Raw genomic sequence first — 60,948 nt, 5'->3', positions numbered from 1 at the left:
GGCATGACACATGATGCATGTGTATAGATGGTGTCTCCTATTATTACATGTGACATATTAATATCTGAAAAAGTAATTTGATCTAATTTTTGGGTACCTAACTTGTTCTAGTTCCCAAGCTTTACAATGTGTTCCTGAAATTTTTTTCCTAAAGCTGTGTTCCTAGATCATTAAAGAAAGGAAAGGAAATAAAAAATTGGTCATTTTTCTTTTTCAGAAAAATGCCCCTAAGTACGTAGTTAGGAGAGTTATTTGAGTACATAGTGAATTTTGATGATTAATTTAGATACATCTCATAAAAATTGTCGTAGTAAAAGATAGATTTGTGAGGAATACCTTGAAGTATCTGAAAAATGAAGTTGTAACAAGTCGCTCAATTATAGGATTCAACACTTTCATTAATAGTGTTCACGGTCTCGTAATCACAGCAAGAATCCACAATTATTCCGGACAATTTACTAGAATCCTGCAGAAAGCACACAGTAAAACCAATCTTAACAACTCTTTTATAATTCTTGGTACACAAATAGAAATAGCCACATAGTATATTATTAACACATAAGCATGATCATAAAAAAACAATGTCCTCATAATATATATATTTAACTTTAAATTTAGCTTTTGAGTGAGTGGGCGTATTGTCGAATGCACATAATCATGATGTGTATTAATATTCCCAAAAATAAGAGGAAGAAAAAGATCAAGGTTGTACCTAAGAACAGCTCCAAATCTTGTGGTTTTTGAGAAAGAGAGAAAAGTTATGAGAATGCTTAGAAGTAAGAGCCACAACCCACAACTACTAAACCAGCAATCACCATTGTTACAATCCCTGTATCCATTCTCCATCCCCCATGTTTTTTTACTATTACTACTACTAATAATATTACAAATACTATTCATATTTTAATTCTCCATCCCCCATAATATTGACAATAATAGTATATTGTCAATATATAAAATTTGTAACTGTGCCAGCAAAGGGTTGCTGTAACGGTTCTCTTGTCGGGAAGGTCGAGAGTTCGACTTCAGTGAGTTCGTAATTAATTAGCAAAAACAAAACTGTAACTGTAATCGTAAAAGTATTCAATTTTGTAACTGTGACCGTAAAAGTATTCATTTGCAGATGGTAAAAGTTTATTAAACTTTTGAGTATCCCTGCAGTTATTGGTGAACAACAAATCCCGTGCATTTAACTGAAGAGTAACGAAGATACTTAGTAGCGGAGAATTAATTAGGTAGCTTAAAACTGCTTAGCAAAAAAAACAAGTAGCTTAAAACTTACAGTAGAAGATGATACGTTTAATTTGGCCGGAGAGAAAGTGAAGGCACTAGAATATCCATGCAGTGACGGAGCAGCATGATACAATACATCCCTTCCCTGCCTCTTCGTTCTCTCATACTCTCTTATAGTTACCGGTTCTCAATAAAATCGAGATCTAATCCTTTTTCGATGAATCCCTCCAACAACAAATACAGAAATCCATCTAATAACAAATAATTATATTATTATTTATAGAAATACAAATAAGTTTCAAGATTCGAATCCCACCAACAACAAATATTATTCAATATTATAATAATGCACACCCTCCAACAACAAAAAGTTATATTTTTCATGTTCGAATCATACTAAAAACAAGCATTTATATTATTTATAATGTTAAAAATAAAGTTAATAATTCAAGTTTCAATCATATACTATTTGATAGTCTTGAAATATATACATTCAAATTGAATTAAGATTCATATAATTATTACTTAAAATATTTAATTATTTACATTATTTTTTTAGTAAATTTTAAATAATAAAAATAAAATTATATAAATATTAAAGAAACCCGGATGCACGGGGTTTAAACTAGTACTTGTAAATTTCAATTGGGAACTTGTTATGGTACAAGTGTAACGACCATGTCATTGAAACGAATATTTAGTTTTTGATATTACTTGGTTGTGATTTGATTTAGAACTATTTTTCATTTTTGGGTATTTGTATAATATATGTCACATTAAGAGTTACTTTATCAATATAGTATCTCTTTCTATTCAATAATGATTCACAATTTATGTAACTCTGGCTTGCAAGTTTCTTTCGACATTTATGTCAAAATAGAAACAACAAAGTACTATATTTCAGTGAGGAGGAAGTATCCTCATTCCTAAATGAAACACTTGTTTGATTATGCCAATCAAAAACATTCTATATTTCTAACAGTCAATCAATAAAATTATGTTACAACGCTACTCCCCTATACCTTGCAGCCAGCTTGGGGTACAACGATATTGGTGTTGACTTTCACAGTGGCATTTTATCAAACAGAACGCAACGCAAGCAATTCGAAGAAGTCAAAACAAATTGTAAAAGAGACTACAATATAGCATAGGCAGAGGTACATAGAGCACAAGGGAAAAACTAAGGTAAAGTGGAAGAGCACGAGCGAAACACATTAGAGTTGGTAAATTTACCTGCGACGATTCTAACGGCGCGGTTCAATTTTCTTGAGCAGCCTCTTAAGCGTGCGTGTTGTTGTCGAATTGGTTCCTTGAGAAGCAGCGCGCTGGTCTTGTGCTGCTGGGGAAGTGAGTGATTGTAGTTGATTAGGCTCTGTTTCCTGACATCTTTGCTATTTTGCTTGTATTTTTGTTTTTGTTTTTGTGTTTTTATATGTTTTTTTGTTTTTATAATAAAATAATTGAATCAAAATATAGCTTATTTTGATTTCATCATTTATCCTACTCGGGTTTAATCAGTTTTTTTAATAAAATCGATATCTAATTCTTTTTAATGAGATTTGTGAGCGGGGATAATACATTAAATAGTCTATATATATATATATATATATAGTGAATCTTTACTCTTTATTAATAAGGATTCTATGATTTTACTGATGCACAAAAGTGCCGAAATATCAAATTTTACTACTTACTTAACGTAAATTGACTTTTATTCTATATAAACTTTATTTTTACTAGTTAGTGTTTACTGTTTATCCAAACGTTTATTTACTTTTAATTTTAAAAATACTTTTTTATCAATAGTTAAGTAGTATTAAATAAACTATATTGAAAAAGTTAATTACAAAATAATTACTAAACGAAACCATATTTTATTGGTGCACAAAATTACTGAACAACCAAAGTACCAAATTTTGGTACTTTCGATTCTATCTAAACTTTATTTTTATTAGTTAGTATCTATCCAAACATCTATTTATTTAGTTTAAAAATTATTTTTTTTATCAATATTTAAGTAATAAAAAAACTACATTGAAAAAACTAATTATAAAATAATTATAATATAATATTAATTAATATTAAATTATCTAAAATAATAACTATTTGGTTCATAAGATAAATAAAATCTTACTCTCTATTGATGACCGAAATCATGTTTTATCATAACACAAAAGTAAAAGTATAGATGTACAAAAGTACCAAATTTTGGTACTTACCTAACACAAATTGACTTGTATTCTCTTTAAACTTTATTTTCTATTAGTTAGTAATTATCCAAGCATCTATATAATTTTAATTTGGAAGATATATTTTTTTATCAATAATTATGTAATATTAAATAAACTATATTAAAAAAACTAATTATAAAATAATTATCAAATAAGATTAGTTAATATTAAACTATTTAAAATAACAAATATTTTGTTCATAAGATATTTATACAAGTCGTTTCACGAAAAAAACTAATATGTTAAATTTTTATAATAAGTAAAACAATGCAAAACTATAATTATTATGAAAAACTTCATATTTAATTCAATTTCTTTTAACTAAATAATTATTATTTACAAGTATCAATTTAATATTTCATATTAATATTTTAATTTCGATTTGTAGTTCGCACTACAAATACTATTCGATATCTTAATTTTCCGCCAACGTGTTATGAACTATCTATATCAATAAGCGAAATCATGTTCTATTAGAACACAAGATTACCATATCTTGGCATTCACTAGAAAAATTACATATAATTATTTTTAAAATTGTACATAATCAAATCTCAACTAATAACCTATACTCTCTTTATACTTTATTTTCACTTTAATTCATACTTATTAGCATTCATCCAAACATTAACATTGATTTACTTTTAAATAATCGTATGAATAAAAGTTAACACATTAGATTAATATAACAAGTAAAATATTAGGTGCATAACTAGAGTTATAACTAGATTTATAGATTGTCTATTGTGTTTATGGGCACACAACAGAAAACCGTTTATAAGTCATATTAGTTAAAAGAAGATGAAATTATACCGTGAAATTTTATAATTACACCTGTGTTTGATTTTTTATTTTGCTAATTAACTTCAACTTTTTTGACTACATAATTTAACAGAATTAATTAATTTATTTTAATATATGTTTCGTACAAATTATTATGAGATTTAATTTTATATAAATAATAATTGATATTAAATTTTTATTTCGGACACACGGGTTACAGACTAGTATTTATTTTTATTATTTAAAAAAGACTGTTATTTTATATATCATCGAAACTCCCATATTTTTTCTCCATTTTTCTTCTTCTTTTTTTAAATTATTATATTTGTGTGCATGTTCAAAACACGTCAATTACCAAGTGTTATATTTACTACAAGACCCACATGATAATAATATTTAAAATTATTAAAAATGCTTAAATACATAAAATTTTGGAACATTATAGGTCCTTAAAAATGTTTTAATAACACGAGAGTTAATTGCTAAAAGAAAACAAGAGAGAGAAAGAAACTAGGTCGGTATTTACGTTGTGTTCCAGAAATTTTTTTTTGAGAGAAAAGAAAAGAAATATAAAAAATACATTTGTTCAGCTTGTTCCCAAACAACTTTTATGAAAGAAAGAAAAAGAAAGCTGTAAATTTGGGAAGAAATTTTCTTTATTTTTGTCTCCAAAATTTTCTTCCCACTTTTAGAAAGATTATGAGAGAAAGAAAAATTGGTTATTTTCAATTCTTTTTTTTTCTATCCTAAATTCAGGAAGTGAGAAATTAACAAGGGTCGAAAACAAGCCTCCCATTTTGTTCATTTTTTATGTTAAGAATGAATTTTTTTGGCGATGTTATTTGTTTGAATGTGACTTATTTTGTCAAATATAAAATATTATAATTAAATATATGATAATATGAAATATAATTTCAGGAGAACCCAACACCCTCGAATTCGTGGTCATCTCCCACTCCACGTTGCAGTTCCTTTTGTAGTCAAAAAACATGTCCTAAACTAAGACCACAGATCTTAACGTGCGGCTAATCACACTATAACACACCCAACTTCGGTCACATTTTCAGCTTTCCGCATCCAGTTTGATGTAATAAAAAACACCACGTCATCATCATGAGTTTCCACGTGAACTCCTTAGTCTACAATCATCATTTTAAATGTAACCAACTTTTCATCTCAGCCGTCCAATAAAAGTAGATACACAACACATACAAACATACACACGAACACGATACTCTCTATCTCTCTATATATAAATACTTGGTACAACTTTTCTTGTTTTTGCAACTCTCCTCGCATGTCATAAATATTACAGAGACAGACAAATACAATTTCTCTGCTACCATTTTAGTTAATCTTCTCCCATTATGATCTCCTCAACCGGAACTAATTTTCTGGTTATTACTTGTTTCATTTTATTTAAACTCCTCATTAGTATTTTTATTTCTTTATTTTATATTTTATACAAAAATGTTTTTTGTTTTTCATTTGTGCAGAACAATTCGGTGTGTGGATTCTCCGGTAGGTTAAGGCAGTCGCCACGGAGATTTTCAGCTCCTTATGTGGTGGTGTCGGCGGCGGCGAGCTCGGATGGCCGACCGGAGCGAAATGTCAGCGTTTTGGCGGAGAGTAGTTTAAAGGAAATGAGAGATGCTGCTGCTCCGGTGATCGGAGAATCTACAGTGTCCGGCGGTGCTGAAGATGTGTACGGAGAAGATAGTGCCACTGAAGATCAGGATATCACTCCTTGGTCTGTTTCTGTGGCAAGGTAGTATAAGAAACATGTGTTTGTATTTATATTTTTGATTTTAATTTAATTCTGTTTATGTTTTGATTTTTGAACTAGCATTTATTTATTTATTTTGGTAAATATAGTTTATAGCATTACACAGCAAATAAATAAGTATCTATTCTCCTAAATTTTCGGGTGAGCGAACCCAGGACCTGAGGATAACATAACCACTTAGCTATTTCCATTCGCAAATAGTAATGTTGCTTTCAGCTATGTAATATAGTTATGCAGTCACTCTTCTTTTTTATGGGAAAGAATTTACAAAAATGGAAGAGGAATACTTTCCGTTTAAATTGTAGAGATGTGTGTCTTATACTTTCTGCCGCCAGTTTGATAAACTTAATTTTTTTTATAGTTTTGATTATTTTTTAGGCTTAAAGACCTTTTAAACCTAAATGTTTGCGCCAATATATCCATCTGCCACTATGGTTTCAAAAAGTTCATTTTTGCCCCTGAAGTATTGAGAACGTACCTTTTTAATCTTGGACCGGAAAAAAACCGAGGGATTGGGGAAAAAACTGGTGCAAACCGGTGGTCCAAAATTAAAAAGGTGCATTTTCAATACTTCAGAGGTTAAAAGTAACACTTTGAAACCACATGGGCAGATGGGGTATTTGTGCAATTTGCAAACCTTGAGGTTCAAAAGGTCATTAAGCCTATTTTTTAATATCTGAATTTACTTGTACACTTGTAGATAAGCATGTAGTGATGTTTGATTCTGTTACTGCATATTTCTAACAATGCCAAGTATTTATTTATATTAATGATTTTTTTGGCTTTAAAATGCACCTTTTATAGTCTAGGCAGATGACGTATTGTAACTAATTGTTTCAGTATGCTATGTCTGTTTTAGTTATGCCTTTTCTTGAAAAACTACAATTTTGACAGATTCTGTATGTGTTAAGGTATATATTTTTATTTGTGTTCTGTACTAGATATTTAGTCCACAGGGTTCATTTGTCTATTTTCTGCAGTGGATACACATTGTTGCGGGATCCTCATTTTAACAAAGGAATGGCGTTTTCTGAGAAAGAGAGGGATGCTCTTTACCTACGAGGTCTTCTTCCCCCGGTTGTTGTCAGTCAAGATCTCCAGGTAATGATAATTGAATGCAAGACATTGAGAACCTTATATTCTTGTCATTTACTCTTTACGGTCAAAAATTCATTCATAACTCTTTTTCTCTGTATGAGCAGGTCAAGAAGCTGATGCATAATATACGCCAGTATCAAATTCCCTTGCAGAGATACATGAACATGATGGATCTTCAGGTAAATTGTAGCAAGAGTTCTTTGTAGTATTATAATTGCAATATCAAGAAAATATGCTTACTTTTTGATGATACATTGCTACCTGTACTAAGCTGGTTTAATGTAGAAAGAGAAAACATGTCCCTTCTTATGAAATTTGTTTAATTCAATCTCCTTGCATCAATGAACTTTCTGTTTGAAATGATCTTCTTAATAGGAAAGAAATGAAAGGCTGTTCTATAAACTTCTTATTGACAATGTTGAGGAGCTACTCCCAGTTGTATATACGCCAACAGTTGGCGAAGCATGTGAAAAGTATGGGAGTATCTTAAGGCGTCCACAGGGTCTTTTTATCAGTCTAAAGGAAAAGTATGATTAAAATGCACTGTTGCCATATAAGTTTGGAAATATGTTACTGCAATGTTTTTGTTGTTATGTAGAAAATGATTCCTGATTTGCTCTTTTCAGGGGAAAGATTCTGGAGGTGCTGAAGAACTGGCCTGAGAAAAAGATTCAAGTCATTGTTGTCACGGATGGGGAGCGAATTCTTGGGCTAGGGGACCTTGGCTGCCAGGTTTGGTGTTTTGTGTTTTAAGTTCAAATTTCAAAGCTTGGGAGTCTATTGCATTTTTTTATACATTTTTGTATGTGAAATTTTGCATGTAAGTTGATGTCTGTAGTGTAAATATGCTGTCAGGGGATGGGGATACCTGTAGGAAAGCTGTCCTTGTATACAGCTCTTGGTGGAATCCGTCCTTCTGCTGTAAGTACTTCTGAGACCAGCAGCATTTCTATTTAATGACAAATTGTGTAGAAATTAAATGTAATATTTTTCTTGACCGAGCCTCTGTTTCTTCGGAAACTGAGAACCTATAAATGTTACTGAAATGGTGAACCTCTTTTGAGGAAAAGTTAACATGCGTGTTAATCATTTCAGTGCTTGCCTGTAACCATCGATGTGGGGACAAACAATGAGAAATTGTTAAATGACGAGTTTTACATTGGCTTGAGGCAAAGAAGGGCACGTGGGCAGGTTGCAAATGTCCAGGCCTACTTAAATGTTGATCAGTTAGTCTTATCTGATATTGAGCTAAATTTTGTTTCTTCGCTACAGGAGTATGCTGAACTTTTAAATGAGTTCATGTCTGCAGTAAAGCAGAAGTATGGAGAGAAAGTACTCATTCAGGTTGAACACATTTATTTAGCTGCTTTTTCCGTGTAATGTTTCGTTTAGTATTAGTGACATAAATAAACATCTTCACCCTTGGCATGCAGTTTGAAGACTTTGCCAACCATAATGCCTTTGATCTTCTTGCCAAGTATGGCAGTACACATCTTGTTTTTAATGATGATATACAGGTTTGACCAATAATCTAAAATCTTCTTGTCACTTCCTTCTTTTCGGCCTCTGCATTTTGAACATTCCTTAAGCATTCTACTCTCAAATGGTGTAACCTGTCTGAAAAAAATTTCAGGGGACAGCATCCGTGGTGCTTGCTGGGATTATGGCGGCACTAAAGTTGGTTGGCGGTTCCTTAGCTGAGCAAAAATTTCTATTTCTTGGAGCGGGCGAGGTGTGACCTTAACACCATATTGAATCCTTGCATAACTTTAATATTTGTTCTAAAGACAGGATCTATTGATTTAAAAATAACATATATAATTAATGAAGTACTGAGCCATGTGCATCTGATTGTCAATGGACTCAATACATTTACGTAATCTTACTAGATTACTTTAAATATGCTTTTTCTATGTGCTCTTCTTCTGACTCTTTTGGCTCTTATAAGTTGTAAGTTTGTTTTCCTTTTTTTATTTTGTTTATTCAGCCTGCCCAAAAGATAACATTCTTTCTTTGTGCACCTTTCTATTTTTTAAAATAGCCCTCTTTCGACCTTTTGGTGTTGATTCACCTATTCTAAATTACGATACTTATAAAACAATCAGCCTGTGGTTAGTATTATGTTAAACAAGATGTCCTCTAATGTTGCTACAGGCTGGAACTGGTATTGCAGAACTCATAGCGCTTGAGATGTCAAAACAGGTCAAGATTCTGTTTACATTTGTCTTAAGTTTTATATTAAAATTTCGCCCAACCAAATTCATGGCATATGACCATTGGTAGCTATACAGACTGACATCCCATTGGAAGAGACGCGCAAAAATATCTGGCTGGTGGATTCAAAGGTACTGCAGTGCACTATCCTATTCTTTCTGATCTACAATAAGAGCATCTATATGTTTCCGTCTTACTAGTTAAAAAACTTTACGTGTTTCTTTCTTACTTGTAGGGGCTGATTGTTAGATCTCGCTTTGAAACCCTTCAGCATTTCAAGAAGCCCTGGGCACATGAACATGAACCTGTTAGAAACATTGTGAATGCTGTCAAGGTGTGAAACCTTCACATTTCTCCCACCCCTCTCTCGGTTTCATCTCTGAAATGTATCTCAGTCTCATTTTCTTTTTGGTCTGATTTTCAGGCTATTAGGCCAACAGTTTTGATTGGATCATCAGGAGTAGGGAGAACATTTACCAAAGATGTGGTCGAAGCAATGGCATCATTCAACGAGGTATTCTTTTATGTGTAGTTGTTCTTTAAGAGTGTGTGCCTGCCTAAATTAACTCGGTATGGAATCCTCCAACAAGTATTTTACATAGAGGCAAATGATTGGCCTATGCAGAAACCTGTTATATTTGCTCTTTCCAATCCAACTTCACAATCAGAATGCACAGCTGAAGAAGCATATAAATGGAGTAAGGTACCGTTGTAGAAAACTATCATTCACTATTATGTAAATCTACTCCATTCAACGCAGAAAGCTGGAACCTTCATATCAAGATTGTTTTATGATTTCTCTCTTTTCTTTTGTCTTCTAGGGACGTGCTATTTATGCCAGTGGGAGTCCATTTGATCCTGTTGAGTATAACAGAAAGGTCTATGTCTCTGGCCAGGTCTGAAATTTTCACAATTGTATTCATTTAAAGACAATGGTTGTAACCATGAATTTACAAGAGATTGATTTCTTATCTTTTTCGTTCAGGCAAATAATGCTTACATTTTTCCGGGATTAGGATTGGGTTTGATAATATCTGGTGCAATTCGTGTCCATGATGACATGCTTCTGGCAGCCTGTATGTTCTTAGAACCAACTATTTTTCCTCTTGAAAATCTTTCAAGTTGTTTTCTTCTCTTCGTACAAATTTTAATTTCAAATGAATCTTCAAGTGCAACTTTTCATTTACCTAGCTCATTAAAATAGTTCCACTCAATTTCAGAAATTAAATTACAAAGATAGCCAGAGTTATAGATAGAAATGAGGCACGTGGCATTACATTTATAAGTTACCATCTTTCGAGTGATTTTTATGTTTTCATTGTTGGAACAGCGGAAGCTCTAGCAGCCGAGGTTTCACAAGAGAACTTGGACAAGGGGCTCATCTTCCCACCGTTCACTAATATCAGAAAGATTTCTGCCCATATCGCTGCTAAGGTGGCGGCAAAAGTCTATGAACTCGGTAAGATGATTATTTGTCGATTCCCCCTTTCCATACATTTTGTGCAAGAAAGTTCCATCCTTAAGGATATTCATCACTGTCTTATCCTTTTTCATGCATAAAATAACATGGGCCCTATATAATTTGTAGGTTTGGCAACTCGTCTCCCTCAATCAAAGGATCTTGTTGCATATGCAGAAAGTTGCATGTACAGCCCCAATTACAGAAGCTATAGGTGAAACAGTAAATATTAACTAGGCATATTTAAAGAACTGTATGTTTCTTTAGATTATATAGTCTTCAATATTTAGAAGGGCAAGAGAACAGGTGTTACAGAGTATTTTAGTAGTTTACATAATCTTAGAAGGATAGTTTTATGATCTATATATGATTGTGACATGAAATGCTCAATAGATCATAACGAATATTTCAGATTTGTAATAGTTTAGTAACAAAAGGAAAGTTATTGATAACGTTAATAATAACATTTTGGATAAGATTATAGCAAGTTAACCGGAATAAGTTTCATCGCAAGACAAATCTTGCTTAAATTTCATCGTCATTACCATTATTCTTTTTATGAACTAGCTGTCGATATTCATAATTTCCAACCTGTACTTTCCAATAGATGTTTGATTTAATTTACCCAAATCCTTTTCCAAAATAAAAATAAAAATCGAATGACATTTTAAACACTAGAAATATTTAAATTTATGGCCCCATATATATATGTTCTCGTTACATGTTAGTATTTGTGACTTGTGAAAATGGTTTTGAGAAGCGTTTGAAGAGAACTGTTTTAAGAAACTTGACATTTCTCCTAATATTGAAGACATTCATGCTCCAGTCCTGGCAAAACAAAAGTGTGAAGTCTGGCTGGCTCTTCATGAGCCTAATTTCATGCTCTGCTGCATATTGTTATTGTTTGTTGTGATAAATAGAAAATTATGGAATAGAAAGTGCGCCCAAACAACACGCCATAGGAAAATAGCATGACCGTGATAGTAAAATTAGCAAAGTTATTTATTCTATATACGGGATTGATAGTCAATTCTAACATGAAACCGTGTTGGACTTGCCCCGTAATCAAATCTGGTCTTCAGTGATTTCCAGTTTCAACTTATCCCCTCGTTGACGTTACTTATTACAATTTTTGTTTAGAAAATATTTACTTTATAATACCAACTGTAACCTTAAAATTATAATTAAGGCATACTAGTCAAAATATGGGTTTGAAATTAAAAATATTAAACTTATTCAAGTGGAGATCAATACCACTAGTTCTTTCTACGAAAATCACTTAATCAAATCATGGTATTTTAGTACTCCTATGTATTTTTGTAATCAAGCTAAAGCCGGGTTTAATTATGTAATAAGGGATGATAAGATAGAGTATAATGATGATGATTAAGAATATCCCACTAAGAAGAAGAAAAGCAAGATATGAATGAAGATAAGAAGTGAAGAGAGAACTTTTCTTTCCCATCTTCCTAGAAAATAGAAATATACCACTACTACTCCATTTCCAAATTATCACAACACAAACACAAACACAAACACAACTCCCCTTCTCTCTCCCCCCTTTGAATTCTTTCTCATCCACAAACTCATTTCCCCTCTTTACACTTTCCTACGTAATCTATATACACAACACAACACTCTCTCCCTCATCATTTCCCCTCTATATAAACACAAACACGCACAAACAATTGTTAAATTTATTATTTTCTTTTCACTTTAACTGAGTTGTGAACAGGCCGAGTTAGCATCGCCCAAATGACTCGGCGATGCTCTCATTGCAGCAACAACGGCCACAACTCTCGCACATGCCCCACCAGAGCCGGTGGCTCCGGCGCCGGAGTTAGGCTTTTTGGGGTGAGACTTACAGATGGGTCAATAATCAAGAAAAGTGCGAGTATGGGAAATTTATCAGCTTTACACTATCATTCATCTTCTTCTGCTGCTGCTTCTCCTAATGTTCCTGGCTCTCCTTCTTCTGATGCTCTTCGTGACCCGACCCATGTGCCCGATGAGTATTTATCTGATGACCCGGCTCATGCTTCTTGCTCCACTAATCGCCGTGCTGCTGAACGCAAAAAAGGTACAATCTTTGGGTTATTTGATTGTTGGTTTAGTGTGATTTTGTCGTTTTTGATTGAAAGTTTTGATTTTGATTTGTGGGTCATGATTATTTTTCTAATTTGGATAAGGTTTTGATATGAGCTTAGTTAAATGATTGATTCTTGATTTTGGTACATTGATATGGTAATTTATTGTTGCAGCTGTTGTTGGAAGATTCTTTGCCAGTTTTGTGTTAGAATTAATGTGTGATGCGTTTAAATTGTTTTTCCAGAGATGGGATTAGATGATTATGGTGCTTCTTTTGGGGCTTGTTGACTTGCTTTATCACCTCATATTTTTATTTGACTTGGTCTTTCTTTCCTTTTTACTCTGCATCTTTGGTTTCTTTTTGTTAAGGATCAATTGTTTGGTATACTTTGATTAGCTGAACCTTTAACCCATGCCTGCAGTGTGTTCATGGGTTGCCTTGCCAAATTTATTTAGTCACTTTTGAGTTGAGAAAAAGTTAATATGATCCTCAAGAATAAAAATTAATTCATTATTTACAAACGAAGAGAGTAATGAGAGTCTTGCTACAGATAATAAAACGGTGATGACTTTGGTTTGTGGAAGAAACAAGAATCCCACTCTTCTTTTACAAGAGTGGTTTTCAATTGCTTAGATTTCATCTATCAGGAGCACCGAAGAAAGCCGCATAAAAGAAGTTGAGGGCCTTTCAGTTTAAACATAAGTTGAAGGGCTGAATCGATATTGTTGATATTTAATGAACAAAACCGGAGAATTTTATTAGCGATCTAAATTCAAGACTGCTGGAAGCATTATATCGGTTTTATTCACTAGCTGATATAACATACTGAAAATTAAGAATAAACCACAGATCAGTAGCATGCTTATCTGACCATTCCCATGTTATCAATAGAAAAAAACTACATCTAAAAGACTTGATCAGTGACCAATTATTTAGCAATGACTTAAAGCAACAACCGATGGCATATTTCTAACACTCCTCCTTGTCTTGGTAGCTGTATAACTCTATCTTTTGTCCGTTTTAAATAGCTTTTTCTGAATTTGCACTTTGTTCAGTGTGTAAACTTGTGCACTAGAAGGCGTAAGCAAATCATCTATTTTTTATGGACTCTACTGGAACTCAACTTTCTTGTCTTCCTTCCGGTCCCATTCACATGACCTTCAAAAACAACTGTTTTTTCTGTTCAGTAATGGTTTTTGGTTTCTGCATTGCAACTTGTGGATCACCCACTTCATCTTTTAACAAATTTAAGGCAAAGCACTTACTTTCCATCTGAATTTTGATTATGTCTTTGCCTTCTGAATCTGTAGTTATGCAACTTCTATCTTCTAGAAGGGTCTTATGTTGTGTTTGGTTGGGGCAAATGAAATGGAATGGAAGAATAAAATTAAAAATAGATAGTAGAAATTGGAGGGATGATTTGAGTGAAAAAAAATGAAGCTAATAAATTTATTCCACCTTCTAATGTCATGACTGTTTTCAGATTTTCCACTTGCTGTTGAAGCTCAATATAAGGAGTCATTAAAGTGAAAATAATGATAAAGTGAAAGTGAAAGTGAAAATAATAAAGCCATACTGTAAAAGATAAGAAGCCATAAAAGCGGTAGAAGAACAAGTACCAAGAATCTGCAGATAACTTTTTTGACTTGTTTACTTTGCATATCATTGTTATTTTGCAATTTTTTTTTATTTAGCGAAAGGGTTGGTGTAGTGGTTAAACTCTTGTTTCCTGGAATGAGGTCAAGAACTCTGGGTAAATTTAGTAGTGCTAATAAATTTGTTGGTAATAGATTTACCACTAGAGTTTTGGGAAGGTGGAAGAAATTGATTGACATGGAAAAAATTGGGTAATTTTAGTAGTGATAATAAATTTGTTGGTAATAGATTTGGAAGAAATTGATTGACATGGAAGAAATTGGGTAAATTTAGTAGTGCTAATAATTGGGTAAATTTAGTAGTGCTAATAAATTTGTTGGTAATAGATTTACCACTAGTGTTTTGGGAAGGTGGAAGAAATTGATTGACCCGGAAGAAATTAGAAGCTCTGGCCTCTCTACTACTAGGCTACTAGCTACTAGCTGAACAGTCCAGCGGGGTACCATTTTAAATTTTATTATATAATTTTAAATTAAATACTACCATTTTAAATAAATTATTTTAAATTAATTTGAAACTTGAAATTATATTACAATTTAAATTAAATTATTTTAATCTATATTATGCTTTTGCAAGTTATACGTAAGGTGATTAGGTAAATTTGTTTGAATTCTTTATGCAGGTATTCAGAAAATAGTGTAAATTCAAGAATTACTCAATATTAAACTTGGATATTTTTATATCTTCTCAAGTCTTCTAGCACACAGTGTTTTTGTATTATTTGGTTAAGTTCAAAATAGTAAAATTTATAAACATGTTTATAATTTAATTATAGGTACATATTTCTCAAATAAATATAGTTATATCTGTTAAAATTATATTCTCAACTAAATAAAATTTCATCACAAATCAACAAAATTTAGAAATTATGAAAAAAAGATGTGAAAATAATTTATTTTTTTCTAACTCACACACACCCAGGGATCTAACTCTTGACCTCCTCCAAAGGAAACAAGAGCTTAACCACTGCACCAACCCTTTCGCTAAATAAATAAAATTGCAAAATAACAAAGATATGCAAAGTAAACAAGTCAAAAAAGTTAATGGGTAGTCAAGTCGGAGAGGAGAGGAGCGACAATTTCTGTATCTACTCCACCTCTGCCGGTCTACTCTACTACTTCTGCAGATTTTTGATATTTGTTCTTCTACCGCTTTTATGGCTTTGCATCTTTTACGGTATGACTTTATTACTTTCACTTTCACTTTATTATTATTATTTTCACTCTTATGGCTTCTTATCTTGGACTTCAACAAGTGGAAAATAGCTTTATCTAAATTTGCACTTTGTTCAGTGTGTAAACTTGTGCACTAGAAGGCGTAAGCAAATAAATGACTCTACTGGAACTCAACTTTCTTGTCTTCCTTCCGGTCCCATTCACATGACCTGAGAGTTTGATCTTCAGAAACAACTGTTTTTTCTGTTCAGGAATGGTTTTTGGTTTCTGCATTGGAACTTGGATCACTCACTTCATCTTTTAACAAATTATAGGCAAAGCACTTTCCATCTTAATTTTGATTATGTCTTTGCCTTCTGAATCTTTAGTTATGCAACTTCTATCTTCTGACAGGATCTTATGTTGTGTTTGGTTGGGGCAAATGGAATGGAATTGAATGAATAATATTAAAAATAGATAGGAGAAATTGGAGGGATGATTTGAGTGAAAAAAATGAGTGAGTGCAAATTTGTTTTGATAAAAATGGTAATAAAATGAGTAGGATAAAGGATGGAGCATTCCTTCTCATAATGGGTTGTTTGAACTTTAGTCTAGGCTGTTAGGAATGGAATAGAGGAAAGAATGATAAATGTGAATAATTATACATATTGCAGTTCAAATTTGATTCTATTTCCTCCATTTTAATTCTTCCCAACCAAACAGAGTGTTATAGCCTTTTGCCACCAATTGATTATCAATTTCGAAAACATCTAAAACATCTAAAAAAAGTTTTGAACCAGAAATACCTTTTCAAGAAATGCCTTTTCAACTGCTACCGTGCATTTGCCTTTTGCTGTAATGTATGCTCCATTTCCAAATTTAACTTTGGAAATTGTAGTACCATCTATTTCTCTGAACAGCTTGTAGTCGTAAGTGATGTGGTTTGTACAACCGCTATCAATTGGCCAACTTTCTATAGAACCTTTACTAGCAAAACGCGATGCTACAAATTGTTAACATATATAATGATATTATATTATTGGATAGTTTCATTGTTATAATAGTTTCCTTGTTAGGATATTTTCCTTTATTATGTATGGTGGTTGGCTATATAAGCACCTCTTCTATTGTAATCAAGAACAATTCATATTATAATAAAATCCTACTTTTCTCTCTTCTCTTCATACTTTATCATGGTATCAAGAGCTATGGTTCGGTCCGGGATAGGTAAATGTTGAGTTATATCGGGTTGGGTTTAAAACATGTGATATGATTATTGTTTCTTCTCGTATTCTTCTTATTCAAATTGACTATTTTTTTTTCTTTTTCTCGGATGATTTTTTGTTTTAATCATGACTATTGTTTTTTTTCTTTGATTTGGTCGGATTTCTCATGTGTAAACAAAATTGATTTTGGTTAAAGTTTGTTTTTTCTGCTGATTTTGGTTGGGACTCTCATACTAGGGGTGAGCACGGTGCGGGCGGTGCGGTTTTTTCCTCAAACCGCAAACCAAACTGCACATGCGGTTTGTTCAAATTTCCAAACCACAACCGCACCGCGTACCCTCGAAAACCGCATAAATCACACCACGAAAATGCGGTGCGGTGTGGTGCGGTTCACTGCGGTTTATACTTTACAAGTTCAAAAAAATTAAATAAATACAAAACTTAAATTTAATCAAATTTTCGAAAATAGTTTTAGTCAATCGGAATGCAACATCTTAGTTCACTAGTATAAATACTTGGATTTTGGTTTTCCTAGTGAAGAAATACAAACAAGAGATTGTGTAGTCTCTTTTTTATTTGTCAGAAGATCGTGTGGTCCATTTGAATTCCTTAATGAATTTAACATATAATTCTAATTCAATAAGGATGCTATGGCCATTTGGTGAAATTCAGTTTAACTAAGAACATAAAATGGTTCTTTATGTTACCCGATAGGAATATAAGTGTGTGTGTATATATATATATATTTATAATATATTAAATATTGCGGTGCGGTGCGGTTTGAATCGCATTTCAGAAATTTAAAACCACAGCCCGCACCGCACCGCGCGATTTATTAAAAATTCAAACCGCAACCGCACCACAAAAATTAAAAATCGCGTTTTGCGGTGTGGTTTGGTGCGGTGCGGGCGGTTTTTGTGGTTTGTGCGGTTTTCTGCTCACCCCTATCTCATACAACTTTTCTGCTGGTTTTGGTTGGAACTCTCGTACAATTTTTCTGCTGGTTTTGGTTGGGACTCTAATACACACTCTCGGTCTCGCGTTGGCGATATTGGCTTCTTGATAATATTGTTTTTTTCTTCTTCTTTCGCTCTCATCTTCTTTTCTTTTTCTCGTGTTGATGATGGGGGTAGTCCTAGGCACATCTGTATACTTCTCCGTTTTTTTTTGTTTTATTTTATCTGGTGCTCTAGGCACATTGGCTCTTCGCGGCATTGGTGTAGGTTATTTGGTGCTCTAGGCACATTAGTTTAGTATATTTGGTGCTCTAGGCACATTGGCCCTGCGAGGGATTGTTTAGTTTATTTGGTGCTATAGGCAAATTGGCCCATTGAGGGATTGGTTTAGTTTATTTGGTGTTCTAGGCACATGAATTTTATTCGATTTGGATTCAATTTGAATTGGGATACAGTTTGGTTGAGGATTGGATGCAGTTTGGTTGAGGATTGATTACATTTTGCTGACTTGGATTCAGTTATTTGGAGTTTGTATTGGGCTGATTATGGAGTTTGGTTTTGGATTAGGATTCAGTTTGGTTGAGGATTGGATGCAGTTTGGTTGAGGATTGGATACATTTTGTTGACTTGGATTCAGTTATTTGGAGTTTGTATTGGGCTTAATATGGAGTTTGGTTTTGGATTAGGATTCAGTTTCGCATACAGTTTTGGTATTGTTTTTGATGGTTGCAGATTTGTTATTTTGGTAATTTGATTGCTTTGTTTTCTCTTGGGTTGCTGCGTCTTTGGATGATTTCTCTTTTGTTGCTGCGTTCTCGTTTGTTGTTCCGTCTTTGGATTTGCTTGGAAGTTTTTTGGCTTGTTTGGATTCGTAACTATGTTTTTGGATTTGTTTGGATGCTCTTGAATCTGGTGTTGTAGTTTTGGATTTGTTTGGTTATGTGGCTCCGTCTCTTGGTTGACAAACTCCCGATTCAACATCGTGAGTTTGAGGGGATGTTAACATATATAATGATATTATATTATTGGATAATTTCATTGTTATAATAGTTTCCTTGTTAGGATATTTTCCTTTATTATGTATGGTTGTTGGCTATATAAGCCCCTCTTCTATTGTAATCAAGAACAAGTCATATTATAATAAAATCCTACTTTTCTCTCTTGTCTTCATACTTTATCGCAAATAACTCGTTGTCTCGTGGTTGTTCAAGAGCTGTGCTAATTTCTCCTTGTTGATATTTGCATATCTCTCAACATGTCACAATTGTCTGCGGTTGTTACGCTTAATGTCAAGTCCCCACGAGCACCTTTTTGCGGGTGCTTTGTCTTCTTGCACGAGGACGTGGTTGATAGTTGTTATAATCATTTGAATTTTTGTTGAATATTGGTTGGTTCGATAGTCCCTTCAACGGATGTTTCTAGCAGGTTAAAGCGTTAAATTATATCTTACATACTTGCAATTTGCAAATATATAGAATAGCCTTTGACAGGAATGAATAGGATCTCGTACAATTTTTTTGATGTATTTGACACCTGATTTGATGATTAATAATCAAGACTTCTATCTCTTGATATCATGATGGCTCATGATTTATAGCAGCTAGAAAAATTAGAAATGTTCAACATTAGATAGGGTTGAAATAGGATTACAATCAGAATTTGCTTATGACATTGAGGATTTTTAATTGTATACATATGCCTTAAGAAGCAGGTACTTGGACGTTATTGTGCTCTAAAGTAACTACTATACTAGATCCATGGTTGTCATGTTAATAAGTTGAGTCCAGTTGATGGAGTGACTAGTCGGTAAACTAATAATGAATAATTAAATCATATGTAATTATATATATTATGAATACTTTTTTCTCACGACAAAAGTCTAACATTCCCATAAACATCTCTTTGTTTTCCCTTCCCTACACAATAATACACACACATATAGAGGTGACTATACATATATATTGACAAACTATACATACATAAATGTATACGCAGATTTATCAGTTTTGATCAATTTATACACACACACACCAGATATACACATAAGTTTCAATTCAACGAAGAATAGAAGTGAAGAGATAAACTGAGATTAGCACGTTGTATTGATGTTACGGAGGATTTTTTTTCAAAAATATTTCTCACTTGAAATTTTGACTGGATTTTCAGTAGTCGATCTGACCCGTCAACAATTTTGACTGGTTGACATTATCCGTAATAGAAAATAATTAAAGTTTGAATAACCAAGTTTATAAACAGCTCTCCTGACAAAAAAAAAGTTTATAAACAGCTCTTTATTTAGTAAAACCTTAAAAGAAAGACATGAGGTATGAAAATTTTAAAACTTTAACCTCAAGAGAAGACATTTAAGTTGTGTGTATGTACGTATGTATATATTCTAAAACTAAAAACTTATGTAATTATTCTACAATATTAGATCTTTCTAATTGCCTCCTCCCTCCTCCCAAAGAAAGTGCCATGATATTGTTTTTCAATCTTTGTAATCCTTTGTAAGAATCGCCGAGCTCAGAATCATTTGTAGATTATTGACAAATTTGATGCCTTTTCCTTGATACCTTTACAGTTTCATGTGTTCTATAAATTCTCCTTTTATAAAAGTTTCACTGCCTTTATATTTAGGCACTCCGTGGACAGAAGAAGAGCACCGGATGTTTCTTCTTGGTCTCCAGAAGTTAGGAAAAGGAGATTGGCGTGGCATATCACGCAGTTACGTTGTATCGAGGACTCCTACACAAGTAGCAAGCCATGCTCAGAAGTACTTTATTCGGCAGACAAATGCTACTCGGAGAAAGAGAAGATCCAGCCTTTTTGACATGGTATTTGATATGACCTGTCTTTGTTTTGTGTATTTATTATGGGTTATTCTGCACTTTGGTGGACAAATCAAAAATAAAATGTAGCTTTAGCCATTAATCGATGTCGGCGTACCTAGAATTTTGTTAGTAGAGTATCGAATATCAATTATGATAATCCTTTTTTGTTTCTTTGAGGTATGATATCCTGTCATTTTGATTTCAGGTGACAAAAACACCGTCCGTGGCGGAAGAACAATTTGTACTACCTCCGCAAACAATAGAAACAGATATGAATTTACTGCCTTCTTTGAGTCTCTCTCTCAAGACAGATTACGAATCCATGGAAGAGAATCGCATGGAAGATTCTCGGGAGGAAATGGTTGAAGATTTCAAAGAAAGTGCTACACCTCAAACCCAACCGGAAATTCAACCTGTAATTCCGGCATTTTACCCAGCTTATGTACCAGTTGCATTTCCTTTGTGGCCATCAAATGCGTCTATGTATGAAGAAGGGAAAGGAACAGAAACATCACATCATGAGGTCCTAAAGCCAATTGCTGTGCTTGGAAAAGAGCCTGTTAAAGTAGATGAACTAGTGGGCATGTCCCAACTGAGTATCGGAGAAACTGAGACAGGCCATATGGAGCCTTCAGCTCTCACCCTAAAGCTGCTAGGTGAACCATCAAGGCAGTCGGCTTTTCATCCAAGCACTCCGGTGTCTGCTTCGGATGTAAGTAAGGGAAATGGTACTGGTGTAATCCAAGCAGTTTGAATGAGGTTGAAGCTACAAACTTCATTTCTGGCTACTACTCCGTGGTACTAAAATCTGTACAAATGTTTTGTTCTGTTATCGTGTATTTATAATATAATGCGACTTAAAGACTCAAACGCTTGCTAGGTATCAGAATATAATGTATAATTTAATTCTTTCATTATTTTAACATAGCAGGTCTTAATTATACTAGAATATTACATTTTCTAAATGAAAAATAATTAGTATTTTGACGGTGTTATCAGAGGATGAAAATGAAACTAGAAAAAAAATGCAATAAACACAACCTTGTATTTAATGTGAACACAAATTGCTTGAAGGTTTTGTAAAATAGAGATCCTAATGAGGCAAACTAGCTTCTTGCAACCTTGCTTATCAAAAGACAAAAGAAATCTCATTCGACCTAATATTGAATCGTCGATCACAGTAATGTGTCATTACGCTTATTTGTTCGGACACGGACAAAACTCCCCTCTCCCATGGCATGTTAGTAAAACTGTTGAGGGAATACGAAAATTTGGTGGGATGCATAATAGCAAGTTCTTCTACATGTTAGAAACAGACCAATCCTGAATTGTAAGAGGTAGGGGTCTTAGGCGAAATTGTTGTGTGATTTCTTTTATCCAATTTGCTGAGAATTTTTGTTGTTTATTTCTCGACGAACCTATGATCTAATTTAACCTTTTTAACTGTGTACTCTTCGATTCTAGCTAAAGAATTGTTTCCAAGTCACTGATTATGACTAGGGGTGAACGCGGGTCGGGTTGGACCCCTAAAAATGACCCAACCCAATAAGTTCGGTTTGTAAAATTTTAACCCATTAAGTTATAAATATTTTTTTAACCCAACCCTATTATTGATACATTGCGTTGGGTCGGGTCGGGTTGGGTTTCATGCAAATACAATAATATCAAATTATGCGAAATTGCTAACTGCCTAACACAGTAAGTTGGTAACAAGTTGTCAACTAACAATAACCTGATAGTCTAACACAATAATACTCAAAATAGATATTAAGTTCAAATAGAAATATTACATCAGTCCACAAATACATATCAGCAGTTTAGTTTCAAAGTTCAAACTTCAAATAACATCAAAAACCTTAATAGAATTATCCGTAAATAACATCAAACGTCATTTTGAATCTTGACTGTGTCTTGCGCTGCCTTGTCCATGTTACCTACAGGTTCAAAGAATACAATATACATGTAGATAACATTGTTAAACAAGACTATACTGGAAAAGTAAACAGGGTTAAACTCATTGATCAGATTTGTTTTACCTGCTTCTAGAAAGGAATATGACTGATTGTCATCCAAAAAATCCTTGGTTTTTATCCCGCCACGCCCTTCCTTCAACCAACTTTGAGTGCACACTAGCATTTCCAACATACTAGGGCTTAAAGAACTACGGAACAGAAATAAATCAAAACAATTATAATCTCAATTATAATCGAAGAGTGAGGTTAAGCATCTCGTAACATCCTAAATTAACAAACACAAACATATATGACATATATAAACATTAACAAACACAAACATATATGACATATATAAAAACTATCAGTGAAGTTAAGCATGAATAAATAATTAAAAGAGTTAAATTGGATTGGGGAAATTATGTACCTGAATAATTTGAAGATATGAAGGTGAAGACGGAACTCGGAAGAGTGAGCGAGAGAGAGAGGCGAAACTGAATTTGGAATATAAGTTATAACCCTGACCTATGTTAAATGACTGTAAATCTGGAATTAGACCGGGCTGAAATGAATAATATGTAATGGGCTAAAACTAATATATATTGGGCCTGTAGTTTAATTGTATGCGGGTTGGGTTGGGTTGGGTTAGAGTTAAAATTGCTTAAATCCTGACCCAACCCAATATATTCGGGTTGTAAAAAATTTAAACCATTTAAACCTCGGTTTTCGGCGGGTCGGCTCGTGCGGCCGAAATAAGGGGCGGGTGGGGTCGGTTTATTCGATTTGGTCGGTTTTTGTTCACCCCTCTAGAATGTGGAGATTATTTACTCGATTTTGGGAGTCGAGTCGGATTTAGTTTTTTGGATTTGGCTTCCATTTCGCTGCAGTGATTATTTGAGAGCGCAAACTAGCAGTGATATAGGTGTTCATTATATATTTTCTAGTTAGCTGCAATCGTGATTACTAGCTGTTTTTGGCATTTTTTCGGTTGTGTGCTGGTAGCAAGCTGCAACTGTAAATACTAGGCGCTTATACTCGCAAAAGACCAATTTATATGGATAACATGAAAAAAATTGGCTTGCAATTGTTCTTAGGAATATTGCTCAAGTAACTTCCTCAATAGTAATACGCAAGAATGTGAAGCGCAATTCAGCACCAGTTTCATGCGACATGAACATGAAAAAATTAACTCAATCAATCAAAAGTCAAAAAGAACAAATGTTATATTACACCTGCCGTGTTCTAAATGAGATTCTCTATACACACAAAGAACTATATAGACGATTAAATATACAGACCTCTACTTAGCGGGACATTCATAATATTGGAGCACAATGACTTATCTTCCTTGAACGAGGCCACTGAAAACTTGGCTGTTCCCAGCAAGAGTTGCTTCCCATTCCACTGAAGATAACAGGATATGTGAGAGTGACATTACAGCCTGCTTCATATCTGGACGCAGTATAGGGTCATCGTCCACACATCGTTTTGCCAGGGTGGCCACCTATGTAACAATTCACATAAAAATGAAAAGCTCGGGTCATAAGTTCCAGGCATACATATTTAAAAGCTTTTATCTAAGGTTAAGTCCATTTTTTAGGAAAGTTTATAATTGTCAGTACCGGGGAAAAAATAATGTATTACCTTGAAAAGGCAGTCGTGGGGATACAAATCCATTAAATTAGGGTCGACGTGATCTTTCAAGCTAGACATACTCATGGAGTCCGGTGAATTTCGAAGAGCTGCCAGCATCTACAATTATTCAAGCATTAGGGGATGACATCAGAAAGTACCCATTTTATGAATACATGGATTCGCAACTGGAGGGAAGTTACGGACCAAACAGTTGATGTCTAATTAGACTTCAATTTGAGCTCGAGGCAATGCAACAATGATGTAAACAATTCAAAAATAGTACAACACAAGTTCGAAATACAGAAAAGGCTTGTTTACTCTTAAAGCTTGCATCCATGCTGTCTTGTACTTTTGGTTTCGCCCATACACAACACGAAATAAATTTGTGCACTTTCGTGTTCGTATATTTCTAGTCGTATAATTTTCGTTTGGCACCAAAAAAGTAATTTAATTTAATAAATAAATCTATTAATACTTTATATTCGTATGTATATATGTTTATAAATATATATACATACAATTTATATAGAAACATAAAGGTAATAAATTATTATTTATTTATTTATTTTGTGTAATGTCATCTCATGTCAAGAACTATAAACTCTAAATCTATCGTGTACTTTTGTGGTCTGTGTACCATTTCGTTTCGTGTACCTGTAAGTCAAACCAAACACCGAATCTCTGTGTTTTTCTATTTCGTACAAAATTGTCGAATCTAAATAGAACTGACCAGGAAGTTCGTTGTTGGCATTTCCATTTAACCTCAAAAATGAAGGATATCAATATGATTATGACTGCAAAACCCAGGGTGACTATAAGGCAAGGAATGTCTCTAATATAGATATAGATATATGAGTTAAACATATTTTAAGATGCATTTGCCAATATATATTTATTGTTTCGTAAAATCTGACATGTCTTGGTGAATTTTAATTTGACTTAATTATAAAAGAATTTAAGATTGCCACTTCAAAATTTTAAGTAGGAGGCTCACAATAGACACAAGGGATCGTCTTTCTGAATTTTTCACCACACTGCCTTCGGTTCGTGTAATGGCCTCCTTCCCTGATATAACCTCAAAGAGAACAACCCCAAATGCATACACATCGCTTTTACTTGTGGCCAAGCCATCCCTCAGATATCTACAAAATGAGTGTAATTAGAAGAATTGGTGAAGACACAGACAGATAATTATAGTTATACATACAATCATATACTTACTCGGGAGCTAGATAACCAAAAGTTCCAACAACTCTTGTCGTTGATTCTTCACCATCATTGGTTCTTCCAACAAGTTTTGCCAACCCAAAATCTGAGATCTGTTTTCAGGAATTCAGAAAGTAACAGAAATGGTTGATCAAGTATACCATTAACGGACTCAAATACATATTCAAGCAGGGTCCCCTCCTTGAAGTGTATAATAATATTATATCACTTTTTTAGATTAGTTGTACAACACATTGACTAATTAAGTAAAAAGTAGGAACCTTTGCCCTAAATGCACCATCAAGTAAAATGTTACTTGTCTTGATATCCCGATGCACATAATGAGGCTTAGTATGCTCATGTATATATTCCAGACCCCTTGCAGCATCAAGTACAATTTGAAGTCTTGTGATCCAGGATAATGAAGTATGACCTGCCAGAAGAACAGAGATGAGGATTAATCTATTTTGTAAATATTTTGTAGGCAAAACCTCATAATCACTAAATTTCTTCTGCATGAAATTTTGATAAAACTAGGAGTCGGCAATCGTAATAGGATAATAGCAGTTGAGTAAGCAAGTATAAACTTGTGTATTCATTAGGTGCATGTCTGAACTGAACTGTCAGCGCTGAAGCAAAATTAGGGTACAGATGATCTGACGTTTATAATAAATTACGAACTTTTTAATTTATTTCCCAGGTCATATATACATTTATAATTGTTTAAATTTTAAAAGCATCACAATAGTAGAAAATCAACATAAACCAATAGCATAACTAATTAAGAATGAAATTGAAGCTTACCCTTGTTTTGAGGGTCATGCAAATGGCTTTTCAGTGAGCCCTTTTGTGCATATTCATAAATTAGAAAGAGTTCATCAACACTAGCAGCATAACCAATCAATTCTACCTTGACAAAATAAAATCAGAATAAAGCTTTAGAATGCCGAACAGTAGCTATAAGCTCTAATGAAATCAGTACAGGTGACGCTTCAAATGCAAAATGCATTACCAGATTTGTATGATGAACCTTGCACAAAACTTTCATCTCTAACATAAACTCTTTGGTTTTCATTTCAGTCATTCTTTTGATTGCAACTTCCTGTGAGATTCCATGTTATTCAGCAGTCTTCTGTATTATGTTAACATATCTACAAACAGAGGAGTAAATATTAACTATAAAAAAGAGTAGCAGCTCCAAACCTGATCGCGAAGGAGGCCATAATAGACAGAGCCATATGTTCCATGTCCAAGAAGATTGGAATCAGAAAAGCCCTCCGTACAAGACATGATTTCTTCAAATGTAAAAACCACAGGCTTCTCCATGTCAAAAACATCAGTTCCTATAACTGTACAATAATGAAAGTACGGAATATTATACTAACAATATTGTTCAACAAGATGCAGTTTATTTTATTTTATCCTCCGAAATAGAAAATTTCACAGTGGCAGATGAGTGAATCCCTCGACGCAGAGTTAAAGATGAAACTTGCACTGACATGGTAATATGTAATACATACTAAACAAACTTGTTTGGCTTTAAATGCTACAGGAGGGAGGGTGAGGGGGGTGATTAACTATTGGTGTCTGAATCCAATGCTCAAATGTAGGCATTATTTTTCTTGGGATATCATTTATTAGCTCTAGACTTCTAGAGCGTATTTTAATAAACTTGAAATTCGATTCAGTAAGAACAAAGAAAAACCTTTAGGAATGTTTATCTTCCGGTCACTAGACTCCCCTTGAGAATGCCTTATATCCCCGGGTTTGCAGCAGAGAAACCTCCCTGAACCACAACAGAAACTTCTGTTCCGAAGAATTTGGAATTTATGAGAACTCTTTTCATCTTGATCCTTCGCATGACTTAATGAAACAAAAAGCAGTACAACAACAACAATTACTGCCAGTCCAACTCCCAGACTCCCAATTATCCATCCATATGGCACTCTAGCCTTGTGATGATGTTCTCCAACCACTGCCAAGGAGAACATATTAGTGAGCACATTTTTAAGACGGGTCAAATTATATGGGCTTCGTCACAAATTAATCCCCTAAAATTTAATCTGGATTGTCTCTTTATAAAATGAAATTCTTAAGGGCAATTTTCTATTATTATTTTCCCTATTTTTTGAGTAAATTATAAATCAAAAAAATGTAGGCAGAGCATAAGTATACACTGTACCTGGAAAACTGTCTGCTGTCGGAGCTGGGACTGGAGCTGGAGGAATTTCATTTTCTACAGCATATGGCTTGCCCGGAACTGAAGAAGAAATGGAGAGAGATATACATATATAAATAAGAAAACAAATAAATGTCACTCGAAAATAGAATATTACAACTTCAATATGCCAACATGATGATAATAATTACTTTGAGAAATGTTTCTCCAAATTAAAAAAAAAATACGTGTGGAATTTTAAAGTAACTCTTAATGATAAAGGTACTTATAGCCGCCACTGAACTACATTAAAACATGTTCTATCTAACCCTATATGACATGTCTTTCTTTAAAAATTATGACTTATATCGATTTTCTAATTTTCGGACATTGTTTGCTACTGGGGGTGTTACAAAAAAGAAGGCATTGCAGAAATTGACATAGCACGAAAAATAAAAATGAAACTTCTACCAGGCTTGGCCAAGGGAGCAGGACCTAACGACAAAGTTAAGTCTGTGGTCTCACTCTCAGCAATATAACACAGCCCATCACTATATCCACACTACTAACCTCTTGAAACCAGAAAATTACAAATTCCAAGTAATTATATTTTCATCCCAAAGTATCCAGTTTCATGTTATCGCCGCTACTAACACTAATTGACTGTTAAAAGGTATCAGATGTATTCATTGACTTGTGCAAAAATCATAGGGTTTTTTGTAGAAATGGTCATCTAACATGACACGAGAGCTCATCAGTCATCAACGAGGGTCTCTAGTCCAGACCATCTTACTACCCTCAACATTCTCAAATTATGGCCACCTACAATTGTTTACCATGTACAAATTTTACCCCGCAGCAGGATTATTATGGTGATCCACAAATATAAGCAAGAGGAAACATTAAAAGTATAAGATCCATCTAGCAGATTCTACTACCAACTTAACGCGACTTAAGGCATGATCATTGAATAATTAGTACTAACAAAAAAAACTCATCCAATAACATCATCAAACAGATTAAGAAAATAAAACAATCATAGTTAATACCTGAATTAAGAGGTATATAATACAAATCACCAACAGTAACATTCCTAGGATCAAAAATTCTATTAACATTTTCGATACTATCCATACTAACACCAAACCTACTAGCCAAAGATTGAACACTATCCCCATCTTTCATCACATAACTCATCAAATAATTCCACAATCCACTTGAACACCCACACATCAATTGTAATGACACAACAGACCCCATTCTTGCTGCACGCCAACTGTTTGTGAAAATGCCTAGCCCACCATACTCATCAATCACCATGTTATACACAGATCCCCCATTTTTTCTAACAGTAAATGTAGTGTTTGTCAAGTACTTTTTCCAATTTGAAGCACAAGAACAGTTCTTTTTAATAAAAACATAATCTTTATCATTATCTTCAACATAAATGTCTTGTGGAAGCACATCAAACATGCTTTGAATGACTGCAAATGTTTGATTTGAGGTGGGTTTGAAGGCTAGAAATGATGTGCATACTCTAGTTGCTTCTGTGCAATTTAGTGGAGTTGGGTATGAAAAAGATGGGTTTTTTAAGCTCAGGAAGAATATTAGAAGGGTTAAAATCAATGGGTTTGGTTTCATGTTTGAAGATTTTAGAGAAAATACAAGAAATGAAAATGGAGAAAGATGATGAAGAAGAAGAGCATTTGTTTCAAGTGTGTGCTGGACATGGGTAGTAAGTAGTAACAGCAAGGACAGTGGAAAAAAATGGGTGAAAGTGACTAGTATCAGTCACCTACAGATTTTTTTTATCTTCTGGAATGACTGTATTACCCTTTTATTGCATTATCAAACTTGTAATCTTAATTTATTTTATATAAATAATTATATAATCCTTGTAATCTTGAACGCATTAAGAAGATAAGTAATTCTATTTTACGCATAAATGTGAGTTGAAATATAATCATAAATTTACGCTTAAATTATTTTAAAAACTGAAAATTATATATTAAATAAAGTGGATCAAATTTATTTTTCAATAATATATATTTATATATTTTAATTAAAATTTTATCAATTTAACAAGTTGAATGAGACACCTAAAAAGAAAATGTTATAACTAAAAAGAAAATGACTAAAAACTTACAAAGTCAACTGACTAAATATATCCAATATCGAGTAACATTGTAATCATTCCCGAAAAATGGATTAATGATTAGAAGGGGTAGTTTAGACATATACTTACAATAATCTTTAATTAGCAAAAAGTACACATCATTACTACTCACGGTCCACGGAGAGTGTTACAAATGACAAATTAGCATGTGAACCGTAAATCATTTACATTTAGAGGTGTATTTAATTGAGATTTTGAAATTTTTTTATGGATTTTAGAAATTATGGGGTATTTAATTTGGATTTTAAATAATCCTTTAAAATCTGAAGGTATTCAATAAGGATTGAAAAAAGTTTTTTAAAATTTGAGTGTATTCAATTTAGATTTTAAAAAATCAATCAAAATTTGGGATATTCAATTTGGATTTTAAAAAATCCATCAAAATCTGATGGTATTCAAAAGTTCATGGATTTTTTTTTATTTAAAAAAGTTGTGAATTTTTATAGATTTGCTAGTACATTTTTAATATCTTGAAATCTCTTCAAAATACATGAGATTTTGATGGATTTCTAAAAAACTCCACGAAATCTGCAAGACTCTACAAGATTTTGGATCAATTTCATCAAAATCCACGAAGAATTGAAATCAACGAAAATCTTTTAAAATCCATAGATTATTAACAATCCTTTAAAATCTGAAATGAATACACCCCCTTAATAATTCGGGTAAATCTATGTAATTAGGTTGAGTGAAGAAATTATTTAAAGTATTGAGGGGTATAATTGGAAAACAACTATTGTCCAATATTAAACTGTGTTTTGAGAACGGGGGGTAAGCACAAGTTGCGAGGAAGAGTTTAGAAAGAGAAAAGAATATTAATGCAAAGACAGTTGGAAAGGGGTCCCACGATGTTGCCGCCGATATCTTAAGAAAAAATCGGCGATGTCAATTTCAACATCGTGGTGTCGGTGATCAATGCAAAGACTGCCCGCACGACCATAAACAAACGGTTTTACTTATTTATGGACGGGATTTCTATTTATGGACGGGATTTCTTTAAATTTTGGTTAGTTTTTTAATCATAAATAATACTGAATTCTTTATTATTCATCTCAATTTCATCATTCATCTCAATTTTATCAATAAAAATAATTTAAATTCAAAAAAATCAGTATTTAACGTATGCTCATGACACACACTAGACAAATTTATTTATAAATTATGATATGTAGTTATTATATATATTTAATATAAAATTTCTGAATATTTTATACCTGTTGTCAGGGTAGTGTTGGGAGCATGGGAGTATCTAATAATTGACACGGGAGACATGTAACCTTTAAAAAATCAAATTTTATATTATTTCACTATTAATTTTTTTAAAAAGATGTAAATGGGCCCCACAGAATTAAAAAATATAAAAATATCTTCTTAAAATTTGTCCGATATCTCCCTGAATAAAATTAAAAAAAAATTAATCTGCACTTATCGGAGAACTACCTTATTCTAATAAATAAAAAGTAAACATTCAAAGTACTAGTAGTTTTATATCTGAGGTGGACTGCATTTGTTGATGAAATAATATTTGACCTTTATTTGCAATCAATATAATAATTCGGTGTAAATTAGTTTTTTTTAAAACTTATAGCATTTATATTGCGTGAGCGGTCTGCTGCATGAATATAAAACAATGCCGTAAATAATCTAAGCAAAAAAAAAAGGTACTGAAAAACAAAATGAAATAATAAAGATACATGGCAGAGAAGTAAAAGCCAAGACATTAGAATGACCTGATACCTACTACCAACTCCAGCAAATGAGCTAAAATGAGTAGGCCATCAGCTCCTGTTAAAAGTAAAAACAATTAAACAAAATTAATTCTACAAAGTTTAATAATTTAAAACAGAATATATTGGTTAGATTTGGAGCATTGCTCTTTTGTATTTTAGCAAAAACAGGTTTATATTGCACTAATTTTCTGCAAGTAAATCTTAAAAATAAAAAGGGAAGTAAGTATCATATTAATATTACTATCTTTGATCAAAAGAGAAATATTAATAACAAAAAACCTGAAAATCAAAGAGAGAAATATTAATAACATAAGAATCTGAAAAAAGTAAATATTTATCAGTATATAATTGAAAATAAGATTGAGAGAAGAAAGTGGATAAGGGGTAATGCAGAGACAGCAGGGTAAAGGGAAGCAGACAATCTGGAACCAGATCATCACAACACATATGCATGTGCCCTTCTCTGTTTTTAGCTGGAATGCCCATCACATCTTTTGCATCATTTGCCCTTCTCTATTTTTAGCCTACTTTTTTTTTGCTAAATTGTTTTTTTAGCCTATTTTTAGCCTACTTTAAAAGCACCATTGGCATATGTATTTAATTTAAGTTGCAAATTTTTCAAGAACAACAAAATGAACAAATTTAAGTTGTTATACTATACACGCAATAATAAAATAGTTACATAATCATGAATTAATAAGAACATGCAAACAATCAATAAACAAAATAAATACGAAGATAAAATAAATATAATCAGAGATTGAATTGACAAAGTAAGAAGAGAACACTTAATTCTAACAAAAGATTTAACAAATTCTAAAAAAAAATCAACATAACTAGACTTTTCTTGAAAAAATTATTTTTCCACTTACGTTGTGTTGAATTTCTGCGCCTGGACCCTTGTAGCGGTGTAGCTGCGGTTGGGTGTCTACAAAACAATATCGGAGGAGGGGTTGAGCCATGCGGCGCCTCCGGTGTGAGAGTAAGAACTCGTTTTTGGATGGTGAAGATAGAAATGTAAAGTGGTTGTGCGTGTGTATGATAGTGTGGAGAAGAAAGTGATTTTTCTAAACCTTTTTCCTTGGACTATTTATAACCCATGGGTAGGGTTTTGATGTTGGTACATTTCAATCAGGGTTGTTCTTTGCTGGGAGCGGAAGACCCATGACTCAAATGGATTCCTTGACGTGTCCCAGTAAGAATTATTGAGGAATATTCCAAAAATGCTCTGACACGTGTCCTGATAATCCCCGTTATTGATCATTAATTGTTGTCATTGTCATGTGTTTGGGCTCATACCTCACGTGTTGTGCTTTAGTTAAGCCTTCTGGGACAGGGGGCGAGAGGATGCTTGGTCTCAGCGCGCACATGAGCTGGGCCCATTCGTTCCTGGATTGGGCTGGAGCTAGACCTATCGGGTCCTGGACTAAGTGGCATGGACCTCGGTCCAGTGAGGGATACTAAGTGTCCTAGAACCCGGGTTGGTCTACTGGATCTAAACCTAAATGGTCTAGATCCGAGTTCAGTGATGATTTTGTATCCTATCATTTGACCCTACTCCCTTATGCAGATTTTCAGGATGAGAGAGTAGAGTAAAACGTCTTTAAGAGAAAATTTTGAGTTTTCTTGGCCCCTAGTCCGGGTTGTAGTAGAGTAAGCCGAACTATGTGATTAACTTTAACTGGCGTGTAGAGAAATTTTTTAGATTTCTTGCCTCCTAGTCCGGGTTGTGTTGTAGTAGACCAAGCCGAAATATGTGATGAGCATTAGGTGGCTTGTTAGAAAAAATTTGAGCTTTCTTGCCCCCAGTCCGGGTTGTGTTGTATAAGACTAAGTCGGGCTATGGGATGAACTTTAGTGGATTGGAGAGAAAATTTTGAGCTTTCTTGCCCCTAGTCCGGGTTGTGTTGTAGTAGACCAAGAAGAACTATGAATGAACTTTAGTGGATTGTAGAGAAAATTTTGAGCTTTCTTGCCCCCGGTCCAGGTTGTGTTGTAGTAGACCAAGCTGGACTATGGATGAACTTTAGTGGATTGAAGAGAAAATTTTGATTTTTCTTGCCCCCGGTCCAGGTTGTGTTGTAGTAGACCAAGCCGGACTTTGAATGAACTTTAATGGATTGAAGAGAAAATTTTAAGCTTTCTTACCCCCCAGTCCGGGTTGTGTTGTAGTATGGACGCGGCTGGGTCAAAGCCTGAAGTTGTGAAAGTTGAATCATTTCTTGCCATTTTTCCCTCCTCCGTTTGACCTTTTTACAGTTGTGTTGTAGTATGGACCTGGATGGGTTAAAGCCTGGAGCTGTGAAAGTTGAATCGTTTGTTGCCATTTTTTCCCGCCTCCATTTGAACTTTTTACAGTTGTCTTTCTCCGAAAAATGTGCCACAACGATGGTAGTTAATAATTACTATTTACACAAACGGTCGAGATTGTACCACGTGGAAGTGGCGTTTTGTGTTTCACCAAGGATATAAAAGTCCCCCATTTGCTTATGTTTTACTCTACACTTTTACTCCAATTATTTTTCTCTCTTCTCTCTTTTCTTTGTGGAATTTCGTCAAGGCAATTCGGAGATTCGGTGCTCATCGGAAGTTACTCTCTTGATGGTGTTTTTTTATATTTTCTTCGTGTTTGTTTCTTTAATAGAAGTTATCATTCTTTGTATTTTGTTAATTTCTTCTCGAATGCCTATTATTTGCACTCCGTAATTTCTTTTAATTTGGTAGGTTTCTTTGTTGATTCTTCTGCGTAGTCCCCTTTTCCACTATTATTATGTGTAATACTTGCGAAATAGGGTTTTGTTGAATTGTTTTATGTCGATTTTGGGTTTGTATTTTATGAGTATTGATTTTGTTCTTGGTGGTCATGTGAGGAATAGTTGTATGCATAGGTAATTTGATCTTGTTTTGGCTTGTGATTATCATTGTGAAGTGTTTCTGTGTTTAGGGTTTTTCTATGAGTTCGGACATATGATAGGGGTTCGGATCTTGTTGTTTATTTTGTAGAGGTTTTAGGATGGGTCCAGGTAGGTGTTTGATCTGGGCTTGGACGCTTTTGTGTTTTACAATTTGGCTTGATTTGTTATAGTTTTTAGGTGAATGTTTGGTTGATGACCCGGATTAGCAATATGTAATGATTAAAATTCAAAGCAAGGTAGTTTGGACCATGCTAATTTCAACTACTTAAAAATTGGTAGGGATATAGACTAACCCGACTTCTTGATTTTACGTATATGGTCCGGACTAAGTCCCGCACCAAAGTTTACTTCTCATGCTATCCCGACTCTTCCAGCTCCGAAAGTAATCCGGGTTCTACTAACACGACCCGGTAGAGATGGGAAAGAAGGCTTCGACTTCTTCGATTGACGTTATTATTTAGCCCCGGGTAAATGATTTGTCTGCGAGGAAACTTCATTACTCTCCGGATGCGTATTGGATAGATGTCCCAGTTTTTTTATCACAAAAACTGATGTTGTATATAATGATTGGTACTATAGGAGCATTAGTTCCGGTTAATCCAAACAACCAGACAGTCATCCTTGACGATATGATGAGGCAGAATTTGACCAAAAGCTTACAGGGATGATCGTTGCTAAGGAGCCCTATGCCTTGAAGGATGAGTTGGCAGCTTTGTACCATGCTGCAATGGACAAAGTGGTCCGGGCTATTTTTCAGTTGGACTCTCGGCTAGAGTGGAGATGGCCCCTCCCCGGGGAGAGGATATACCATCGGTCGCCGGATGGCTTTGTTCCCTTTTGGCTTGAACATCTGAGGTACATATGGAATCCTCGCTGCCACATGTTCATAAACATTTATGTACATAAATTTACAAACTGTCTTCCATGAAATAACACCTAATGGGATTAAGTGGATGATTTGGTTCCTAGTGTGCTGCAACACGTTTGGAGTTCATCCCACTATAAAACTATGGAATTAATTTTTCTGTTTTCGAGACTCTAAAATAGAAGCCAAGCGGTCTAACCCCCGGGGCGGGCCCCAACCGAAAGGCGCTAGATGGACTAACGGCTTTCTCTGCCTTTTTCCGCTCAAGAATGGCTTTTCTGCGATCAAATCCAACCAAAAACCTCTTTATGAGATAGGCTTTTGGGATGCTAAGTGCGGGTATGGTTCGGGTTTTAGACCTGTAATCCAGCAAGCTTCGTTGAAGCATTGAAATGGAGAGGTAATATTGTTGAAAGGCTTAGATCTTTTTTATATTCCTTATATCATGATGAAGGGTATTCATACACGGTTTAAGTGTCCGGCTGAAGCCCTATAATTAGTTTTATTTTGTGAGTGTCTCAGGTTTCAGCTGACCCGGTACATCTTTATGGATCAGAAGAAGATGCATGAGCTTGGTTGTAACTAGGACTTCTAATCCAGCTTCTGTTTATTTATTTTTGTTTATAGTTCTCAGGTTATTTCATTTTCTTTTGTTTTCATTTGCTTTTTCTTTGTTCTTTATTTCAGGTATTCCCTTCTATAAACCTCAAGATGTCTTATTCTGTATATAGTGGTGCCCTCCTCGACTTAGGGACTACTTTCAAGCAAAAGAAGAAGGCTTTCGTTGCTGGGTCCGGGTCGGAACCGCATCCGGAGGAAGGATCCCAGTCCAACGCTCCTTCCAAGCCGGGTTCTGGGGAATAAAATAATAAGGTCGATGAGATCGTTGAAATGGAGGATTTAGGTGACTTTGGGAGTCTGGCCAAAATTGAGCCTTTGGGAGATGTTCCCGAGGTTGGGGAGATTCGGAGGATTAAGCGTCTCCGAACTGCCGGTACTAAACTTCCCCACGCAAGTAAGTCTCAGTCGGCTGCTTTTGCAGAGTCTGTTTCCAGAGTCATGATAAGCTTCCAAAGGTGTACATGGTGATGCTCCGGGAAAAAAAGACTCCTGGTCTTGATGAGAGGGTTTCCCGGTTTATGGATGAGATTTCTTCTGAGGCTGAATGGAAGGAGATAAACACAGCCGGATTTAATGTGGTTATGAAAGACTACACAAGGCTTTGGGGCCAAGTATGATTTTACTTGTCTTAATTTTCTACCTTACCATTTTGCTACTTATCTTTTATTCTGTGTATTTTGCTTCTCTCAGCTTGGTGCGTTCATGGCAGAGGTGGATGCTCTTGCCTACAAGGAAATAAAGGACTCTCAGGAGCTTATCGTTGAGAGAGATAAGGAGATCTAGGAACTGAAGTCTGGGAATACTGAAAAAGATATTGCTTTGTCCGGGTTGAATAAACATCTCAATGATGTAACAACCCGGGCTGAGAATTCCGAGAAGAAAGTTGTCAAACTCAAGACTGAATGTAACAACTCGAATTTTTGAGACCTTGTAAAATCTTTAATGAATAGTAACCTTGACGGACGGGAAAAACTTTTGAGCCCACACTATGTAGTGCATGAGAAAATGAGTTTCGGAGTTGATATTACGACTATACGTAACAAATGAGTGTATGTAAACGCTATTAGTTTTCGAAGAAAATAAACTTTGAAAAACGACCGTATTTACGACTCATTGGGGATTACGGGAATCACAATATAATTACGAGATTAAAACCCTACGGATTTATATTCAAGTAGGATAAATAAAAATATAAGGAATGAATACGAAAGGAATTACTTCGCAAACCATTTACGAGTAAGTATTTCGAAGAACGTTTAAGTAATCGAGCGAACGCGTAAACGATTAAATAAACGTAACGTACTAACTAAACCATGGTAAGGAAGTAACCATGGTTACTTCATCAAATAGTGAGCTAACCATAGGATGATCAAGCTAGCTAGCAAAATAGTGTGCTAAGGAAGCTAACCAAGTAGTTTAGCTTGTAACCTAGCAAGCTATTAAGATTTATCCCTAAGATTTGCAACCAAGAATCAACCTAGAATGCTATACTAGGAGAATAAAATCAATTACAAAGATATCACCTCATCTTCCTAGAATCAACCTAGCAAAGCATCCAAGAGAAGCAACCAAGAGTAGTATAAATACCCCCCTCATCACAAGCTTCCATTAGGCTATATCAAAAAAGGGAGAGAATTTAAATTCAAAACACCAAGTTCTAGCTCTTGTAAAATCATCCAATTAATTCTAAAGCCTCCTAGCAACCAAACTAAGGAAAGAAAATTCTTTCATCTCTTTTTATCAAGGTTTGATGGGTGGAATAAATTCAAGAAACTCACTAGTGAATAGTAGAATAGTAACCTCCCTTTGGTTTCTTGATTTCAATGGTGGTTTTAGGTTCTAAAAATCATACCAAGCACTTCCAAGCCTCCACCATCCTCAAGAACACATCTCAAGATTTTAATAAAGGTAAAAATATTTGGCCCAACTTTATTTAAGATTCATTTTTAAGATCCATTTAGTATGTGGTAGTAAACCTAGTGTAATGAGTGTTATTGATGAAATCTTGATGATTAAGTTAAGTAGATTTAAGATTGGTTGTTGTTGCCTCAAGAACATGATGTTATTGAGAGGAGTTTATGTGTTGATGATAATATGATGATTGTTGGTGGTTGTCTTAAGAGTTAGGGCGTAAACGAAACCCCGATCCTAAACGTAACGTCGTTAAAACCAACAAATCATAACTTTAAGTTTCTGCAGAACGTCCCGAAGTTGTAAACTATAGTTTCTTGAAAAATAAACCTTGTTTAGGATAGAAAATTTTATAGGGGTCGTTTAGGCGCTTGAATCGCTTGATTCCGATTTACGGATCAAAAGTTATGACTGTTTTAGTAAAAGTGATTTACGCGACAAAAACTGCTACGAATCATGAACTTTTAATATATAAAGGATCGACTTAAAAATGTTCATAAATCATGAATATTTACAGAGAGTAACATATTGAGTTTCCTAACTTCCATAAAAATTTCAAGTGAAAATAATGATTTTTTAATTTTATAAAAATGTCGGAGCCGAGACCGCGCGAGTAGAAACCGTAAGAATCCATAAGCGGAACCGATGACGATAATGAGAATGAACCTACGATACTTAGAAAAATGAAGTGACCATAATGTGAATATGACTTAAAGGAATAAATAAGGGTAATATAAGTTGAGAGGGAGCATAATAAGTAGCACATGAGTGCGAGTCGCCGTAAATTGGAACGGGACGTAACAAAATGAATTGTGTTATGGTTATTGATTTCCGAGCGGAACCTAGAGCATCCTCCACCTCGAGATACCCAGACAAGTTTACGAACCCAACTCCATTTTACTGTTGTATTGTGAAAGGATTGTTTTACTATCATTGCATAAATACCATGTTTGACATGATACGTAGTTGTTGAATTTTCGCATAATATGGCGATGATGTACGATAAGTATATATCGTGAAATGTTTATTCCGCTTTAAGCGTGACATATTATATAAGACCGAGAGTCGGTCGGGATTTAAGATAAAACCCGGGAATCATTCCGGTGATATTATAGAACGATTATAAGTCCATAGTAGTACGTTTTAAAGGGACTCAACGTCCACTTACGAAACATTAAAACACCTCGAACTTTTATTAAAACGATTTCCCAACGATCATATTCCCTCAACTATATTTTATTGTTCAAATAATAAATATTATATACTTTCTCCTTTATTATGGGAGTAGTATACTCCAATGTTTATTTATTTTAAACTCGATTAATCATTATAGATTATTAATTATGTAGACACAAACTAGTTGAGGAATATTATGTTAAATATTCTTTTAAAGAGTAAACTCATTCGAGGTTTAATTATCTATCGATTGTCATTTAATTATTTATTAAAGGTTTATTATTGATTTAAAAATCATAGATACTGATTTAAAACATACTTTCTGATTTCGGAATATCATTCGAATAATTTCATATTATCGGAGAACATTATCCCGACTTATTTAATATTTTGAATATAGTTTCAAGGAGAAACTTTTCCCCCTTATTTAATTATCTGTTGACAACGGTCAACTCACATCCTTAGTACTTCCTCCGAAACTTTCGGAAGTACATATATATATATATATAGTAAAGCTATGCCTATCAACAAGCAAAACGCTTGGAGGAACTTCGATGTGGTTCGAGTTCTCGAGATATGATAGGACTTCCTAAATGACAAGGGAGGGGTAGGATCCAAGTACTTCGTGTATTGGATAGAATACTGGTACCGTAGGAGACGGTACAATATGTACCTATGGACCTGCGAAATGTATGTATACCCGAAATGAGGACACATAGCCCGTATGCGGAAAGGGTGATAACCGAGATGTGAAGGTGTCGTCCCTCTAATAGTAGAAAAGGTTACTTTTATCGCAGTACGACTAATCATCGTATGCGGTGGCTCCAACGAATGTCCTAATTCTTCCAATTGGAATTGTGATGCAATACTGTAACCCAAGCCTAGGTGTGGGATTACTATTAAGGTATTCGCAGGTTATTAGAATCCCTTAAAATATTATTTTCATAAAAAGGTGTGTATCACCAAGGAAAACTATTTTCGAATAAAATATAAATATCATATATGATGTTATCATACAGTCATTTTCATACGGTACATTATTATGCTGGGCATTATAGCTCACACTTGTTTTCTTAAATTGACACAACACAAAAGTGAATCAAGATGCCTGCCATGAGAACCACAGCCATGAAATGGGTAGGAAATGGCCAGTTGTTCCGTAGATTGTTTGGTGATGTACCACAGGTAGTCAGAATAAGCTGGATTAGTTTTCAGTTGTTTATAGTTCGGCTTATTTATAAGTATGACTTATGTAAGGTAATAAACAAGAAACGTATATTTGGCCGGCAGACTAGCCTTACCTAAAGGTCACTCCCCGGTAAGATTAATTACTTTTGGGTTGTAATAAATATCACTTTATGGTTGACAATTACTCTAGTTATGATGGTTCATTTCCAAGACAATAACCTGTAAGTGTGTGTATGTAATAAGTGTGGGGTCGTGAAGTGTGAGTATTTATATATTGTAGTGTGAGTTGTGTCAGTTTAGATGGTGTGGCCTCCGAGACTCCTGAACCCGGGTTTTGGGGCGCCACAGAAATGGTATCGGAGCCTTAGGTTATCAAATCTTGGAAATGATAGGACATAAATTACATAGACATAAGAATAATAAAATAATCAATTAGAGCTCAAGTCGAGTTCGTCGTCGGGCTACACGGGTAGTCTTAACCGTTTTACCCTCAAGGGAATTCCAACTCTAAGTTAGTAACACCTTGCCTATTGTGTCAGGTACCAGTGGAGCCTAGGAGGGAGGTTGATCCTGTTGATGAGTTAATGATTCCTGAGCGTGATCCTATTCCCGAGCCAGAGAGCCCACCCATTGATGATTCAGACGATGACCCTACTGAGGATGTCCTAGAGGAGGAGACTAACCTTCCTGTTCCCATAGCTTATGGCGTAGTATGGAGGGATGTAGAGATGTACCCTCACCAGGCTATTCGCTTTCCTACACCACCCCCAAGGATCCAGAACCCTATACCCTATACTGATGATGATGATGAGGAGGAGGCGATATATGTACAGTTCCACGAGGTTCATAACATATCCTCTAGCGACCCAGATTCACCTCTACCACCACCAGCGACCATGCATGTAGCCGTACATGACTGGATAGTGGGTCAGCTTAATGCTGAGATCACTGCGGCATCTGCTCGCATTGCGGAGTTACGCCAGGCACTGACAGCTGAGAGAGCCACCCGACTGGGATACCCAGGAGATTTCAGAGCTGCTTCCCCAGCCATAGGCCACAGAGAGATCGATGGGATCGAGTTCCGTACCAGGGTTCAGATGAGGATGACATCAGTGGGAGGATACATCCCGGTAGTTGATGCAGAGCTGATGATTGCAGGAGCGATGAGGAGGGTGTATGACCTCACTCGCAGTGATAGTGACTGAGAGACTAGTGACTAGATATGGACCTTGAAGAAAGCTGGGTGACTTGTCACCAATTTTGATAGGATAACTAGTAGTAGATAGCGTTCCTAGCCCTTCAGGGTACACGACTTATGTATTTTCATTTTAGTATTCAGAACTAGTAGTGATAGATTGTAATCAGGCATGTATGAACTCGGCTAGTTGTTTCATCCCCAAGATATAAGTGGGAGATCTTATTAATATATATCTAAGCAGTTATTAAGAAATGATGTCTATATTATTGCACTTTATAAAAACCTGCTAGATAATAAATGACATGCTTACATACGAATAAAATAATTCAACTGTTATAATTACAACTATGTTGACCAATTTGCATTATCAGAACAATGCCACCCCGTAGAAGAGGAACCAGGGCACAGCCCGCAAAATTTGATAACTAACAACGAGGTGACCCTGTAAATGAGGAAAGTGAAGAAGACCTAGACTATAATGAATATGATGAGGAAGAATATGTAGAAGAAGAGGCTGAGGATACCCATCAGGGAGGGAACCCCATGAATGAATTTATGGAACTGTGAAGAGCAAATCTGAACCAACAACCTATTCCACCACAACCACATACTGTCCAACAGACTGCATCTACTGCCTTTAGAGCCTTCAAATCTCTCAAACCCCCAGAGTTTCTAGGATCTGCCGACCCCGTTGAAGCATGGGCCTGGCTCAAAGAAATAGAAAAGTCCTTCGAGATACTAGGTCTTGAGGAATGACACAAGACTATTTTCACTTCTTACTTGGTGAATGGAGAAGCTAACTACTGGTGGGAGTCCAAACGAAACCTAAAAACTGATGCTGTGATTCCATGAGATAGATTTACCCGACTGTTCTTAGACAAGTACTTCCCTAGGTTTATGAAGACCTAGATGGAGATTAAGTTTCTGGAATTGAAACATGATAAGATGACTGTGGCAGAATATGAGGCCAAATTTACTGAGTTTTCGAGATTTTTTCCTGAATTTGTGAACACCGAAGAGAAGAAAGCGTGAAGGTTTCAGCCTGGTCTGAAACAGTGGATACAGAACTGAGTGGCAGTGTTAGAGCTGACAGACTATGCCACCTTAGTACAGAAAGCCTCGATTGTTGAAGCTGACAGTGAGCAAAGTGTGAAGGAGAAGGAAAATAGGAAAAGGAAGATAGGAAGCCAAGGAATAGGAACCGGAAACAGGAGCCTTTCGAGCAGGTTCGCCAGGGGAGCGGTGTCCCAACCTGCACAAGGCCCCGGATTCCGAAAGGCCCCGAGCGAGAGTGTTGGCCATGGCGGCGGACAATCTAGGGCAACATTTCATAGCCAACCCCGTGCCCCAATATGAGAGTGCCAGACCTGTAAGAGAAGACACCTTGGAGTGTGTACCCAGAGAAGAGCCCCTCTGAGATGTTACAGGTGCGACCAACCCGGACACCTTGCCAACAACTGTCCCCAATATAGAAAGACATGTTTCCAGTGTGGGAAAGTATGATACATGAGGAGGGATTGCACGATAATGAATCCCCCGACCTCAGGTATGAGCAGAGCTGCGTCCAACCGACCCCCAGCTACTAGGACCTTCAACATGACTGTTCAGGATGCTGTTCGAAACACTGATGTGATAGCAGGTACCCTTTTGTTAAATTCCGAACATGCAAATGTCCTATTTGATTCTGGAGCAACCAAGTCTTTTATATCTCAAGATTTTGCTAAAAAGTTAAAACTTAATGCCATACCCTTACGTGAGATATTACGAGTGGAAATAGCAAACAAAGAAATAATTCCTGTAAATCAAATACACTCCAAGTGCAAGTTGAAATTAGAAGGGAAGATCTTCGAGGTTGACCTAATCTCATTCGCGTTAGGAGAATTTGATGTAATCTTAGGAATGGATTGGTTATCCGGTAATGGAGCGCAAATAGATTGTGAACGACAGAAAGTAAAGATAAGAGTGCAGAATGAAAAAGAAGTAGTGTTTAAAGGTCAACGACAGAACCAGAAATTTCTAACCATGCTTCAGGCAAAAAGATTGTTGAGGAAAGGTAACGAGGCCTATTTGGCTTATGTGATAGATACCAAGAAGGAAGTCCCTAATATACAGGACATACCTGTAGTAAATGAATTCGAGGATGTATTTCCAAAAAACTTACTAGGGTTGCCACCTGACCGAGAAATAGAGTTCGCTATAGAATTAGCACCAGGAATGACACCAGTATCCAAGGCCCCATATAGGCTAGCCCCAGTTGAGATGAAGGAACTAGCTTCTCAACTACAAGAGTTATTAGATACTGGAATGTTAAGGCCCAGTGTGTCGCCATGGGAAGCGCCAATACTGTTCGTAAAGAAAAAGGACGACAGTATGAGATTATGCATAGACTATCGAGAGCTGAATAAGCTGGCTATTAAGAATAGGTACCCTCTCCCCAGGATTGATGACCTATTCGACCAACTCAAAGGAGCTGTACATTTTTCCAAAATAGATTTAAGAACAGGATATCACCAGTTGAAAATCAAACCGGAAGATATACCGAAGAATGCTTTTCGCACTAGGTATGGACACTATGAGTTCTTAGTTATGTCGTTTGGATTAACCAATGCACCCGCGACCTTTATGGATTTGATGAACACCGTGTTCAAAAAGTACCTGGATATATGTGTGATAGTTTTTATCGATGATATTCTGATCTACTCAAATACAGAGCAAGAACACGCAGAACATTTGAGGATAGTCTTAGAAATCTAGAGGAATGAGAAATTATATGCCAAGTTCTCGAAGTGCGAATTTTGGTTGAGAGAAGTTCAGTTTTTAGGATATGTGGTGAGTAGAAAAGGAGTTTTAGTTGACCCTGCCAAAATAGAGGCGGTATCCAATTGGGAAAGACCAACTACCCTAACGGAGGTTAGGAGTTTTATGGGTTTAGCAGGATATTACCGAAGATTCGTGCAAGACTTTGCTAAGATAGCCGGTCCACTGGCTAGACTTACCCGGAAGACAAAAAAGTTTGTATGGACAGAGAAATGTGAGGAGAGTTTTCAAGAACTGATAAGGAGGCTGGTGTCAGCACCAGTGCTCGCTCTTCCCGATGGAAAAGGAGAATTTGTGATATACAGTGACGCATCACTTAAAGGATTAGGATGTGTACTGATGCAACACGGAAAAGTTATAGCGTATGCCTCTCGGCAATTGAAGGAATATGAGAGCAGATGCCCTACGCATGATCTAGAATTAGCAGCCATAGTGTTTGCCCTAAAAATTTGGAGACACTACCTATACGGTGAGAAATGCGAGATCTACACTGACCATAAAACCCTCAAATATATTTTTACTCAGAAGGAACTGAACATGAGACAGAGGAGATGGTTAGAGTTGATAAAAGACTACGACTGTGAAATTTTATATCACCCGGGTAAAGCCAATGTGGTGGCTGACGCCCTTAGTAGGAAGGGAAGACTCAAGATGATAATGACATAGGAGGAGTTGATTAAGGAATTCGAGAAGATAGAAATTGACGTGAGGATGACCGGTAGGGGAACAGAATGATTATTTAAGATTAAGATAGTGCCCGAGCTGACTGAAAAGATACGAGTATGTCAGGAAAAGAAGATGACTGAGGAAAGAGGAACTTTGACCGGAGAAGAAGTGAGATGCGAGAAGGATGAGAAAGGGATCATGAGGTATGCATCCCGAATTTGGATTCCAAATGTGCAAGAGTTAAAGGATGAGCTGCTGCACGAAGGGCACAACTCTAGATATTCAATCCACCCAGGAAGTACGAAAATGTATTGTGACCTTAAGGAATATTATTGGTGGCCTAACATAAAGAGAGAAGTAGCAGAGTGGGTCAATAAGTGCTTGACATGCCAGAGAGTGAAGGCTGAACATCAGCGACCTAGTGGACTATTACGACCCCTAGAGATTCCGGAATGGAAATGGGAGCATATGGCCATGAATTTTGTGACAGGCTTACCAAGAACAAAGACCAATCACGATGCCATATGGGTTATCATAGATAGATTGACCAAGTCCGCACACTTTCTACCAATCAACGAAAGATACACCGTAGACAAGTTGGTAGATATTTACTTGAAGGAAATTATAGTGAGACACGGCGTTCCTGTAGCCATAGTATCAGATAGAGACCCAAGGTTTAATTCCCGATTTTGGAGAAGCTTCCAGGAATGCGTAGGCACCATACTAAACATGAGTACCACTTACCACCCCCAGACTGATGGACAAAGTGAAAGGACTATTCATACCCTAGAAGATATGCTACGAGTGTGTGCCATTGATTTCAAAGGAAATTGGGATGACCACTTACCCCTGATCGAATTTGCTTACAACAATAGCTATCACGCTAGCATAGGAATGCCCCCGTATGAAGCTTTTTACAGAAGAAGATGTCGCTCTCCCCTGTGTTGGGATGAAGTAGGAGAATACAAGATATTAGGACCAGAGTTAGTCCAGCAGACCAGAAAAATGGTAGGACTCATCAGGAAAAGACTGGTAGCAGCCAAGGACAGACAAAAGAAGTACGCCGACCAGACTAGAAAGGATAGGGAATATGAAGTAGGAGATTATGTGCTATTGAAGGTATCTCCATGGAAATGAGTGATGAGATTTGGAAAGAAAGGGAAGCTGAGTCCCAGATTCACAGGACCCTTTGAAATTTTGAGGAGAATAGGACCTCTAGCTTACGTGCTCGCCTTGCCTCCTAATTTGCAACAAGTACATAACGTGTTCCACGTCTCCATGTTAAGGAAGTACCATGCAGACGCACGACATGTAATAGAATATGAGCAGGTAGATTTACAACCAGACATGACCTACATCGAGCAGCCAGTAAGGATAATGGACCAGAAAGAACAAGTGCTGAGGAACAAAACTGTGAAGCTGGTTAGGATCTTATGGAGAAATCAAAATGTCGAAGAGTCAACTTGAGAACTGGAAAACGCAATGAGGAATAGATATCCCCGCTTATTTTCTAATTGATTCCGGGACGGAATCCTTGTTAGAGGGGAAGACTGTAATAACTCGAATTTTTGAGACCTTATAAAACATTTAATGAATAGTAACCCTGATGGACGGGAAAAATTTTTGAGCCCACACTATGTAGTGCATGAGAAAATGAGTTTCGGAGTTGATATTACGACTATACGTAACAAATGAGTTTATGTAAACGCTATTAGTTTTCGAAAAAAACAAACTTTGAAAAATGACCGTATTTACGACTCATCGAGGATTACGAGAATCACAATATAATTACGAGATTAAAACCCTACGAATTTATATTCAAGTAGGATAAATTAAAATATAAGGAATGAATACGAAAGAATTACTTCGCAAACCATTTACGAGTAAGTATTACGTAGAACGTTTAAGTAACCGAGCGAACGCGTAAACGATTTAATAAACGTAACGCACTAACTAAACCATGGTAAGGAAGTAAAAATCATACCAAGCACTTCCAAGCCTCCACCATCCTCAAGAACACATCTCAAGATTTTAATAAAGGTAAAAATATTTGGCCCAACTTTATTTAAGATTCATTTTTAAGATCCATTTAGTATGTGGTAGTAAACCTAGTGTAATGAGTGTTATTGATGAAATCTTGATGATTAAGTTAAGTAGATTTAAGATTGGTTGTTGTTACCTCAATAACATGATGTTATTGAGAGGAGCTTGTGTGTTGATGATGATATGATTATTATTGGTGGTTGTGTTAAGAGTTAGGGCGTAAACTAAACCCCGATCGTAAACGTAATTTCGTTAAAACCAACAAATCGTAACTTTAAGTTTCTGCAGAAAGTCCCGAAGTTGTAAACTGTAGTTTTTTGAAAAATAAACCTTGTTTAGGATATATAATGTTATAAGGATCATTTAGGTGCTTGAATCGCTTGATTCCAATTTACAGATCAAAAGTTATGACCGTTTTAGTAAAAGTGATTTACGCGACAAAAACTGCTACGAATCACGAATTTTGAAAATATAAAGGATCGACTTAAAAGTGTTCATAAATCATGAAATATTTACAGAGAGTAACATATTGAGTTTCCTAACTATAATAAAAATTTCAAATGAAAATAATGATTTCACAATTTTATAAAAATGTCGGAGCTGAGACCGCGCGAGTAGAAACCGTAAAAATCCATAAGCGGAGCCGATGACGATAATGAGAATGAACCTACGATACTTAGAAAAATGAAGTGACCATAATGTGAATATGACTTAAAGGAATAAATAAGGGTAATATAAGTTGAGAGGGAGCATAATAAGTAGAACATGAGTGCAAGTCGCCGTAAATTAGAACGGGACCTAACGAAATGAATTGTGTTATGGTTATTGATTTTCGAGCAGAACCTAGAGCATCCTCCACCTCGAGATACCCAGACAAGTTTACGAACCCAACTCCATTTTACTGTTGTGTTGTGAAAGGATTTTTTTACTATCATTGCATAAATACCATGTTTGCCATGATACGTAGTTGTTGAATTTTCACATAATATAGCGATGATGTACGATAAGTATATATCGTGAAATGTTTATTCCGCTTTAAGCGTGACATATTATATAAGACCGAGATTCGGTCGGGATTTAAGATAAAACACGGGAATCATTCCGGTGATATTATAGGACGATTATAAGTCCATAGTAGTACGTTTTAAAGGGACTCAACGTCCACTTACGAAACATTAAAATACCTCGAACTTTTATTAAAACGATTTCCCAACGATCATATTCCCTCAACTATATTTTATTGTTCGAATAATAAATATTATATACTTACTCCTTTATTATGGGAGTAGTATAATCCAACGTTTATTTATTTCAAACTCGATTAATCATTATAGATTATTAATTATGTAGACACAAACTAGTTGAGGAATATTATGTTAAATATTCTTTTAAAGAGTAAACTCATTCGAGGTTTAATTATCTATCGATTGTCATTTAATTATTTATTAAAGGGTTTATTATTGATTTAAAAATCATAGATCCTGATTTAAAACATATTTTCTGATTTCGGAATATCATTCAAATAATTTCATATTATCGGAGAACATTATCCCGACTTATTTAATATTTTGAATATAGTTTCAAGGAGAAACTTTTCCCCCTTATTTAATTATCTGTTGACAACGGTCAACTCACATCCTTAGTACTTACTCCGAAACTTTCGGAAGTACATATATATATATATATATATATATATATATATATATAGTAAAGCTATGCCTATCAACAAGCAAAACGCTTGGAGGAACTTCGATGTGGTTCGAGTTCTCGAGATATGATAGGACTTCCTAAAGGACAAGGGAGGGGTAGGATCCAAGTACTTCGTGTATTGGATAGACTATTGGTACCGTAGGAGACAGTACAATATGTACCTATGGACCTGCGAAGTGTGTGTATACCCGAAATGAGGACACATAGCCCGTATGCGGAAAGGGTGATAACCGAGATGTGAAGGTGTCGTCCCTCTACTAGTAGAAAAGGTTACTTTTATCGCTGAACACCTGATCATCGTATGCGGTGGCTCCAACGAATATCCTTATTCTTCCAATTGGAATTGTGATGCAATACCGTAACCCAAGCCTAAGTGCTGGGATTACTATTAAGGTATTCGCAGGTTATTAGAATCCCTTAAAGTATTGTTTTCATAAAAAGGTATGTATCACCAAGGAAAACTATTTTCGAATAAAACATAAATATCATATATGATGTTATTACACAGTCATTTTCATACTGTACATTATTATGCTGGGCATTATAGCTCACACTTTTTTTCTTAAATTGACACAACACAACAGTGAATCAAGATGCCTGCCATGAGAACCACAGCCAGGAAACGGGTAGGAAATGGCTAGCTATTCCGTAGATTGTTTGGTGTTGTACCACAGGTAGTCAGAATAAGTTGGATTAGTTTTCAGTTCTTTATAGTTCGGCTTATTTATAAGTATGACTTATGTAAGGTAATAAACAAGAAACGTATATTTGGCCGGCGGACTAGCCTTACCTAAAGGTCACTCCCCGGTAAGATTAATTACTTTTGGGTTGTAATAAATATCACTTGATGGTTTACAATTACTCTAGTTATGATGGTTCATTTCCAAGAAAATAACATGTAAGTGTGTGTGTGATAAGTGTGGGGTCGTGAAGTGTGAGTATTTATATATTGTAGTGTGAGTTGTGTGAGTTTAGATGGCGTGGCCTCCGAGACTCCTGACCCCGGGTTTTGGGGCGCCATACTGAAGTTGCTCGGTTTAAGAAGAAGATGTTGGAGTAGAAATATGAAGAGGACATTGTTGAAGCTTGCAAGAAAACTGCTGAATATGATAGAGTTATTGCCAAGGTCGGCGCTCCTGAAATTGCTCTCTACTGGATGGTCGTCGAGAAGCATATCAAATCCGACCCGAAAGCTGATTGGGGGAGCTTTTGCAAGAAGTTTATCAAGGAGAAGCAAGACATCAAGGTCGGACTTGGTAAGCCAGAGCCGTTTGATGTCCCTTATCCTAGCTTTCTCCCGACCAACTCTACTCCTGAAGCTTAATATATTTCAACTTTGCTCTCTGGTTTCCTAAACTGTTGTAAAACTTTAATTTTCTTCTTTGAAGTTTATGATATTATACTCTTTCCCAGATTATTGCGTAAGCTGAATTGTATTTTTATTGTTTCTTACATCTGTGTATTTATTTTTGCCTTAAAAATATTGTATGAATGTTACAACTAGCCCGGTTTCATGTATGGTCGGAGTTATGTTAGATTTTTATTTTAAAAAATATTTTAAGTATAAATATAGCTCCTAGTTGTTAGTCGCTAAACACGCGCTAAAATTTATGCAAGTATACGCGTTCGCAAGTAATATAGAATTATTTCTAGTTCGTTCCCACAGAGACTGGCTTTGGTTAACTAATTAATTTATGCGCTTATGTACCGATGATATGGTTATTATCCAATGCTAGGACGAATAATAAATTGAGATTGTTTTATAACTAATAATTAAACTAACAATTATAACTAAAAGAATAAGAATGGTTGAATTAATATATATGACAAACATGGGATTCTAACTTCATTAAATACTTCATTCAATAGCCTTTTCGTTCTTAACCTTAGCATGTAATGGTGATGACACTAATCAGATAACACGAAACTGATAAACGCCAACTTTCGTTGCACGGATACCATACTACCAGACATCCATAAAAGAGATAGAAGCTAAATAGACACCAATTATATTGAGACCCTATATGTCTATATAATTTGACAACATACCAGTTTAATGCACAAGTTATCCATCATGATTACATAGGGCAAGTAAGATGGTTAAAATTACCTGCGAATCATGCATAACAATAACACATGAACCTATGCTAGCATGGCAAGTTCTAAACCCTTAAATTGATCACTTTCGCTTCATTAAGAATTAACAAGCTATCTTATAAGTTCGCGATGCTCATAAGATGATTAAGCAGAACCAATACTAGGTTATCATACAATCACTACACACTAAGGCATTGAAACAATTAACTAAAGAAATCCATAAATAAATCTGCTAGAACCCCACGATAACGATTAGTCCATAATCGGACTCATCATCAATGTGGGTTCCGATGAAAACATGGTATAATAAACGTAGTCTTTATAAACGAATAATAAACAAAGCATAACAAAAGAGTATAGGTTCAAGAATAAGAAAAGTAGCATCCAACATTACAACTTAAACAAAGAATCACAAGTTAAAACTAGGTCTTCTTTGCCTTGGTTGAATTGTGCTAAAACGGTCTTCTTTTCTCCTTCTCCTTGCTCTCTGATGTGTCTCTGATGTAAAATGAACTTAATTATGTATATATAGCAGCCCCATGCAGAATAGAAGTCTTCTGGATCAAAAGCCCATTAGAATCAGGATTCTTTGAATTCAACCTGGCGCGGGCACGCGCTTGACCAGCGCGGGCGCGCTGCGTTTCTGGACTTTGGGCGCGGGCGCTTACTCCCTGGATCAACTTCTGATTTCTTCCTTTTCTTGCTGAATTGAGCCGGCTTTTTAAGAGATTTTATTCCAACACCACCTTAACACCAAATTAGCACCAAAATAATGCTAATTCACCTGATTACCTAGATAATGCCTGGAAATGCAAAAACACTAGAAAATACATTAAAATACCAACAACTCGAGTAAAATTATACCAATTCAAAGCTTTATGGAGCGTAATAAAGTGTCATAAATGCCACTCAACATACCCCCAAACTTGAATCGATGCTTGTCCTCAAGCATAAACTGACTCAAAGAACAAGAAATAAAAATGCATGAATGCAACTAAATGAATGCAACGATCCCCAATAGAATAACTAAACCAATCAACAAGCAACATCTCAACAAATGCAGTTACTCGCATAAAGATCAATCAAATCTCACAAATTAATCTACAAACCAGAGACGTGCGTGTGTGCAAATTCTTACAGACATACTATCGCAACTAGATCAATAATCATGACTCACTACTCATCAAAGCAATCACAAGGTTATAAATAAAATAAAAACTAGACTCAAAATAACTTTTTACACTTCAATTCTTATATCGGAGTTTTATATGGATTCATGCTTTTATTCTCAACAAAACAACAAAACTATGCTTATTTGATCGTGCAATGAGTGAGGTCCACAAAAGACTTATACAATAGTACCCATGTAGCGAGTTTTGGGTTAGCGGATCCCAGACTATTAAAAGCCTTAGCTCACTAGGAACAAAGTCCCCTAAGAACTTAATAACTCGAGTACTAAAGAGCCCACTCATGATCAATTATACATAACACATACTTTTTTTTTCTTTTTTTTTTCAACAATTTCTGAATGAGTGTGTTTCACTCCATCTCATCCAACCCTAGACTACTCATATAAAAATGAGTCAGCTACTAGCCATTTGACACCTAGCCAACACAACTAGAAATGAAATACAATTTTCTCCAATTTTTTTAAATATCCATGTCTTTTATTATTAAGAGAATATCCCAAATTCTAAATATAAACAAAAAACCTCGACAAACAACAAACCATGACCATGATCTAGTACTTTAGCAACATATAAGACTTAGTGAAATACAATTGTCTCTAGCATGCAAATCAACTCTATAAGACTTAACATCACTAAATACGACATCACTACACTAGCATCAATATCACACGTTAACCGGAAAAATTATCTAAGGGATCATGTTATTATGTAAATGCATGAAAATACATAAACAACTTATCATAAAAACTACCAAAAATAAATAAAAAAACTATTATATGCCACAATATGCAACTACATGAACTGAACTATCATGAATATGTAACTATATGCAAATCACACAAACATATTCCTTCAACTACTACCCCCAAACTTAAAATATTCTCTGTCATCAGTGAAGGTAATAGTAAGGAATCAGGCATACCTACTCCGAATCAGGATCATCTCCCTCAACAAGTGGAGTATCAGGTGTGTTTGGAGGTGGATACACGGCGTCCTCACCAAATATTGGCCACTGGATGTCAACACCGGTGGCTCTGAAAGCTGTCCCAAGTGCCTGGGTGAGATCACGTGCAAACCGACTATGGATGTCGTGCATGACATCCATCCTCCTCGCTAGACGCCTATACTGCGTCGTACTCAAACCAGCTCCTACCTCTGCTCATGCCTCCTCCTGCTACGAAAGGCCAGCCTCTTCTCCCAACTGAGCTTTCCATGCTACCTTCCTTGCCTGCTGCAACCCACCAGCAAAAGTCTAATCCGCTGGCCTACCACCTGGTAGATGATCATAAGAATAACCAAGCCCCTTAGGATCGGGCTTACCACCATACCACCCAGTCATATTCAACAGCGTAGAACTATCGATAGGAGCACTGGAAAGCTGTAGCTGCTCATGTGCGGGCCAATGAACACCAACTGCCACGCACAACTTCGTCACAATGGACGCATATGGTATAGAACCCGTAGTACCTCCTCCCAAGAACATCAAAATCCCCTGATATATAACCATCCCCAAATCAATATAATCTCCCTGAGGAATACCCTAAAGCAGATGAGCACGCTCCACCATAATCTCATACACATGTGATGATGACATGATGTTAGCAAAAATAAATGAGTTCCAAGCCCGTGCAAACCTTTTCATGCATGACGCAGGGAAGGTGGAGTAATCAGTGGTGCCCCTCTTGAACTTCCAGTGAGTCTCAGGCACACAAAGAGTAACAACGATCAAATCCAGAACAAAGTTCTCTAGAGTCTTATCATTCAAAGTGTCCTGACCGGGCTTCCTCGTAGGATGCTCAATCACCCTCCTAATAGCATCAACACTATACTCCACAGTCATCCCCCTAACCACCATGAAGCCATTCTTCTCCGCCTTCGCATTAGCATAGAACTCTCGCACAACACTCATGGGCACAGCAGCGGGAGCCTCGTAAAAAGGAACCCAGCCCATCTCCAGAATCATCTCCAACAACTTACCATCCTTCCCCGATGGTAGAAAACCTCGCTCCTTAGCAATAGGCTTTGAGAGAAGCCTCGTGTACTCCTCTCAGCCTCAGGAGTAGAAAACCTTTGTTAGGCAATGAATGGTGAATGTGTTTTACTGTTTTTAGGCTTTTCTTGAAAGTTAATGGTTGAACAAAGTAAATTAAATCTCGTAGAGAAAAGTGTTTATGCAGAATTTAAACTTGCAGAGAGTAAAGAACACAGATCTTCAAAACTCACTTAATTTTATATTAAAATTAAGACTGTTTTGCTACAAAATTTCTAAGCTCTTTGGTGTTAAAGAGCTCAGCTTCTTCTTGAGAGTGTTACAAGAAATCTGATCTAAATTATTACAACTGACTTAGGACCTGTGTTAACTTTATAACTCAGTTAACTGCTGGTTTACACAGTGGATAATAAAACATGCTATTAGCTTTTCTAAACTGTCACTTATCATTTCTATTTATAGAAAAGTAGATCTTCCATTTCTAGCTTAGCATATCTTTGGCATCCCGTGTTTACTTTAATCTTCCTCTCTCTGTTAATCTTTGCCATTGATCTTCCACACTCTTCAAGCTGCTTTTTGTAAACTTGTCAATCCAGCTGTTGGATCATTTGTTGATCGTTTATCTTGGGTACTGAACTGATCTGCAACCTTGTACTTTGAGACTATACATCGAGATCTTCAGTTTAGGTATATAGAACACTTGACATCTCGATAAGTATATAGACTTATCGAGATCTCTAGCATTCCATATTTAGATTGGCTTGTAGACATCTTCGGCTTGTCGAGATCTCTAGTCTTCACATTTACACTTTGACTTATCGATAAGTCTTAGTTCTCTAGTGACTTCTTGACTTGTCAATATCTCATAGTTCCTTAGTCAAATTCACCTTATCGATATCTCAGAGTTCTCTAGTGAATTTTGACTTATCGATATCTCTGAGTTTTCTAATCGAACTTGACTTATCGATAACTCAGAGTTCTCTACTGAATGTAGACTTGTCGATAACTCTGATTTCTCTAGTGAATGAATGTCTTGTTGATATCTTCCTGAGTTCTCTAGTAGCTATCTTGACTTCTCGATAAGCCATTCTGGAGTTCTTGAATGACTTCTCTATAACATTAAATCTGTGACTTATAGAGATCTTGACTTAGAGTATTTTTCTCCAAATAGATTTATTCAACTCCAAGCTTCTTCATAATTCTTCTGAGGCATGATCTTCTTGATCTTCTTCCAGATATAATCCTTAGGCTTGATACTGTTTCAGGAAAAAGACTCCAGTCTGCTCCTTTGCATTTTTACAGACTTTAAGTGTTACAAGTACAAAATACAAATTAAGATAACAATACAACTTACTTAGGATTGGCCCCAAGCTTCACTGATTACTAAAATAACAGTTCATTAATCTCCTCCTATCAGAGACACTAATGATACTGTTATCTTCTGTAATCTTTGACATCATCACTTATATATTACAATCTCCCCCAACTTGTTCATTATGGAATTATGCACAAGTTCTGATTGATGATATCAAAAATCTGGCTAAATGTAGAATTCAATCTCCCCATCTGGTCTTCTTTTGTGAGTTGCATTTAGATTTATTCTTCTCTCCCCCTATGAAAAATAGAATTTTATTATTTGGCTATTATTTGGCTATTTGGCAACATAACATCCATCAGCTGTTTTGGTATTTAGACATATTCTCCCCCTTTTTGACATTATCTCCAGGTAGAAAGATCCAGCTAGATGTATATTGTTCAAGTTGCTGTCATTGTCCATTTAAAGCACTGTCTGCATCTTCAAGCTTTAGTTAGATCTGTAGTGATGAGTTTATCAAGTAGAATAAGTGTTTAACTTAGATTTACAGAAGAAGTGTGTCAGTAACAAAAGTCCTAAACTCTCTGTTCTTTTGAATAAGTAGTCTCACTACTTTCTCACTGCACTAGTCTCATGACTTTTGAGAGTTAAAGTTTCCTCACAAGGATTACTAAATCCAGACACTCATCTACCTCTCCTTTTTCCAGGAAGGATCCTGCCTCTCTTACTTTCTGTTTTTCTCTCAATCTTTTCTCTCAATCTCACATGAAAGGCTTAATTGTTGTTTGACTTACAGAAATAAGAGGTGGCTGAGAAGAGTTTTCTGTGATCATATGATAAGGGGTAATCCATATAGGTCTAACCATACTCATTTCATCAGAAGAGTAAATACCAGTTTGAGATTGTAAGATGAATGAATCATCAGAACCACCTGTGACTAGGGTCACAGTTTGACTCACAAACTGCTCTATGGTTTTGACAGTGTGTTGTTCCTCACTTGTAGTGGGAACCTCTAATTGAATTAGAGGGGATTTGACTGGGTTACTATCATGTACACCAGTCTCAAACCCTTATGTGTCTTGCAACACACTGGCACATAAATGTGCTATACTTGCCCTTCTCATGACATTGTCATAGGCAATTGTACTTCTAGCTTTGACTGCTAAGGCAACTTTTGCTAGAGTTATGAGTAACCTCCAATTGAATTGGAGAGGATTTAGATAGCTCCCCCTCAGGAGTACTACCCTCAAACCTTTTTAGTCTGTGAAGACTGTTTTGCACATGAAGGTGCATTAGAGGTGTTCATGGGATATTCAGTAGAAACTGATGAAATTCCCATGTTAGTGATGGTTTTTGTTCTCAAACAAAATAATCCGAAGAACATGGTGACATTGCTGCCTTAATAGGTTTCTTTTTGAGAGTCACCTGAATGGTATTGTGTTTGAGTTTGTGTTTGTGTTGCTGTGCCTGGGTGAACTGCAGTTCGGTTTAGAAATGTTTTAGCACAAATACCTGTTGATTGATTATTTGACCTTCCCGTTGTTGTCTGAGTAGATTTTGTTGGACCTGTAATGCATTGAACATACTTGTCTTTGTTTGGAAGTTTATTTTGGCATATGCATTGAGATTTACAGTTGCAAACACTTTGACAGGAAAAATAATAATCAATGGAGTTGTAAACACAAGGCAATCATGACATGAACAACAAGCAACAAAACAAATTGATAGAGAAGAAGAAAATTTTTCATTGATAATAAACACAAAGTACATTAAGATTTAGATTACATCAAGTAAATCCTAATCCTAACTACTCTAGTTTTGGCTTCTTCTTCTCGGCCTCTATCCTCCTTGCCTGATGATGGTAAGCTCTGGATATGGAGTGTGCAAGAGAGATGATCCTCTCCCGCAACTCCAGAGCAGCAAGGCGTTGCTGCTCAGCCACCCTTGCACGTTTCTCCTGCTCCAGAGAGACCTCTCCCTAAAAAAAGGAAGCTGATCTGATTGTCCCATGAGAGTTCATCGAAGACCTCAAGTGGAACATTAAAGGGGCTGCAAACAACCCCCTTGATACGGAAACGAAGTTCGATAGGATCAAAGTAAACTTGGTCGTCAGCCAGATGATGAACAGGTAGATAAACTCCATTTAAAAGCCTGTAGAAGACTGGGGCATCCATTGGAGAGAGATGAACAAGAGGTGAGTTTTGAAATTAGGATGTTTGTTGAGAATGAGAGTAGTGATGAGGAGTGAAAGGTTTGAATTTATAAAGGGAGAATATAAAGAAACCAAGAGACTCTTGAAATACCCGGTTAATAAGTGTAATAATTACACGAGCATACTTTACGAGAAACTATACAGTTAAAAATGACTAGTTACTTCCCCATGCAAGTACTCAAGAATCTTAGTTCACTTTCTAGGATAACTATTTCCCATGCAAGTAAACAAGTACTCCCTACACAAAAGGTAACCCCTCATATCAGCAAAATATTTCACTAGCTAATTCATCAAAACAAATACTGATAAGGAATTATTTTGAATAAATTCAAAACACATAATTAGCACATAGTCAAATAAATTTAACTGTTATCAGCATTTGTAAAACATCACATATAATGCACTAGCCTACTTACATTGGACTAACATATTTTACATTAAAAAAATTGCACATAAGCACGTAAATGTGATAATAAGTTTGAGTAATTATAGACAAAGTGTGTCAAAAGTATTTTGCTGAACATAATTTATGAATTAAATTATTTCAGTTTTTCATACTTTTTGCTTCTTTTGATCTATTATTTATTAACTTCATATATTTAGAATATGAATTAATAGATATTCAGTTTGCTTAGAATTTTGAGAAATTCCAAGTAAAAAAAATATTCGAGAAGTCTGGATATTTATAGTAAAAGTAAATGACTTGTGGAGAACTCAAAATTAGACATTTGAAGTTAGTCTATCGAGAAGTCATTTTGAGAAATAAAGTACATATCGAGAAGTCATTTTAAATTACTCTTTTAGAGAACTCAAACTTGACTTATCGAGATATCAAATAAATACCCAGTTTATCCAAAAAGTGGACTGAATTAATTCCAACTTTTATTAGAATAAATTCAACATAAAATTAGAATAAATTTTCCAAAAGTATTTTACCAAAATAATTTATTAATTTAAATTATCTCAATTCTGAGTTATTGATAAGTCAAAAATTGTACTTGTAGAGAACTCTGTGAATAAACACTACTAGAAAACTCTACAAGGACTCATCGATTAGTCACTTTTAAGCCTATCGAGAAGTCTCTCGAGAAGTCAGTAAATTGACTTATCGAGGACTCACTCAAGAAGTCCTAAAATGACTTGTCGAGAAGTCAATTTATACTTATCGAGAACTCAGTTTTTTTGTATACTTTTGGGTTATTGTAATTCTGCCTTGTTTTAATTTTACATATTAAGAATGTAAATTAGCAACTGAGCAGTTTACTTAGAATTTGAAAAATTCCAAGTTAATTGAATTTGAAAAATAAATATGCAGAGATATCTGAAATATTTTAATTCATATTTTAGTTAATTTCCAATTTAATCAAATTGATTTTGATTTACTGGAGATTAATTTGCCGCCAAACATTAGTCGAGTTCTTGCCTTAGGATGAAAAGTTAATTATTCCAATTTTACCTACAAGTCTAGTGAAAGTTGCTTCATCCAAAGATTTAGTAAAAATGTCAGCTAATTGTTTTTCTGTTGATACAAACTTGAGCTCAATGATACCATTTGTAGCATGTTCTCTGATGAAATGATACCTTACATCAATGTGCTTTGTCCTAGAATGATTAACTGGATTAACTACTATAGATATAGCACTAGTATTGTCACACTTAATAGGAATTTTGTGTAACACTAGGCCATAATCCATTAGCCGATTTCTAATCCAAAGCACTTGAGCACAACAACTTCCTGCAGCTATGTATTCAGCTTCAGCTGTAGAAGTTGATACAGATTGTTGCTTCTTGCTATACCAGGATACAAGTCTTTGTCCAAGAAATTGATAGCTTCCATTGGTACTCTTTCTGTCAACCCTGCATCCAGCAAAATCTGTATCTGTGTAACCAACAGCTTTAAACAAGTTCCCTTAGGATACCATAATCCCAAGTTTGGAGTTCCCTTCAAGTATATGAAAATTCTTTACAGCCATCAAATGTGATTCTTTTGGATTGACTTGAAATCTTGCACATAGACATGTGGCAAACATGATGTCTAGTTTACTTGTTGTTAGGTAAAGCAATGATCCAATCATCCCTCTATAGCTTGAGATATCTACACTATTACCCTTTTTATCTTCATCCAACTTTGTTACAGTAGACATAGGTGTAGATGCTGGTGAACAATCAACCATTCCAAACTTTTTCAATAGATCCTTGACATATTTAGTTTGGCTAATGAAGATACCATCACTGCTTTGGCTGACTTGAAGTCCAATGAAGTAACTCAGTTTCCCCATCATACTCATTTCATATTCACTTTGCATAAGCTTGGAGAATCTTTGGCAAAGCTTCTAATTAGTAGAACCAAAAATGATATCATCCACATAAATCTGAACTAGGATCATATCTTCACCATATTTCTTGTAGAAGAGAGTCTTGTCTATGGTTCCTCTAGTAAAACCATGCTTTAGTAGGAAATCTAATAGTGTGTCATACCAAGCTCTAGGTGCCTATTTTAGTCCATATAGAGCCTTGAGTAACTTGTACATAAAGTTTAGAAATTTTGGATCTTCAAAGCCAGATGGCTGTTGCACATAAACTTCTTCTTCTAGCTCACCATTCAGAAAGGCACTTTTGACATCCATTTGATATACTTTGAAGTTTAAATATACAACTAATGCTAAGAAAATTCTTATGGCTTCAAGTCTTGCAACTGGAGCAAAAGTTTCATCATAATCAATTCCTTCTTCTTGTGAGTAGCCTTTTACAACTAACCTTGTTTTGTTTCTAGTAACTATACCATTTTCATCCATCTTGTTCCTGAACACCCATTTTGTTCCAATGATGCTTCTATTCTTTGGTGCAGGAACTAATATCCAGACTTTGCTTCTTTCAAACTAATTCAATTCTTCCTGCATGGCAGATATCCAGTCAGGATCCAGAAGAGTTTCATCAATTTTCTTAGGTTCTACTTGAGACTAGAAAACATGCATGTAGGCACTCATTAGAAGTTGCACTCCTGGTCCTCACACCTGTAGTAGGGTCACCAATAATTGTATCTCTAGTGTGACTCCTATCCCACTTCCTTGTATGAGTTTGTTGATTGGTGCCTTAATTATTTTCCTCATTATTGGTATGACTGCTGGATTTTTCTTCTCTTTCTCCCCCTGAGTTTGTGCTCTCAAATTCAGGTGTTTGAGATGAGTTTCCATTTTCATGATTTTCCTGTTGAGTAGTCTCTTCATTTATTGTCTGATGTGCATCAACTTCAACTTCTCCATCAGAGTCACTATCAATGTTGAGATTTTCAAATGCCAGGGCTTTAGCTACATTATCATCAAGGCATTTCAAGCCTGGACATTTGTCATCATCAAAGATCACATCTGTGCTTTCCATAATCTTCTTTTGATCAGTCACATAAACTTTATAGGCTGTTCTTTCCAGTGAATATCCCAGAAAAATTGCTTCAAAAACTTTTA

General features: G+C 35.3%; 3 protein-coding genes across 3 annotated transcripts; 2 read left to right on the top strand and 1 right to left on the bottom strand.

Annotated features, from left to right (window-relative positions):
• The first annotated feature begins 5,493 nt into the window (after nucleotides 1-5,493).
• LOC141667965 (NADP-dependent malic enzyme, chloroplastic-like) lies at nucleotides 5,494-11,311 on the top strand. The gene is made up of 20 exons (XM_074474620.1): nucleotides 5,494-5,644; nucleotides 5,744-6,015; nucleotides 7,014-7,134; nucleotides 7,236-7,310; nucleotides 7,507-7,658; nucleotides 7,758-7,863; nucleotides 7,987-8,052; nucleotides 8,227-8,322; nucleotides 8,404-8,475; nucleotides 8,565-8,648; nucleotides 8,765-8,863; nucleotides 9,286-9,333; nucleotides 9,423-9,476; nucleotides 9,581-9,679; nucleotides 9,770-9,859; nucleotides 9,971-10,048; nucleotides 10,167-10,241; nucleotides 10,331-10,421; nucleotides 10,676-10,804; nucleotides 10,934-11,311. The coding sequence occupies exons 1-20, from the start codon at nucleotides 5,615-5,617 to the stop codon at nucleotides 11,020-11,022; spliced, it is 1,926 nt and encodes a 641-aa protein (XP_074330721.1). The 5' UTR covers nucleotides 5,494-5,614; the 3' UTR covers nucleotides 11,023-11,311.
• An 854-nt stretch (nucleotides 11,312-12,165) lies between these two features.
• Nucleotides 12,166-21,641, top strand: LOC141663851 (transcription factor MYBS3-like). The gene is made up of 3 exons (XM_074469690.1): nucleotides 12,166-12,884; nucleotides 20,523-20,719; nucleotides 20,922-21,641. Exons 1-3 carry the CDS (start codon nucleotides 12,560-12,562, stop codon nucleotides 21,468-21,470), a joined length of 1,071 nt encoding a protein of 356 aa, XP_074325791.1. The 5' UTR covers nucleotides 12,166-12,559; the 3' UTR covers nucleotides 21,471-21,641.
• Nucleotides 21,642-23,765: 2,124 nt separating this feature from the next.
• LOC141666897 (lysM domain receptor-like kinase 3) lies at nucleotides 23,766-29,421 on the bottom strand. Its single transcript, XM_074473141.1, has 11 exons — nucleotides 28,717-29,421; nucleotides 27,692-27,769; nucleotides 27,215-27,484; nucleotides 26,713-26,858; nucleotides 26,522-26,611; nucleotides 26,314-26,419; nucleotides 25,791-25,942; nucleotides 25,525-25,622; nucleotides 25,298-25,445; nucleotides 24,313-24,420; nucleotides 23,766-24,172 (listed from the first exon to the last, which is right to left on the bottom strand). The coding sequence occupies exons 1-11, from the start codon at nucleotides 29,306-29,308 to the stop codon at nucleotides 24,008-24,010; spliced, it is 1,953 nt and encodes a 650-aa protein (XP_074329242.1). The 5' UTR covers nucleotides 29,309-29,421; the 3' UTR covers nucleotides 23,766-24,007.
• Nucleotides 29,422-60,948: the final 31,527 nt, after the last annotated feature.

Source organism: Apium graveolens, chromosome 6 (assembly GCF_009905375.1).
Source record: "Apium graveolens cultivar Ventura chromosome 6, ASM990537v1, whole genome shotgun sequence".
In the NCBI taxonomy this organism is placed as follows: Eukaryota; Viridiplantae; Streptophyta; class Magnoliopsida; order Apiales; family Apiaceae; genus Apium; species Apium graveolens.
The sequence above is the reverse complement of the archived record's forward strand: the minus strand, read 5'-3'. Positions and strand labels throughout refer to the sequence as shown.

Excerpts from the sequence above, each read along its gene's own strand:
- LOC141667965 (XM_074474620.1), top strand. The coding sequence starts at position 5,615 with ATGATCTCCTCAACCGGAACTAATTTTCTG. Across the intron at positions 7,864-7,986 it reads TAGGGGACCTTGGCTGCCAG|GGGATGGGGATACCTGTAGG; the intron begins GTTTGGTGTTTT and ends ATATGCTGTCAG. Across the intron at positions 8,476-8,564 it reads GAGAGAAAGTACTCATTCAG|TTTGAAGACTTTGCCAACCA; the intron begins GTTGAACACATT and ends CTTGGCATGCAG.
- LOC141663851 (XM_074469690.1), top strand. The coding sequence starts at position 12,560 with ATGACTCGGCGATGCTCTCATTGCAGCAACAACGGCCACAACTCTCGC. Across the intron at positions 12,885-20,522 it reads TGCTGCTGAACGCAAAAAAG|GCACTCCGTGGACAGAAGAA; the intron begins GTACAATCTTTG and ends CTTTATATTTAG. Across the intron at positions 20,720-20,921 it reads GATCCAGCCTTTTTGACATG|GTGACAAAAACACCGTCCGT; the intron begins GTATTTGATATG and ends TTTTGATTTCAG.
- LOC141666897 (XM_074473141.1), bottom strand. The coding sequence starts at position 29,308 with ATGAAACCAAACCCATTGATTTTAACCCTTCTAATATTCTTCCTGAGC. Across the intron at positions 26,612-26,712 it reads ATGGCCTCCTTCGCGATCAG|GAAGTTGCAATCAAAAGAAT; the intron begins GTTTGGAGCTGC and ends GGAATCTCACAG. Across the intron at positions 25,623-25,790 it reads ATGGTGCATTTAGGGCAAAG|ATCTCAGATTTTGGGTTGGC; the intron begins GTTCCTACTTTT and ends TCCTGAAAACAG.